Source organism: Halichoerus grypus, chromosome 4, assembly GCF_964656455.1.
Source record: "Halichoerus grypus chromosome 4, mHalGry1.hap1.1, whole genome shotgun sequence".
Classification (NCBI taxonomy): Eukaryota; Metazoa; Chordata; class Mammalia; order Carnivora; family Phocidae; genus Halichoerus; species Halichoerus grypus.
In genome coordinates, this window is record NC_135715.1 from 28,743,870 (window position 1) to 28,813,237 (window position 69,368).

General features: G+C 40.9%; 2 protein-coding genes across 3 annotated transcripts; both read left to right on the forward strand.

The window, feature by feature from the left end:
• The first annotated feature begins 14,020 nt into the window (after window positions 1-14,020).
• On the forward strand, window positions 14,021-53,757 carry OBI1 (ORC ubiquitin ligase 1). Of its 2 annotated transcripts, none has more exons than XM_036066930.2 (6): window positions 14,021-14,170; window positions 23,373-23,508; window positions 25,585-25,676; window positions 28,923-29,171; window positions 32,497-32,585; window positions 51,001-53,757. In XM_036066930.2, the coding sequence occupies exons 1-6, from the start codon at window positions 14,099-14,101 to the stop codon at window positions 52,514-52,516; spliced, it is 2,154 nt and encodes a 717-aa protein (XP_035922823.1). In that variant the 5' UTR covers window positions 14,021-14,098; the 3' UTR covers window positions 52,517-53,757. The 2 variants fall into 2 exon arrangements, with proteins under 2 accessions (XP_035922823.1, XP_077926343.1); XM_078070217.1 differs by lacking the exon at window positions 14,021-14,170 and adding an exon at window positions 17,305-17,475.
• Window positions 53,758-62,915: 9,158 nt separating this feature from the next.
• Window positions 62,916-65,376, forward strand: POU4F1 (POU class 4 homeobox 1). The gene is made up of 2 exons (XM_036066932.2): window positions 62,916-63,287; window positions 63,954-65,376. The coding sequence occupies exons 1-2, from the start codon at window positions 63,165-63,167 to the stop codon at window positions 65,094-65,096; spliced, it is 1,266 nt and encodes a 421-aa protein (XP_035922825.2). The 5' UTR covers window positions 62,916-63,164; the 3' UTR covers window positions 65,097-65,376.
• Window positions 65,377-69,368: the final 3,992 nt, after the last annotated feature.

Genomic DNA, 69,368 nt, shown 5'->3' on the forward strand with positions numbered 1-69,368 from the left:
TAAACTTGCCCTTGGATTAGGTCATGCAGCCCAGGAGGCAGATCTGGCCCCTAACTCTGCATCCAGGTTGATTCCAGAACTTTCTGAACCCTCAGATTCACTCTGGGGGCACTTCTGTTTATTTACTTTGCTGTTCAAAGGGCATATATCTTTTGATTTCTAAAACGACCGGAATCCTCATGAGAATGAATGCTATAATCTCACTTATCCTCATCCTTATCCACCAAGACCTCTCTTTAGCAAATCTAACCATTTTTCTAAGCCCAGACCAAGTTATCCCTGCTCCAGGAAATCGTTCAATATTCTAGCCTATACAGATCCATTTTTCTTATTCCTGGCAACATGCAGACTGCATAATATTCTGCCTTTTTATTCCACAATCCAATCTATTTTATACACTGTTGATGGGTTGGATTTCCCGGAAGCATAACTCTGATCATACACTCCCTTGCTCAGAAATGTCTTTTGGCTCCCAAGAGCTTACAAAGCAAAGTCCAAAGTCCTGGGGGACCTCCACCACTGGCCTCAAGCCCATCTCACCAGCCTCTCTGCTGCTGCCTTTACCCAGTTTATGCTCCAGCTAAACTGAATTCTGGGCTGTTCCTTAATCCTTTCCTATTTCCATAATTTACCTTATGCTATCACATTCACTTAGAATATTTTCCCTTTACTCCATATGTCCATATATGATGAGCTTGAATGGTGTTTTTCTATGTAATTTTCTTTTTTATGCCCACTTAAGATAATTTATCCCACCAACCAATTCCCATTTAAAACTCTTCCTTAAAACTCTTACCATTTTATTCCTTTTCAGGAGTTTTTATGTTAACTGTTTTCCCCTCTGCTGAACTACAGGTGCTAGAAAGTAGAGTCCATATTCCATTTGTCTTTGTTCATAGTGTCTTGAATATAGTAAAAGATTCATAATTCTTTCCAAGACAAGCTCAATCTTATCTTCCAAATAGGGGACAGAGCTGGGCCAGCATTTGTGAGAAGAGAGGAATTTGAATCTTTGTCCCAATGTTTGTTAGTTCCATGTCCTGGGGCAAGCCGCTGGGCCTCAGTTTTTACAAATATAAAACTGAAATAATAGCATCTTCCCAATCTGCTCACTGAGTCATAATAATGAGCTTTGAAACTGCATAATCCTATAGAAGGCTTACATTCCCCAAATCAGCGTCTGGCATATGCTTCCTGAGGATATACATTTTTATACACTGTATCTAAAAAGTTTTAGACACATAGAACTATAAAATTAGAGTAACTCAGTGACATCTCATCTAGAACCCATAAGGTCAGAGAAGCTCGGGCACTTGCCCCTAACTAATGTCAAAGACACAACCATGAGGATGTCTGACTCTCGGTCTTGTGCTATTTCCATTGAACTACACACAGCACAGTAGACACTCAGAAATAACTTGCTGAACCATATAGATTCTGTGATATTTTGGCTTAAAGTTCAAAAGGCACTATAGATTGATGTTCCCAAGTTCTCAAAACCTCTTTGGAGGCTACAGCAAACGTAAACTCTAAGAGGGTGGGAATTTTGTATCTACTTTACTCTTTGCTGTGGACCCAAACCTAGATCTGTGCCTGGCACATAGTATGTGTTTAATGTGCACTTGTTAATGAATGAATGCACCTCAGCTTTCTCAAAAGTAAAACATTAACAATCTCATAGAGTTGTACTGTGAATTAAAGGAACAGAGCACTTTGAGCTCTTAACAGTGACTGAAATCCAGTTAAGTGGAATCCAGCACGCTGGCCATTATTACTGTCCTGAAAACAAACCTCTTACCATTCCTTCAAATTAGAGCTGGGTTAGAGGAGAGGGCTCCAAAAGAATGGGTTATCTAACCTGAACACCCAATCTTGGTTATTATGTTTGCAAATCTAGGGAGAATTAGAAAGCACATTCTGGCAAATGTTGATTGCCCCAAGATGTCTCTAACAAATCAAGCATTATCACCGAAGATCAGAACTTGTAACTACTAGAGACAGAGCTACAGAACAAAACTTAGAGAACAAAACAGTAAACCAGAGAATGACAAGGGCTCGCTGATGCCATACACTAACATTATATCTTGATTTTCTCTTTTTTTGTAAACCAAAAAAACCACCTTTATCCACCTTGAATATTGGATGACCAATATTGAAATAATATGATAAAATATAATTAACACTGATATTGATCTTGACACAGCATACTCTATTTTCACCGGTTTAAAAAAGGGCTTTAGTCAGTAATTAAAAATGTTTTCTGGGGCACCTGGGTGGCGCAGCTGGTTGAGCATCCAGCTCTTGATTTTGGCTGGGGTCAGGATCTCAGGGTCCCCCCCAACACCTGGGGCTCTGCACTCAGTGGGGTGTCTGCTTGTCGTTCTCCCCCTCTCCCTCTGTCCCTCCCCCTGCATGCTCTCTATCCCTTTCTCTCTAAAATATATAAATAAAATCTTTTCAATTTTTTTTTTCCATTTAGCACATGCTTTGACTCCTACAGACTTACGCTTTCATACTTTTAAAAGTTTATTATTAGGGGCGCTTAGCTGGGCTGGCTCAGTTGGTGGAGCATGTAACTCTTGATCTCAGGGTTGTAAGTTCAAACCCCGCATTGGGTGAAGAGATTGCTTAAAAATAAAATCTTTAAAAAAATAAAATACAAGTTTATTTTTAAATGATGATGTCTTATCCTTTGTAGATCCATCCAAATAATGACTCAAATAACAAAGGAATCACAGGGCTATTCAAACATCATTGAATTCAAATTTTATTTTTAACCAGATCTTGTTTTCATTCAACAAGACTGTGTCTTCTGGTAATTCCCTGTCCATTATCCACCTACTGCATTGGTTTTCTCAAGTCTATATAAACATAAACATATATAAAACTGAGTTCTCTTATTTCATTAATCTTTTAGATATAGACTTTAAATCAAGAGACAAGAGCCATTCATTGAAAAGTTTGCATATTCGAGTGTACCAAGATACATTCTTCTTTTCCAAATAAGTTCTGCAACAACAATAACAACGAAAACCCCTGATTTTAACCAGCTTTTCCCACAACTTAGTTATTTATGGCAAATATAAACCTAACAGTTTCAAAAGTGCTGATTCTTCTAGACAGTGAATATCCATGTTAAGATCACAATACTGAATCGAGCAAACTTCTAAAATTCAGTAATTACCTCTATCCCACTTTCCACCTTGCTGTCCAAGTAGAAATTCTAGAATATTCCTGATCTCCTTCGCCTACCGCACAGCCCAAGTCTTAACATGCATCCTGATAACAGAAGGCTCTCTCTCACCCACCCAGTTCTTCTGTACACACAATTCCCGCTGTTCTGAGGGGTCTTGCTCTCCCCTCTGGCTACTGGATATCCTTTCCCAGGGAGGCAAAAGCTTACCTGATCCCTACCCTGAAACCACTCTTCTCCTCAGGGTCTCCACAGCACTGTGTAGATCTCACACCTGCCCCAGAACTACTGCTCTGTCAGGGTAGCTGTTATGGCTGTATTATCTTACTTTATTTTGATCGAGTTTTAAACGTATTTCTAGCACCAGAGTGATTCAAGCTCCTTGAAGGCAGACACCATGTCTCTCTGAGTTTCATATCCTCCAGGTATAACACATATATTCTAGAACACGGTGCATCCTTGACAAATTATTGTTGAATAAGCAGTAACTGGAATACAAATCAGAAAATCTATTTATGGCATTTAATATCTACGTGGTTTTGCTACCTCTCCGAACCTCAGTTTTCTGACTATAAAACAGGAATAATGGCAGGCTATCTACCAGGGTTGTTGTAAGGAACACATAGTATGTGGGTTGTTGTAAGGAACACATAGTATGTACACCAGAAATGTCTGCTGGACTGAACCACCATTCTCATTGAGTTACCTTTTGCAGCTCTGCTGGAGTTATGTGTCTGAGGAAAAAACTGCAATAAAAGATCCTTTCCAGGGCGCCTGGGTGGCTCAGTTGGTTAAGCATCTGCCTTCGGCTCAGGTTATAACCCTGGGGTCCTGGGATTGAGCCCCATGTCAGGCTTCTGCTCAGCGGGGAGCCTGCTTCTCTTTCTCCCTCCTCTGCCCCTCCCCCCACTTGTGTGCTCTCTGCACTCTCTCTCTCTCTCAAATAAATACATCAAAAAAATAAAAAATAAATAAAAGACCCTTTCCTTTTGCTTCTCCTCAGTTTTTGTAAAGCCACAGCAATGAGGTTGAGACTATTTCCTGAAAACATATGATGTCTAACCTTATGTTTTTAAGAAGGGGTAAGAAGAGGAGACAATAGGAGCAAAGAATCCCCTTTTGGAAGAGGACTAGAAGATTCATTTGCCCCAAGACTTCCTTTATCAAGATGACTCAAATTTGACATTTAACATTATCTCAAAAAGAATGTAAATAATATTCCATCATAGAGACACTGATGATATTAAAAGGAGACACCCGTCATTCAACCCAAATATATACACTAAGATACTAGTTCTCAAATGTTTTAATACACACCTCAGTAAGAAATCTATTTTACGTCACAACCCAGCACAAAAAATACTTTTACCATTGGGGTGCCTGAGTGGCTCAGTTGGTTAAGTGTCTGACTCTTGATATCACCTCAGTTCTTGATCTCAGGGTCATGGGTTCAAGCCCTGCGTTAAGGCTCCACGCTCAGCATGGAAACTACTAAAAAAACAAAGCAAAAAAAAAACAAAAAAAAAACAAACCACTTTTACCATTATCACATGCAATAGAGTGTGTATTTTTGTTCCATTGTGTGCAACTGAAAGTTTCTTAAACTGTTGGTTACACCGAGGACAGATGTTGATGAAGGGAAAGGGATGGGAAAAGTGGAGAAAGTCAGGAAAAATTACTGAGCCTGTTTTGGCTAGAAGGGGTAATCACAAATCCCACATAAAAATTTTCAGTTAATTTGAATGAATCAGTTTTTTACACTTTGGTTGCCCTGTTGTTCACAGACTAATTGATTTCATGACCACTAATGGGGATGTGACCATGGATTGAAGAAAACAAAAACAAAAACAAAAATTTTACAAGACAATATTACCTGTAGCGCCAGGAATTCATATTTTATGATAAATCCTATAAATATTTTGGGCAATGTGGAAGTAATTACATTGCACTGTATTTTGGGCTAAAGGAATTAATCTGTTAAATGTAAACATTCAAAATCCACCACAAAATTTGTGATACTCTCTTGGCATTTTTTCATTTTTTAATATACTGAAGAATCTTAAAAATAAATAAAAAGCAAAAATTAAAGTGGCCCAGCCTCTCGACCTCTGAATGGTCTTTCTTATTCCCAGTGACTTTAAGCAAAGAAACTAGGTCACACGCTGAAAGTTATGCTTGCACATTTGACATATCTGCTAGAAGAAGGTAGACGGTCTCCAAGGCCCATAGGAGCAGAGGTTGGCTGCAGCTAATTAGTAATAATGGCATATTTATGAGCAAATGGGTCACCAAAGGGGGAAAGTGGGGAGACAACCAACACAGAGGCCCACTGGGAGCATATGTGTGTACACTTACCCCCCCCCCCACACACACACACACACTCACTCACTTCTCTTATTTTCTTTAAAGGTAGGCATGTTGATTGCAGACTGGGTTCCTTGGGAAGAAGAGTCTGAAACAGTGTTGAATGTGCAAAATGTTTGTCAGGAAGCGCCCTTGTGGTGGACACCTGTGGACAGGAAGGGAAGGAAGTAGGATTGGGCAAAGGAAGAAGACAAGCTGGGATGCAGGCCCATCAACACCTCGTCCATGTCACAAGGAGCTCTAGAGCTGAATGACCCAACAGAGGGGTCGTTCATTGGCTAAGCCTTTATATCCCTACCTCCATCAGCTACCAGATGCGGACCAGCCTAGGAAGGATATGGATATGATGTAGTTGAGACGCTCCTCTGCAGCTGTGGCAAACCCTGAAGGGGCTGAGAACGGAAGAACGTTTGCTGACAATACTCTCAACAACTGCATCAAGATTCCCCTAGGGGCGCCTGGGTGGCTTAGACGGTTAAGTCCGCCTTTGGCTCAAGTCATGATCCTAGGGTTTGAGAGACACCTCACCACCAACCCCCTCCGGCCCCATACTCAGCGGAGAGCCTGCTTCTCCCTCTGCCTCTCCCCCTGCCCGTGCTGTCTCTCTCTCTCTCTCAAATAAATAAATAAGTAAAATCTCAAAAAAATGGAGTGGTTTATCTCTGTGTCCATCACACATGTTGTCCCAAGAAAAAGCTAGCCTGTGTGGGCCATACAGACACACACACCGCACGGGTCTTACATAACATTGTATCGGTGAGCTTGGGCTAGGATTTGCAGATGTTAAAAAAAAAAAAAAAAAACACTCCAAAATCTCAGTGGCTTATCACAACAAGGACTTTCCAGCTCATGTTTCAAATCTATTGGACGTGGCCTGAAGCTCTGCTCTGCGTTGTCTTCGCTGTGACCCAGGCACAGGGCACACCTGTCCCTGAGAGCCTTCCAGTTCCCAGGGCAAGGGGAAAAGGTGTGCGGAAGAAAGCACGGCTCTTATAGCTTCTGTGGGAAAGAGATCTAGGTCACTGCTGTGCACATTTCATTGGCCAAGGAAAATCTGGCCTGATCAAGCCCAACTTCAGTGGGACTCTAAAATAGAATCCTCACCCAGGACGTGGACGGGAAGCGGACTTTGGTGAACAGGTATACAATTTACCACAGTTACATTCATCTCAAGGAACACTCAAGTGAGATGAAGAACAATACCACAAATCGCCATTGAAGTTCATGAAGTACAGAAATGGGGTGTGTTATCATTAAAAGTTTATATCTGCAGAAAGAGAGGTAGGAGATTTGTGTGAGGCTCTTAAGGATAGCGGCCATGAGAGTTGTGGCTCCCAATACATTTCTATGAAATTGAATTTAAGTTTTCCTTTGAATTTAGTTCATTGTAAAGATAACATGGGTAGCACATCTACTAAAATATATGGCATAATGATGCATGCTTTGAAGGATTTTTTTTTAATGTTAAATCTTTCTTGGTTATAAAATTAGTAATTTTTATAGATTAGAAAGAAGCGCAAGTAAGAAAAAAAATCATAATAAGAGTTTAAATAAGTGCAAGTAGGAAAACCTATATATCAGTGTAACTAAGTAAAAGAAGTGTCTTAGCTCAGGTTGCCAAAACAAAATACCATGGATGGGGTAGCTGAAGTGGCAGACATTTATTTTCTCACAGTTCTGAGACTGGAAGTCCCAGATCAGAATGTGCCAGATGTGGTTGGGTTCTGATGAGAGTTCTCCTCCCGGCTTGCCGATAGCCTTTGTCTTTTTTTTTTTTTTTTTTTTTTGATATTTTATTTATTTATTTGAGAAAGAGCGAGCAAGCGAGAGAGAGAGAGAGAGAGAGAGAGAACGCACAAGCTGGGGGAGAGGGAGTGGGAGAGGGAGAAGCAGACTCCCTGCCAAGCAGGGAGCCTAACTGAGGGCTGGATCTCAGAACTCCAGGATCGCTAGGGGCCAAAGACAGACTCTCAACCAACAGAGCCACCCAGGCACCCCAAAGACAGCCTTTGTCTTTATGTGTCCCTACATGGGGGAAGGAGAGAAAGAGAGAAATGAAGATAGAGTAAGAAATAAAAGTAGGGATAGAGACAGATCTTCCTCTTCTTACAAGGCCACAGTCCAATGGGATTATGGTCCCACTTTCATGAGCTCATTTAACCTTAATTACTTCCTAGAGACCCTATTTCCAGATACAGTCACATTGAGGGATCAGGCTTTAACATAAAAATTTTGGGGAGACATGATTCAGTCCATAGCGAAAATAAAAATAAATCATATCCCCCAAAGTTACTGTATCTGGAAACACTAGGTTATGCTATGGTAACACCTCTTAGTCACTTGTAACAATAAAGGTTTAGTTTTCTTTCAGGCTATTTGCCTTATCAGGCTCAAAGCTCTGCTCCATGTTGCTTTACTTATATATTCCATCTTACACATTACTGGTCACCATGGCAGAGGGAAAGAGAGCTCTCAGCAACCTTAAACAGACAATGAAAGGCTCCCAGCCAAGAAGGAACCACATTACTTCTACTTGCATCTCATTTATTAAACTAGACCCAAAGTCCCACCACAGACAGTAGAGCAAGGCAGAGCAGGCCAATCATGTGCTCAGGAGGGAGGAAACTGACATCATATTAAACAGTATTCATGGATACTGTTATGAGTTGAATTGTGCTCCCCACCCCATTCATGAGTTGAAGTCCCAACCCTATTACGTCAGAATGTGATCTTCTTTAGAAATAAGGTCATCACATCTTAATTAATTAAGCAAGATAAGGTCATACTGAAGTAGGGTGGGTCTTTAATCCACGACTGTCATCCTTATAAAAAGGGGAAATTAGAAAAAAAGGAAAAAAGGAAAATAAAATAAAAAGGGAAAATTAGAACACAGACATGCCCACAGAGAGAATGTCATGTAAAAATGAAGGCAGAGATCTGAGTGATGTTTCTACAAGCAAGGAACTCCAAAGAATGCCAGAAAACCACCAGCTATGAGCAAAGCATGGAAGAGATTCTTCCTCACAGACTTCAGAAGTAACCAACCCAGTGACACCTTGATCTCAGACTTCTAGCCAGTCTCAACTTTTTACCTTTAGCATCTGTCACTGTGCTTGAGCCACAGTTGGTGTTAAATAAAGGCTTGTAAAATAAATTCCTGAGGTACAAAATTGGTTGATATAGATTAGTAGTGATTCAGAATTTGAAAGTCAAGGGGGTTATGAGGAGGCTGGGGCGACAAGAAAAGCATCATGAGTGAGATGAAAGTTGACACTTGGTCATAATGAATATAACAAATACCATGAGGGGGAAAAGAAGTAAAAATCACAGATCAGAGAGTTGAGGATGATGAGATATGGGGAAATGAAGCCATATCTTAAATAACACTTGTAATAAATGATTCAGTGGCTAAAACAATGACTGGGAGTGTTGAGTGTGTAAAGGAGGTGTCAGATGCTTTACCTAAAAAGGGTAAAGCAACTCGGCAAAACTGCAGCCAGCTGCTGAGGACTCTATGGCCAACTGCAGGATGCCTTTGTGGGAGAGGCGTCCTCCGAATGCAATTATTTATAGGGCTTGAGTAAATAACATGGAAACAAGGGTCTGGCTTTCAGTTCTTTTTTTTTTTTTTTTTTTTTAAGATTTTATTTATTTATTTGAGAGAGAGAGAGAGACAGAGAGCACAAGCAAGGGGAGTGGCAGGCAGAGGGAGAGGGGGAAGCAGGCCCCCCCCCCAAGCAGGAAGTCCATGTGGGGAGCCCAATCCCAAGACCCCGGGATCATGACCTGAGTCAAAGGCAGATGTTTAACAGACTGAGCCACCCAGGCACCCCTGGCTTTTAATTCTTAATGGAGGATCTCACCTTGGAAGTTAGGGCAAAAAGGAATATGGTCTGTCAGGCAGCTTAAAGACAAAAGCAGTCAGGATCCCAGAGCGGGCTTCCCTGTTCTGTTACTGTGGCAAAGCCCACAACTTCTTTGTGTTTGTGGTGCCTGTTACAATATTCCCGGAGATAATGTTTCCTTTATTTATTCTCTAGCATTCAACAAACATTTGTGAAGTACCACTTAGCCTTAGGTGGAACTAAAATATTCTTTTAAAAATTACCTAATTTAAAACAATTACCCAATTTGCAACATTTTAAAATATTTAAAACTGTAACTTGCTGTGTCACAATGCCAGAGGCTAACCCACAATAAGAACACCTAGAAGAGAAATTACTGTAGAAATAGGCACTTTATGGTGAAATAGAAGAGTTGGGCTCCGTAGTTCCATTGATAAAGTGGCCTATTAATAGTACAGTGGTGGGGTGTTGGCTGGCTCAGTGGGCAGAGCATGTGACTCTTGATCTCAGGGTTGTGAGTTCAAGCCCCACTTTCGGTGCGGAGCCTACTTAGAAAAAAAAAGAAAAGAAAAGAAAAAATAGTACAGTGGCTGGCACCTCAAGGGTAGTCAGCCAAGTGGTTGTTGAATGAATAAAAGCAGGCAGGGATTCATAGCTGAGTACCAGGCTTTTAGACCAGTGCCTGCCACGTTAAAAAAAAAAAAAACTTTAAGTATTTGTGGAATAATACATAACTTTATTCATTCATTCATTCATTCATTCATTCTGCAATCACTTATATTGTGATTTACATACAAAGTTGACATGTAGATTCAGCATTAAAACCTCATCTGCTACTCCAGAGGCCAAGATTTGGTTCTAAGCCAACGCAGTGTAACTTTCCCACTGGAAGGAAGGCTCCACGAGACAGAACTTTGCCTGAGTTAGTTGTTCCTTAATGTTTTTAGTAGAAATACATTATACAAATTCATGTTAACTTCCAGTAGTCTATTTAAAAAAAAAAAATTGCAAGAAAAACTTTGGCTATAGTAACAAGCATCTTTCATGCCACCATCCTGAGATATTTTAGCTCAGAATTCCCAGCCTATGAGAAGACTGTTCCATGCTTGACGTCCATGAAGCTGGGCCAGCACCTATGATTATTTTTTTTTTAATCCAACCTTTATGAGTTTCCTCAGTGTTATCCACAATCCAAGTGGGGGAGTATAAATTTAAAACAAACAACAACAAAAAAGATTGTGTTTCAGGAATGAAAGATAAATGTAATCTGAAATCAATATTTATGAAGTTGTGATTAATTGACTGATGGCCAAATGATTACAAAACGTCTGTCTGAAACATCTACTCAAATTTATTAGCTTTGACCAAAAAAATTAAAAAACAATCTGAACTGGGTCAATGAAAGAATAATGCATGCCTAATCAATTTTTAATAGCACTTAAGATTTTATATTTTTTTAAACTTGCTTTTAAATAATTTATCATAAAAATGAATCTGATTTAAACAAGGGGTAAAAGGTGTTCCATAGCTATTTGATGGTTTTCTTAGCAAAGAAATTCAATTATGACTGACTTTTTATTACTGAACTCCTTTATTAATAATAATACATCTTGCACTTACACAAAGGCATCGGGCCAACAATCTCAGAGAATCCAAGTAAGATCTAGGATTTAGCTCCAAATCTACCATTTTCCGGTGGCTTACCTTCTCTAGGTCTCAATGTCTTCATCTGTGACAGGAGAGACCTGCATAAAAACCCGTAAGATTCTTTCTAGTTCTAAAAGTTTATAGTTCTAAGAATTTAGGGGGGTTTAACCCATTCCAGGTGCTATATTTGATGGTACCCCTCAGGTCACAGGACTCTCCATAAGGCTACTAAGAAGCCAAGACACAGATTAAGCACAAAGTCAATGAGCCATATAATCTTTGTTTTCCTATTAGAGTAATAGCAACATTATTTAACAATTTTGGCCAAATGACATCTGTTTAGAACGTGATTTGTCAACAAAAAGAAATGCTGTTCATAGAGCAGAGGGAAAGGATAGTTCCTGGCTTTAAACCATTTGTATTATTAAAAGTGACGCCTGGGAATTGGCCTGGAATCAGTTTGGACCTAGAGATAGTCCTCATCAGCCCATATTGCTAACAATATTATTTAGATGTGTGTGTGTGTGCGCACGCCTATTCACAAGCATTAGTAAACAAAGCAGGTATATTATGGTATGATCCTATTTGTGCTTATGCACAAATATATGAATTAAACTGTTTGTAAGGATATGCTTTAGAATTTAATAGTGATTACCACACAGGATAGGAAGGTGAGGCATAAGTACAGAGGAACTTTTGCTTATTACTTTATATATTTATAAATGGCTTAATTTTCTTAAGACAAGCCTTATTATTTTTATAATTAGCAAAAAAGTAACACAGTCTTCCATTTTGCAGTGAAAAACAAGTAAAGGCAATGTTTAAAACAGCCTGAGTCTGTAGCTAAAGAAAATGTTACCTTTTGTGGAATAGTCACCTAGTACCAGATACTAGAGATAAATCAGACACAATCTCTGACCTCAAAAAACAGTCTGTTGTGGGGGCAAACACATAAACAACCAACTATAATACGATGTGATCAGCACAGAAATAACTATATGGACAAACTACAACAACAGCACTAAGGAGCTGTGACAATGATAGTGAATGTGGAAAGAGAGGCTGGGAATACTCTAGATTTTAACATTCTACTTAAAATGTAGGTTACAATTTTTTAAACTCACTTTATGACTATTAACACCAATCACCAAGGTGATTAACAAGAAATGAATCTTCTCCATTAACAACGGAAAAGAATTTTTAAAAAAATTGTCTTCAACATGTCTCCCTGTTGCACTGTTTCCAGGGATGGTTGTGAGAGGCAGAACATTCTCAGTTCTACATCCTACTCAGAGGGTGGCAATGACAGGTCCTAACATACCATCTTAGGTATCAGTGAGGTAAAAACAGAGAATGGACAAGGTGAGAGTAGGGAAGAACACTGCAGGATGGGGAAAAGGTGAAACCTGAATGACAGTGGGTAATAAATGACCTGGAGATTTCTCATTCTGAAGTCTGAGATCTAGGGACAGGAAAGATACATTAGCAAAACATGTGAACTCCAAACCCCGTAAAAATATTATTTCAAATAGCCAGAAAATACCCAAACCAGGTGACTTTATGCCAGGCATTTTGAAAAAGTGGCCATTAACCAAACAAGCGACATGACTATTTTGCCTAATTCTCCAATTCCAAACAGATGATGGCCTCCAATTCCCAGGAAATGAAGTTTTGAGCTGTTTGGAAGAATTCTCACTGTTGTCTGTGAGCCGATTTTGAACTGGACTTGGGCTTCTTTAGGTGAATTACTGGCTGGTCCAGTCCCATTATTGTCTGTTTCTTTGAAACATGATAGTAAGCATACATTGACCTCATTTAATACACACACGCGCACACACTTTACCAAGACTGAAGCTAAGAAGCAGAGGGGTTAAATAAATTGTCTGAAGCCAGGAGAGCTAGGAAGTTGTCGGGGCAGGGAATGCTACCCTGCGGGTACAGGTCCAGAACCTCTTTCCTTTGACCACGTGCTTCTCGTGATTATACTCTTTTTCCGAAAGATTACCAAAAGTCGTTCCACTGGTTTTGTTTCTAAAACTCCCTACTCACAAATTGTATTTGTTTGCATAAATTAATTACATTGGCTCTTTCTCACTTAAAGTTAGTTGCTGTTAAATTCTAAATCTGTTATATTCAAGATTCATGTAGGAACTTTTAGTTCTTCTTTTTCACTGGTAGGAAATGCTGACTTAGAACCTCACACACTGTCCTTCCGAGTTCTACAGCACAATGATGCATATCTTACCCAACACGCACCTGAAATGAAGGCTTTAAACGCTTGTGCAAGTGCTTTCCGGGAGTGTGGACGACTGGCACTATCTGCAGCTTTCTCACTGGTGGGTGTAAATCAGAGTCCGTGGCTCGGACCCTTAAGTCTCTGTTAGAAACCACAGAAGGGCCAACGAAAAGAATGTCTTCAGGGAAAGTTGCGATAAAATGTAACCTGTCTCGGAAACAGACCAAAAGACAATCACTGTTGCTTTTAAGTGACATTACATCATTTCAGAATGGAAAAAGACCTGAGAGCGGCAGAAAGTTGTTTTGAAAAATTAAAATGCATAGATAGCATCTTTTCTCTTCCTGTTTTGACAGCGCCATGTGTTTGCAGACTGTGTAGGGTTTAATTTTTAGGCGGAAAATTCCCCCTCCACCCTCTGGGAAAGAGTAAGGCATTTAAAATCGCCTTCCCCATCTTCCTCTCGGCCCCGCACTTTTTCATTTAAACTTTCAGGATCCTCCATCGATGCCTGTAGTATACTGCCTTCCTTCTTATTCTCAAGAATATTGCAGCTCCCCAACACGGGAATTTTTTTTTTTTTTTTTTTTAAATGAAAGGAAGGAAGGGAGGAAAGGAAGGGAGGGAGGGAGGGAGGGAGGAAGGAAGGAAAAAAAGTCGTGGTGACCGCGCGTTTCGAAAGCGCGTTTTCGTTTCCTCTCCCGGCGGGCTGTGGCCCTGCCGGGCTGCCGTAGCCGGCCTCGCGCGGCCCCAGACGCGGCGAGGAGCCGCCGTCGGCGGGACTTCCGTGTTGGCGGGATTCTGAACGCTGCCATGGCTCAGACCGTGCAGAACGTTACATTGTCGCTCACTCTGCCCATCACGTGCCACATTTGCTTGGGGAAGGTAATGGGTGATTCTGGGCACTTCTACGAAACAGGGTCGGGTATGAAGTGGCCCTCCGGAGCCGAGGGCGGTCTCCGTGTGTGGCGGGGACGGGGCGTGAGGCGCCGAGATGGGTGCAGACGCTAACCCGCGTTCTCCTCAGGCAATGGGAGGCCGCGTCCTGGGGGACGGGAGCGCGTCGTGATTACTGGGTTCATCTGTGTGCCTTTTGGAGGAGGATGACAGCGGCCTGGGGTCTGAAGGGAGGGCGGCCAGGCGGTTCTGCCTCCGCCGGCGGCCTCACCCGGCCGACTCCGGCGTCGAAGGAGGCCTCGTCAGAAAGGAATCTCAACAGTGTTTTACGCCCCTGTGCCACCCGTGTGGCGTGTGGTGAAGCCCATTGAAGCACGTTTCCTGGGAGCCTTGCCTAAGATTCCTTCGTCCCCGACACAAGTTTAGTGTTTCTGTCCTTGGGCCTGCCTGCAGTGCTAGTTGGGGAGTCTTTTCCATTTCCGACCTCCTTTCCTTTGCTTAACCCAGCCGTGTCCTTTGCTCTGGGTTCAAAATTTGAAAAATGAAAGGCATGCTCTTTTACTCCAAGAACGGATCGGCGAGGAGATGGAATACCCTCTCTTTGTGTTGCAAAAGGTGCCTAATGTGTTTGTGAAATGAGGTAGGAGAGAGTAGTTCTGAATTAGAAACGGAATTTTGAAGGTTCTAAAGCATTCGTCTGCTCTTTCGTTTCCGTTTGTGCCTCCCATTCGGTTTTTAAAAGAGCATTTCTTTAACGCATAGATCAAGAAGAGGAGAAGATACTGTGTATGAACGATCAGATTTTTCTCCACCCTGAATTGCTTTTACGTTTGTGGTGTGTCTGTATTTACCCTGAAATGCAGACTGAAACTACAGCCGCATATTTAGAATTGAGACATACAAACTTCAGAGAGCAAACATTTGAGTGCCAGCCAACACGATCATCTGCCTTCGGTGTTTGGGGTTCTGTGTGAATTTACTGAGTTCAAGAAGTAGGAAGTCAGGCTTGGAAGCAACTGATAACTTGATATCCCTCAGAATGAAATGCCAAGGAAATAGCAAATGTGCTGTGAGAGTATATAGGGGATGGCTTGATCAATTCTGACTGGAGAGATCAAGGATGGCTGCATGGAGGGTGGTATTTGAGCTGGCATTTGCTGCCACTGCCTACTTACATAGCTGGGAGGAGGAGATGATGTTTGTGTTTGCTCTTCTACTTGGTTTCTGACATGAAGTTCCCACAAGTGTATGTTAAATTCTGAGTGAATATACTCCCAGCAATAGCATTAAAAGCTGATAAAGGTATCTTGGGAAATAATTTCCACTTGGTCTTAGTTGTATGCATTATATCTGTTTCCATTAGTTAATAGGCCCTTTTGCAGTTGTGTTGAAAATGTGTTCTGCCTGGTTGATTTTCCATACCTATGCTTTCTGTGTGTAACAAAAATGATTCTAGTAGAGGATAGTGCTTTGAAGATTACAGAATGCTTTTGTATGTATTTAATTACTTCATTTACTCCTCTCACCAGTGCTGTGAGATAGATAGGCTGGTTGCCCCATTTTTTTTTTTTTTTTAACATAAGAGAACTAAGGCTTATAGTCTCTGGTTTGAACCTCTATCGTTATCATTTGTGTCTTCAGTAGATTAGTTCCTAAAAACTCACGTGAGCAGACACTCTTGGGGGTCTCCTTCCCTCCCTCCCTCACTTTCTCTCTCTCTTTTTTCCCTGTATTTGTTGGCTGTGTTCTAAAATGAAATCTGCTAATAAAAGATTAACGATTTGTAAACTGTCATCTTTTTCTACTAGGGAGGCATAAAGGTGTGGTGGTTGAAGGCCTGAGTTCTATGTTCAGACTGCATGAGTTCTAGCTTCTTCTGTTTACTAGTTATATGACCTCATACAAGTTACTTAACCTCTTTCAGAGCAGTTTCCTTATCTGTAAGATGGGAATAGTAGTAGTAGCAACATCCTTCCTTGCATTTTGGGATGATTAAATCAAGTAATTCATATGTAGTGCTTAGCATAAGGTCTGGGACAGAATAATATTCAATAAATGTTTACCTTTAGTGTGGGTGCTGAGACAGGCCCTCCTATGAGCACACCAACCTTTCAAGTAACTGTTCTTTCCGGTGGCTTTCTGAGGCAGTGCACTTACTTGATGAAGATTTGCTTTCCCAATGGAGTGAGTTTGTTCTAGAAATTGCCACAAGACGTCCAGAGGTTTTAACTGGTTTCCTATAACTGTTGCCTTTTGTATAGTTAAAGCAGATCTGATCTGCTTGGACCATTTACCCTCCCCACATACTGGTATTTGTGGGATACTGGACATAGCATAACCTGGGGTAGCAGGTACCATGTTCCCATTGTTACTTCCACCTCCCTGACACAGCATCTCTGGCCAACTCTGAGATCTACCTTTAAGGTCCTTTTTGCCTAGCCCTCTCCCAGATAACCATTCTTTTGTCAACCTCATTATTTGTCCCCAAATCTCACCATCTGCAAGATCCTTTTCTTTTGCTTGTTCAACAGAATTAGGGGCCATTACCCCCTGAAAGGTCACTGTAAAAAAAAAAAAAAAAAAAGCATATTACTTTAAAGGAGAAGGTTCGGGTAGGAGAGACCTTAAATCTAAATGGATAATATAGATGCTGATTGGGATGGGGAAGAATGTAAAGGTAAAGAACTAGTGGAGATAGCCTAAGTATGCACATTGTCAATACTTTGTTTTTTCGATACAAATGTACTTAAAATTGGACAGTTTAGACATTTTGCATTTTCTGCCTGTCTCTACCTCAGTCTTTTTTTTTTTTTAAGATTTTATTTATTTGAGAGAGAGAGAATGAGAGAGAGAGAAAGCACATGAGAGGGGGCAGGGTCAGAGGGAGAAGCAGACTCCCTGCCAAGCAGGGAGCCTGATGCGGGACTCGATCCAGGGACTCCAGGATCATGACCTGAGCCGAAGGCAGTTGCTTAACCAACTGAGCCACCCAGGCGCCCGTTATTGAATCTTTAAATATAAACTTTTTTTCATTTGGAAGGGAATCAAGCTTTATGTAGCTCTACAATATTAAGATTTGTACTTATGTAATGGCACGCTGTCTGGCTGAAATAATCTGAGATGAAATCAGCTTCCTTAGGGTGTGGGGTGTCTGTTTCTTGTAGAGTCCAGTAATAGGGTGGACTGTTTCCAGCTTAGAGTACTACAGGAAGAATCCTTTTTTTTTTTTTTTTTCCAGGGAGGACTTCTTGCCTTGCTTTCCACCCATATTGTTGATTAAAAATGTTGACAAGGTAAGGCTAGGTACAAAGCTTTATGCAACTTAGAGTCCCATTCTAGGTTTGACTAAATTCATTCATCAGTGTTCATCAGAGGCTGTTGATTGGCCAGCATGTTATCAGCCGCAGTACACTGAGCCCACATTTGAGTCCTGATTGTCTCTCAGTTCCCAAGAGTGGATTTAAGAACCAGCCTTGTACATAACTATCACAAGTAATTTGCTTTGAAAAAAGCCATATGGACTATCATTTTTCTCTTTTCCAAATTAAGTTTAAAGAATGCAGACACTTTAAAAAATGTATAATAATATTGTGGGGTTTTTTTAACATACTTAGTGCATAATAAAAAATTCACTAAAAAAAAGTGTTGATATATCCTAATAATTTTAAGGTTGGTATGTAATAGCTAGCATACGTACTAAACAAATAAGATTCCTGAAAGCATTCTAAGTAGGGATAAAGGTAGGGGAGGCAAAAATGTATTACTTTTCCTTTTACCTGGACAGAAATGGGGACCTGGACCAATAGGCATTAAGCAACTTAGTTCTCAGGATAACACAGTTTTAAAGTTCTAGGACTGAAATTTTGGTCCAGAGCCAAAGATTTCTTGAAACATAACAAGAACAATCCAGAAATTTTATTTTTGAAAAGTTTCCAAATTCCCAAAGTTGGTGATGGTAGGGGAGCTATTAGCATCATTTCTATACCTCAGGCTTCTTTTTTACAGTTTTTCTAGGTCTTGTCTCATGAAGCCCATAAAATGTTGACATAGGTGCAAGAAAGAATATTCTTTGAAGAAAGATTAGCTCTAGTCTCTAGCAAAGGTGATAAGAGACAGAGGAGTTGACTTTGAGTGTGATTGCCAGGCTAGTTGGTTGTCTTTCCCTCCCATCACCTCCATCAGTGCCCCTTTTCTGTAGCCCCTACTGATCCCAAAGTCTTGATCCTAATCTTTTGCTTCTTTCAGGCATGTGCCCTCTATTTCTTACTCTCAGACTATTGTTTACTAACTCTGCCCTAAGGAAGAAAAATCTATTTCTTAGTTGAAAGAGCACTCAATTTGCAGCTGAGTCACATTGAATGATGGTTAAATACTGGTTCTGCCACTTATAACCTGTATTATTTCCTTGAGTCTCAGTTTCCACAGCGGAAAATGAATTTGATACTACCAGGGCCATTAGGTTATTTGGGAAATTCATGTGAATATCCTAGACCAGTGGTTCTCAAAGGGGTGGGATGGATTTCATCCCCCAGGGATATTTGGCAATGCCTAGAGATGTTTCTGATTGTCTCCAGGGGTGTGCTAGTTATGTCTAGTGGGTAGAGCCCAGGGATGCTGCTAGCTAAACATTCTACAATGTACAGGAGAGCTCCCTACAACAAAAAGTTCCTCAGTCCAAAATACCAGTAGTCCTGCATCAGGCTCCCTGCTCAGCGGGAAGCCTGCTTCTCCCTCTCCCACTCCCCCTGTTTGTGTTCCCTCTCTTGCTGTATCTCTCTCTGTCAAATAAATAAGTAAATAAATAAAATCTTTAAAAAAAAAACAAACATCTTCAAATAAAAGAAATGAAAACTATGCAGTAGAATTACAGATTTAGGGTAAATCTTTCTGCACCTAGGACTGCCCCCCTCAGGCCCATTCCAGTGATAAGAGCCTACTTTTTATACCTTGCTTTCTCTTATCTCTCTCCTCTTCCTCCCCAGCCTCAGGGTGTATTACCCTAGAATATCATTTTGACATGCTTACTCCAAATGAGTTTGGCATTGTACATGTCACTTGCTGTTGTCGTCTTGCATTTTTATTTCGTAAGAATACTGTTTTATTGCCACAGATCTCATTTGAGAGTAAATTGGATATAAAGTCTAATAACAGGCAACTTACGACTATTTCCATATCTCAGTAAGATTATATTAAGGAAAATTATGTGCGTGTTTAGGTATTGTATATACCAGGATCTGGGTAGAGGAAGAGGGGTGGACAGGAATTGAGGGAGGGCTAGATTCTTTGTATTTTGCTCCTGTAGGTTACATTCAAATAAATAACAAGTCGTTTGTTTTAGTAGTTATTTATTTATAGATCTCGCTTCTCCTAAGCCAAATTTAAACCATTGTTTAGAAATCATCATCTGATAAGTACTTGCTCCAAAGAAATGAATTAGTCAACTCTTTCAAAACTCCAACACAATGACAGTGACAATACCATGTATCAAACAGTGAAAATGATTCTCCTGTGGGTGGCATTGCCAATGGTCTTAGCAGAGAGAGCTAAGTAGTCTGCCTGTGATTGTTCTTCTAAAGAATTTGGCATATTAAATGGGAAGGTTAAACTTTTGCTTTTACACAGTTTGTTAGTGGCCATTGACCTTTTGCTTCTTGAGACACTTTTAGGAACATTATTTCAGCCTTTCATTTTAATACATCAGAATTCAGTTTTATTAATCTTAGAGTGTGCAAGGCATTATATCAGGTGCTGTAGGTGGATACAAAGATGAGCATGCCCATCCCCTGACCCTAAGGAGGCTGAAATCTAATTGGGAAGCAGGATGTAAACAACTTTCTAAGTACAGTACAGAAAGAAATGAACATTAAATCAATGCATAAGGAGTACCCTTATGAAAATCAGACAAAGACCCAGTTAATTTTAAAAAGGATTAATGAAGGCCTTGCAGAAGAGAGAGGTAGCATTTGATTTTCGTCTTAAAAGTTGGAAGGGACTCTATTTTGATTGGGGAAGCTGGAGACCAGCAGGTTATATCAAGCTAAGAAATGAGAGCACAATCTGTCTTTGGCTCAGGTCATGATCCCAGGGTCCTGCTTCAGGCTCCTTGCTCCGCGGGGAGCCTGCTCCTCCCTCTCCCTCTGCCCCTCCCCCTGCTTTTGTGCGCATGCGCACGCGCGCTCTCTCACTCTGACAAATAAGTAAAAAATCTTTTTTTTAAAAAAAAAAAAAGGTGGACAGAAGTGAATATTTGGAAGCCAGGAAGCTTGGGTGGGAGGAGGTCATTGCAACAGGTCCATGGGTAAAAGAATGAGAGCCTGAACTCATTATTGAGGTGAAGATGGAAAAGAAGGGATAGATGATAGGTAAAAGTAAAACAAAGCAAAAAACATTTTAAGGTAGATTTGCCAAATTCTGACAATTCTAGGATATAATTTTTTCACACTATAACTTTTTTGAAACCTGGCTGTATCAAGTGATGGCATCTTACGGTTGTAGTTGGCAGCATTTTTCATACTTTTTTCTTAGTGGTACAGAAAATATTGGTGCATCTTAAAATCTCTGGCCACTTAGACTTGATATATGATACCAGGATTTGATGACCAACTGGATGGTGAGACTAAGTGAAAAGGGTGAGACAGACAGCTCTGAGTATTTTACTTCAAGTAATGAGGTGGTGGTGCCATTAACTTAGATAAGAAGGAGTGCAGGAGGAGGAGCAAATGTGTGGAGGAGGCCAAGTTTGGGTTTGGACATGTTATGATTGAGGCAGCTACAAGATCCTTACATGGAGTTGGCTCCGAGGCACAGATACAGTAATACTGTTACCTTTTCTTTTCTTTCTCTTTTTTTCTTTTTTTGAGGGATTGCTATCTGGAACCCTCTGTGTTTATATCTTTACATTATTATATCTTAATGCGTGGATGAAAAGTATAATAAGTTAAGCCATTATCTTCAGAGACAGAAACCTATGCTCATTGTAACTAAAGGGCTTACCCAAGGTCAAACAGCTCAAGTGGCAGAGCTGGAGTTAGCCCCAGGTTTGTCTCTCAAAACCTAAGCTCTGCCACTTACTGAGGTCCAGTTACAAGAGGATTCTCAGGAGTTGTCAAAGAAAAGATGTTAACATCATGTGATACATGAGATTAAGAGAGAAAATAGAACTATGCCAGGTAAGATGGCCCAGGAAAAAAACATTAAAGAAAGCAGCTGTACCACCTCCGGTATTTTGAATATAAGCATCTCACTCTGATCCTCTTTTCATCATACCTACTCTCCAGCATTACTTCAGCCTTATCAAGACCAATTCGTTGACTCTATGAATATCACTTTTTCACTGTCATCATTACCATTCATATACTCATGTCCCTTGTTAACCATGGTCATTTATTATCATCGGTCCCTTGTCTCTCTCTTTCTTGGCACAAATCCAACTCTGGGTAAACCCATCTACTTATTTGCTTCCTGCCTGAAACTGAACAGGTAAAAATTGGTAAGAAAAATAAACACCTGTGTTAATTGGTTTTTGTTTATAGTAAAAATTACAGATCTCAAATAGGAACTCAGCAATGTTTGGCAATCCTGCTATATGTAAATTACTAGTAAATTTACTTTCTCCCTTTTCAAAATACTGCTTTATTCTGTTTTCTCAAGTTGATATCCCTACCCACGTCTCACTTTCGGCTGGTAACCTCACCTCATATTTAATGATTAAAATATAAGCAATTGGAATAGTTACAACATGAGTTCTCTCATTTTTCCATCAACAGATCTTCTAACCCCTTTGCATTTGTTCTCACACCCTTGGCCTTCCCTTTTGTTACAATGAAAGACAGATCCTCAGTCCCATAAAAGCCAAAACCTTTGCTTTGTGCTTTGGATTTCATTCCCTCTTGACTTCTTAGGGACTTTGCTGCCTATAGCTCTAATCCCTCCTCTTCTTCCTCCATCGTTAATATCCCCTCTTTACTGTATCATTCTCATTGGCATCTCTTACCATGGTCTTAATTCTTACGCTCACTCCTTCACAGCAAAACATGAAGGAATTGTCTATATTCTCTGTTGTCACTTAACCTTTCCCTGTCTCTCTCAACCTTCAATCAAGTTTCCATTCTTACCATTTACTGAAGCAGCGCTTGTCAGTAACAGATCACGATGACTTCCATGTAATTTAATCCCATAGTCATTTCTCTTTCCATATCAGGCTCATTCTTTTTCCTCTCCTCTCCTCTCTTCTCTCTTCTCCTCTCTTCTCCTCCCTCCTCCTCCCTCTACTTTCTCTGTTTTCTCTTAATCTTCTGATGTCTAGTATAGAAGGACTCTAAAATGGTATTTTTATTATTATTAGAACAGGAAACTATTGAAAATGCTATAAAGTATTTTGAGTCCCACAGTAACATTACCTTGTGAATCAAGTGAAAGCCTAAGCATTTCCATGTTATTTCGGTTTTTATTTAAAAATTTTTGCTACTTGAAGAATATTAAGTTATTATTCCCTCTGGCAGTTCCCCAGTTAATGTTAAATACTGTCTTAATAGCAATTACTAATCCAGCGAGTTTTTATTGAGTACCTACTGTGTACTAGGCTGTCTTCTAGGCATCAGAAATTTAGGAATGAATGAAATGAGGGAAGTTCTTGTTCTCATGCAGCTTCCTTTCTAATAGGAGAGATAGACATTAAATGTGTAAACAAACATAACATCAGGTAGAAAACTAACGTAACTTCTTTCTTCTATTTTCTGTCTTTTAAAACAGCGACACACACTCAGAACACCTAGTTAATCCTGACCGAGCCACCTAATTTCTTCACAATTTGGTTTCCTTATTTGTGAGGTATATTTAACTGTGTTTACCTCACAGGACTATTTAAAACAAAACAAAAACACAGAGAAAGTACATGTGAAAGCCCTTTGTAAAATATAAGACTATATAAATGTAAAGTATTAGTATTTGTGCATATTGTATAAATGGAGTCAAATATTTTTATATTTAGTGCATGTTAGTATTTCTGTCAGCATTGTTTGCTGTTTAAATTATAAACCAGTGTTTTTATAAATCCTGAATAATTTCCTCTTAAAGCACCTACTCTGCTGTACTCTAGAGAAACTGTTTGTTTGCTCTAAACTAAACTTATTGGGATTCTCCCAGTTATGACTATTGCCCTGTACTAAAAGTAGTGTTTCTTTTTTCAAAGGTACGCCAGCCTGTCATATGCATCAACAACCATGTATTTTGTTCAATTTGTATTGATTTGTGGTTGAAGAATAATAGCCAGTGTCCAGCTTGCAGAGTCCCCATCACGCCTGAAAATCCTTGCAAAGAGATTATTGGTAAGGGCCTATTTTATAAACACATAAAAACAGATTTGAAACAATCTCTAAATAGTGTATATTTGGAGAAAGACTAAAATAGACAATTTTCACTGATGTCATTTTGCCACTGTCATACTGGATGGATTGGTCATTTGTATAATCTGTAAGTGAACACATGAGTGGCACAAGCCACTATGAGAAATCTTAGAGCCTTGTGGAACGAACATTATGGTAAGAGGCTGTGCATGTGGACCAAAATATTAATGGTTTAAAGCAGCAGGTGTTAAAGGTCAAAGAGGCCCATAGAGTTCAGGCAAGGAAGTTCAGCTGGGAATATCAAGAAAGGCTTCATAAAGCACGTGGCCTTAAGAGATTTAAGAATGGATAAAATTTCAACTGGTAAAGATTAGGGAGGGCATTTCATACAGAGAGAATAGTATGAACTAAGGATTAGAAGTAGGAAAACACAAAGCATGTTTTTAGAAATGATCAGTAGTTAAGTTTGGTCTGACTACTGAAATAAGACTGAAAATATAAATTGAGACTTTAGTGCAGAGAATCTTGAGTAATAAACTAATTCAGGGACTTGCTCTGTGGGTGAAAAGTAGAGTAAGCTGATGGTTTTGAACAAGGGAGTGGCAAGATCCAGAATGTGCTTGAGGAATGATATGTGAGTTGGGTTGAAGGGGAGAGACACAACGTGAGTATGTGAGGTAGGAGGCTCTAGCCCAGTTAAGGGGGAATGTGAGTCTGGTTTAAGGATAAAAAAGAACATTCAGTGTGATACCAGTGTGGGTAAAAGGGAGATAAAACTTGAACTAGAAGATCCTTGAAAAATTAAACATTTAAAGAGCGTTTTTAGTGTTTGGATTTTATTCTGCTCATATTAAGTTATCATTCTTAGATTGCAGAAATTAAAATGATTTTTACTTGTTTCTTGCTTTACAAAAAATTGAAAGTGAATCTATCATTGGCTATGTATAGAAAACACTTTTCAGAAAACATTGAGAAGTCACTGTAATAATCCCAATTTAGGGAAAATGGACTTAGTAAGATTTTTACAGTGGAAATGGAAAGGAAGATAAATACCAGAACAAAAGAAGAACTAGTAGGACTTTGGAACTAAGAAATCCAAAGGAGGAATCAGAGATTATTCCAAGGTTTCTTTCTTGGTACTTGGGTGAAATCTGGTAGAGGAATATTTTTCTGTTGTGAACTTTGATGATTAAAATAATTTGAATGTGTTTTCCCCAGCTTCTCTTCACATATCTTCTCCTGCCTTCATATCTAAGTGATATTTCATAAATTCACTCAAGTAAAATAGTTCATTCATCCTTGTATTTGGATAGAATGTCCTGAAAAAGAACATCTGTAAAATGCCTTTGCTGTCATGATACTAAGAAGTACAAAGAAAGTAACCACAGCATAGTTGACGAGCTCTCAGAAAGAATTCATTTTGAGTGTATTTGTATTGCGTTATGGGCATACAGTTAATGCTGTGATTCATAATCCATCGTAACTGGGTTGTTAGATTCAGTTAAAAGATGCGTTAATCTTTTCATTTGTGTTACCAGTAACTAGGTATGTTTGAATACTTTGGTTATAATAATATATATATCATAATATGAACGCATATATAGAGATAGATAAACATATTGGATAATTATTTATGTGAAATTTAAATTGATAATATGGATGATGTATTAATTGGTTAAATATAAATATATTTATATTTAGTTTTAATTAGTTTTATTACCACTTAACTGTTGTCTGGTATTCAAATTTTGCAGTAGTCCAAATGTGATAATTAACAAAATACAGCCTTTGCCTTCATTGAGTTTATTGTAATAAGATACACAGGTAAGTAAACACCCATGATATTTTACTGAAGGTATTATGGTGTTATTTGATACTTATCTTTTCTCTAGATTGAGATAGAGAAAAGGCCTAGGTGGCAGCCCCAAGTGTGTATATAAGGGAAAGGGTAGAAATTAAGCTGGAGAAGTATATAAGACAATAAGAAAACCGTTTATCTTTGTTTTTATACTGCCTAAAAAAGAATAAAAGTTAGATTTTTTTTTTTTCCCCTTGTAGGAGGAACAAGCGAGAGTGAACCTATGCTAAGCCATACAGTCAGGAAGCACCTTCGGAAAACTAGACTTGAGTTACTCCACAAAGAGTATGAGGTAAATAATAATTATAATTTAAAATGAGGACAACACTGAATTCAAGCTAAAACTGAGCTATCTCAGTCTCTGGACTTCTTAGAGTAAACATCCAATGAAATCTTATTTTAAATGCTATTTTAAAAATATCTTATTTGGGGGCGCCTGGGTGGCTCAGTTGGTTAAGCGACTGCCTTCGGCTCAGGTCATGATCCTGGAGTCCCTGGATCGAGTCCCGCATCGGGCTCCCTGCTCGGCAGGGAGTCTGCTTCTCCCTCTGACCCTCCCGCCTCTCATGTGCTTGCTCTCTCTCATTCTCTCTCTCTCAAATAAATAAATAAAAAATCTTTAAAAAAAAAAAAATATCTTATTTGGGGGCGTCTGGGTGGCTCAGTCGTTAAGCGTCTGCCTTCGGCTCAGGTCATGATCCCAGGACCCTGGGATCGAGCCCCGCATCGGGCTCCCTGCTCCACGGGAAGCCTGCTTCTCCCTCTCCCTCTGCCGCTCCCCCTGCTTGTGTTCCCTCTCTTGCTGTGTCTCTCACTGTCAAATAAATAATTAAAATCTTAAAAAAAAAAATCTTATTTGAGGGGCACCTGGCTGGCTCAGTAGAGTATGTAACGCCTGATCCACAGGGTCGGGAGTTCAAGCCCCATGTTGGGTATGGAGCCTATTTAATATCTTATTTGATAATTTTTTTTTCTTTTTCCCTTTTCTATTTCAAATAGAAGACAGGAACAAATATAAGCATTTTTTTTCCTTTTTTTAATTTCAAATTTGTCCTCAACAGACACATCATTTTTTAAGTATTTGCTCCTCAAGTTAGGAGAGAAAAGAAACCCTCTTGTGAAAGTCAGTCTTCCAGCCCCCACAGGGCATTATGAATGCTCTGGTAAACAGTGACTGTAACTTTCATTCCGTTTTGTTTGTCTATAAATTCCCTGATAATTCTATGCCTGATTAGTTTTCGTAAAATAAATATACCTCTGTCAACTACCAGGAAAGAGATTTTGGTGTGAAATATGCTTTTTTCCTTTTTTTTTTTGCATGTTAACCAGTGAGGTTATTTTTGGTTTTGTTTTTAATAAAAATTGTGTATATTTGGGGAACCTGGGGGGCTCAGTTGATTAAGTGTTTGACTTCATAGGCTCAGGGTCTTGGGATGGAGCCCCATGTAGGTCTCCCCGCTCAGTGGGGAGTCTGCTTGTCCTTCTCCCTCTGCCCCTCCTCCCCTCCTCCCCGCTCGTGCTCAAGCTCTTTCTCTGTCTCTATCTCAAATAATAAAATTTAAAAATTGTATATATTTATGTGCCCACAACATGATGTTTTGATTTACATATCCATAGTGAATGATTGTGCTAACGAATGATTGTGCTAGCTAACTATAGCCATCTCCTCGCGTACTTTTATTTTTGTGGTGAGAGTACCTGAAATCTACTCTGCTAGCAAATTCCAGTATTCAGTACAGTATTAACTATAGTCATCATGCTGTACATGAGAGCTCTAGACTTATTTATCCTACATAACTATAACATTGTACATATTGACCCATCTCCTTTCTCCCACCTCTACATTTCCCCTACCTCCCCACCCTGGGTAACCACTGTTTAACTCTCTGCTTATATATATCCAGTTTTTTTAGATACCTCATATAAGTGAGATCATGCAGTAGTTTTCTTTCTTGGGAAGGTGATTTGATATGGTGATGGAAATTTTCCAAATTAGCTTCATGCTAATGGAATATGTATGTTTTGGGTGTTTTTTTTTTTTTTAAGGTTTTATTTATTTATTTGACAGAGAGAGAGAGAGGGTACGCATAAGCAGGGGAAGTGGGAGAGGGAGAAGCAGGCTCCCTGCTCAGCAGGGAGCCCAATGCAGGGCTCAATCCTAGGGACCTTGGGGTCATGACCCAAGCTGAAGGCAGATGCTTAAGGGACTGAGCCACCCAGGCACCCCTGGAATATGCATGGTTTTGAATAGTAACCATTAAACCCAGTTGTTATTTTATGTTGACTAAAGAGGGGATGTTATTAATCTCTTATTTTAACACAAAATATTTTTAAGTTAAAGTATAACATGGAAACTGCTTCAGTTGCCTCAAAAATATTTTGAAATAAAGTGGGGCATAAATAAATGACTGCATAAATGTTCATTCATATATGTTTTCCAATTCATATTTGTTTATTAATGTATTAATTCCAACAAAAAACTTACTTTCTTATTTTAAAACGCAATTGAACTTGACATGTACTGTAATTTAAAATAATAAATAGTACTGTCTGTTAACTCTAAAATGTATTCTTACATACTTAATATTTATCATACTTAGGTATTAATCAGATTAATCCTTTAAGAGTTCACTGGCATATTGAACTACTTGGAGTTTATTTTCTAACAACAGAATTTCTAACAATCTTAGTTTAAGATGAAATATCTATTATAGATTAATAAATGGTATCACAAAAAAGAGTTCTAGACCAAATGTTTAGTAATTGGATTTAAGACAGCAGTTCCAGATGGGGAAAACTAATACTTGAAATAGTCACAGTGGTAATTGAAGAACCAGAATATAGAAAAGTTAAAGTAAAACTAAAAATTAACCACACGTATTCTGAAGGAAAGTGGAAGGACATGGTATAGGGTTACACTCTACTTCAAATGCAGAAGCAAAAATGTAAACATCAAACAAAACTATTATGACCTTGATCAACACTGTATCTTTTTAATTCCCCTTACTAAAGCAATTAAACATGCCTAAGAATTTTCTTCTGCGGAATCTACTTCCTTGTTGAATTCACGTTGACTTGTCTTGTTTTCTGGCTTTCTTCAATAAAATCAAAGATCTGACATTTTTATTTTAATTTTATTTATTTTATTTTATTTTTTAAGTTGGTTCCGTGCCCAGTGTGGAACCCAGTGCAGGGCTTGAACTCATGACCTTGAGATCAAGAGCTGAGCTAAGATCAGGAGTCGGACGCTCAGCCAACTGAGCCACCCAGGCGCCCCAACATTTTTATTTTTTTTAACTACAAACTATCGCTGAATTAAAATGAAAGCAGTGGAAATGCCAGCTTTTACCAGAGTCAAATACATTTTGAGAATTTCAGCTGTATGTGACTTTCTGCCTACAAAGCTATTCTGATGCATAATGAATCTGTGTACCTACAGAATTTTGAGTATAAAATTTAAAAACACATTGACCTCAGTTTAGCATATATATGTGTTTAGTATCTGTGTCTATCTAATGGCCATGCAATTCTTTTTCAGGATGAAATAGATTGTCTGCAGAAAGAAGTAGAAGATCTTAAGAGTAAAAATCTTAGCTTGGAGTCACAAATCAAGACTATTCTGGATCCTTTAACCTTGATGCAAGGCAACCAAAATGAAGACAAGCATCCAGTTGCAGATAATCCAAGTAAAATTGACCCAGAAACTGTAGCAGAGTGGAAGAAAAAACTTAGAACAGCTAATGAAATCTATGAAAAAGTAAAAGATGATGTGGATAAGTTAAAGGAAGTAAGTTGTGGTTATTTTTAAAATTCTGCTGTAGTTTTTAAAATTCTATATTTTAAGTACCTTCAAAAGTAAAATAGCCATATTATCTTCACTCATTAGAAGATTTTTGGGGAAGGACAAAAATCTCTGGATGAGCATTTATAAGCAGTAGAACTTTTTTCTCCTTAAATGACATTAGCTGCCAAGAAATATCAGGTCATTCCATTTGTGACCATAATTGGAGACTGTAGTGCTTTTGTATGAGTTTGCATCTTCTTGTAGAAGAGTGACATCAGTTTAAAGGATGTGTTTCTATTTCCCCTCTTTGTGGTTTGCCTTAATTTTTTCTTAAGCTTATGTCAGTGACTGCCCTATATGCATAAAAACAAATGTATTCAATTCTCTACCTATAAAATGGAAGGTTTGGAACATATCTTTTCTAATACTACCATTCTCTGATTTTTAAGATTGTAATTAGTTAAAGACTGAATGACTAATTCCAAGGAAGCTTTGAGTAGCTGCTTTGGAATACTCCATGTAAGAAAGTATTGTAGCTTATGAAGTGGGTTCATTTTTTTCAGTTATTCTTCCTTTCACCCAACAAGATAAAGCATAGGTGGAAAAGGCAACCTCTAGGCTTTTTCTGTCTAGGAAAAGAGATGAGATCCATGCCGTCAGTATGAGAGGTTGTTATAATCAAGTGCTGTAGAGTTTTGTTGGCCAGAGGGACCAGTCTTTGGCTTTCATTTCAAGTTTATCCACAGCGGAGTCCTGCTGTGCTGTATGGAGTTGGTTTTGTGGTATCCATGTCCACAGCCGCCCATTTAACCTGTCTGTATTCACTTAAAATATTGTTACTGTGTTGAATTACTGAGTCCTGCCTCCTTGAAAACATTAATGAGCTCCTTAAAGAACTGCCACCACATACTGACACCCAGATCCTCAGTGAAGCTGAATAGCATAGAAGTGTGCAACTTAGTGTAAATACTAAGCCATCTTCACATATCTGCCTATAAAATAAATGTTGTTTGAGCTCAGGAAAGGCCATAATGAAAGAAGGGAACTTAGTGCTTTCAGATAAAAAAGAAACTATAGATAGAATTACACTGAGTTTGTTACAAGTTTAGGGCAAGTGTGTAGTTTCTTTGGGTATTGAAGGCCAACATTAGCCTGTTGGTTTGTCCAAGAAGAGGATATAAAAAGGAAAGACAGCTGGAAAGTTACAATATTTATTAATCTACTCTGTCCCCTTTAACTTCCCTTTGTCTTCTTGAGCTATCATTAAGTTCTACGTGGTCTCTTTTATAGTTATTAAACTTCATTTAAATTTTTGGCAATAAATGCTTCTTTGAAGATGAGGATCTGTATGAAAACATTATTCTGGGCTTGTAAAAGTGGTGTAGGGGGTGTATGTGAAAGAAAAGTACATAAAACACAGTTTTTCTTTGCTCTTTTAAAGGTCACATGTTAAATTCAATACCCAAAGCTACACTGAGACCTCAGAATTATTTGGGATATTTAACAAGCCCATTTTGGATGCCTAGTGGTGGTATTAGGTAGTACTAGGCAATAAATGGGGGCACAAATGAATTAAAAAACGTGGAAGCAAAATTTGAATGTGAGGTACAAAATAACATACTATAAATCAAATATAGGAGTACAAAAGATTCAGACTACACAGCATGAGTGAAATGGACTTGTTTTCTGATGTTTCCAGGACTAGGTAAGTTTTGAAACCATTATGAGATCAGTATCATTACACAATCAGTATTACAAATGGAAAATAGTTATGTGAAGTCCTAGGTGCAACAAATGGGTAGAACTTTGCGCTTTGTAATCTTGACCCACCTAAACTGAAAATACCTCTGGTGGTTTAAAAAAAAAAAAAAAAGAAAAGAAAATACCTCTGATAGTTGAGGAACCAGCCAGCCCATAATGAGGATATTAGAGAGCCACAGGACTGGTGAAAGACCTTGAAATGTAGTGATACAGTATGGAAGGGATGGGGAAGAGAAGTCAAATGAGTTTCTAATTTAAGCTTGTCATCATCATCAGAAAGCATTCACTAAGTGCCTCGTCTTATGGTGCTGTGTTTGAAAGCTTAATTCATTGTCTGTGTGTATGAGGAAGTAAATGACTTTCCTTGTATCTTCAGAGGGGCAGTAATAGTGTTTATCAGTCACTTAAAGAATTAACCCTCCACAGTACTGGTTGGTCTGCAACCATGAGGATAAGTAGCTGCTCAAGAGCCCAAAAAGAACCTCCATGAGTGTAAGTACAAGAGCTAGCTAGGCTTTGTGCCCAGAAGAATGTTTTTTGCCCTTTCTCTCTTGTCATCCTCTTGGGGTATTTGTGTGTGGGTGGATGAGCAGTATAGTCAGAAGTTCTGGAAATTATTCAAGAACATTGGTCAAATTTTTGAAATCTGTTTTTAAGTCTTTTGGTTTAAGCCTTTTTGTTGACAGTAGTTTTCGTGACCCATTCACTTTAAAATGTTTTAAATGTCAATGTTCTAGTCAAACAAAAGACATTTCTCTTGCCAAGTTAGTGAGATTGGTTTCTAGGCTAGGGAGTGTTATTCTTTGGAATTAAAAAATGCCATGACTGAGGAATTTAAATAGCTTTTAAAAAGACTCTAAAATTGAGGCACACTACTTTTTATCCAGAATCAATTATTCAACTTCTAAATTTTCTAGCAATTAATGTTTTGTTAGACAATTTTTAGGTATCATACAATTCAAAAAGAAAGTCATACTTGGGATTTTTTTAATCAAAAGAGAATTCTTAGAATTTTATTAGAAAATATTGACCCAATTTTGAGAGCCCCAGAAATTGTGAGCCAAGGCATTTGGGAAAGCCTTTTGAAGAAAGAAAGCAAGTGGTTTAACTATATTAGATTTGTTATCACTAAAAAGCTATTTTTAAGTAGCAACCCAAAATCAGTCTTACAGCTCATAATTCATGAGAATTAACTCTTAGCATTAGTTTTGCAAATAATTGCATATAGTATAATGTTACCATGCTTAGAATATTCAGTTATGTGAAAAAGGAAAAAAAAAATATTTGCCATTAGTATAGTCCCTAAATGACGCTAAGCTAACTAACATAGCTGTTTATTTCCCTGGATAGGAGAGTTGCAAAGTGCTTGGGGATTATGGATTAAAAATGCTTGGTTGTGTTCACAGTTTCACAAGTCATTCCCAGTGGTGATTTTAAGTTTCTGAGGACCATGTTCTAGTATTCAATTTTCTGATATCACTCTAAAAAATACAGATGGCTCATGACATAATTTTTATAAGGCACTTGTTTTAGTTCATGCTTAATTATTTTCAACTCTTTTTTAAAGGCAAATAAAAAATTGAAATTGGAAAATGGTGGCCTGGTGAGGGAGAATTTACGACTGAAGGCTGAAGTTGATAACAGATCACCCCAGAAGTATGTATTTTGCTCATAAAGCAATGTTTCAGATGATGTCAATGTTTTAGAATAAGCTGCTATTATTGTATGTGTTTTTCATTTGACTCTTTTCATTGAAACATGTAGATTTAAATAGAATGTCTTGCCTCTAAAAGTCAAGTGTATACTTATGTTATTGGTGAAATCTTTGTGTCATTTAAGGCTAATTTTGAAGAACGGATTTCATTCTTATTCTGTTTCCTTATCTGATTAGCAAGAGGATTGTTTTATGTGACCTAAGACAGGAAAAGTTTCACTTGGTTTTGTATGTAACTGTTTAATAGTACTAACAGAGAGTAGGGCGATTAATGTAATGCCCTTTAGATACTCTCTGAAAGAATCTTGATAGTAGTTAACGTATGTATAGTGCTTTCTCTTTGCCACGTACAACCACCTGTGATGTACTATTAGTGTTCTCCATTTACAGATGAAGAGACAGAGGCATAGAGAGATTAAGTTAGTTTATCCAATCTGTACAGCTAGTAAGTAATGGAAATAGGATTTGAACCCACGTAGTCCAGTCCCAGAGTCCATGCTGTATTACATTACAGAGAGAACCATTACACTATTACATTAACCATTATACTAAAAAGCATATCTGAAATAGAGTTTAAGGCATGATTTGTTGAATTTTAGACTGATTTTAATTATACAATTAAGTGAATCTATTCTTCCTTTATGATGGGATAGTTTTCATTCCATTCCAAGTAAGAGTACAAGTATTGCCCTGTTTAACAGTTTGTTTAAAATTATAAGAAACAATTGAGAGTTGAGAGTTAAAGATGGAGAAAAGATGGGAGATAGCACTTGAAGTTTTTCTTCTTCAGGGGAAAAAAAAAGGTAAGGAGAGAATATAGCCTTCCATCCCTCTGTGAGGGGTGGCATATCAGAACTCCACACTTTCCTTCTGTAATGACTAGACTTCATTTCTTTCTACTGGAAAAAGGCAAGGCAGACATAAGCAACTGGAAATTTGTCCTACCAGAAGTAACTCTCTGCTTATCATATGAAAAAGAGAAAACACTGCGTTTAGTAAAACCAAGTGTGGTATCAGGAAATGGTAGAAGTAAACCATAATTACTCAAAGCAGGGATAACTAACCAATAGAGAAAGAAGCATAGCTTTTACTTTTAAATAGTTCCTTCCCCTGTGCTTTCCAACCTCATTTTTCTTTCACTTCAGATAATGTTCTACTTTGACAAATTAGTGAAATAAGCTTAGGAAATGTTGCTGTTATGTGGTGGTTTGAATCTCTGCTCCTCTCATTTATTGGCACCTCGCCTTGCCAGTCATAGTAATGCTTGTCCATTAGCTGCATTTCCCACAGTGTGCTGAATGGAACTAAAGCTATTTTGTCTGTAGCTTTTATTTCTTGAAAAGTTGCCCACCAGATTTCAGATTTAATGCCAGCCACCAGGATGTGTTTTTAAATATCCTCGGTTCCAACCTGATAAGTAACGGAAGAATCTCACCTGAAGAAACCTGGCCTCTGACTATCCTAACAAACAGCCACACTTCTGAAACCCATATAACTTTAGGAGTTGCTATCTTTAACTTCCATTCCTTCCCTTCAGGGGAAGGGAACAGTTTAACTTAAAAAACGATTTGAACTGACCCCTATTCTAGATCAATTTGCAATGCATTGAGGTATTAAATGCATTGCAGTTGATTTATAGCCTTGTTTACTCTGCATCACCAAACCCTAGCGGGATTCAGAGAGAAGCTGACCACAGCTGAAAATACCCAGATCTGGTTCACCTGAAGAGAGCTTCTATTTGTTTTGAAAAAATATGAAATTTCAAGAGTGTAAAAGTAAATGCAAGCAAATAAAACCATCTGTTCCATTTTGTTCCCTTGATTAGGAAGTTCCTTAAGCAATTATTTTTCTTTTGTCTACTTGGTTAGGTGTCAAGGTATCCTTTTTATGCACATAGCTTTAGTTTCTGATGTATCCTTCAAATTGCGCAGACATATTCTACAAATCATGCAGAGGAGAGAGCTTTAAGATTTAGATACTAGAGAGGAAAATATTTAGAAAAGTGTAATTGTCAGCTTGGGCTATCACAGCAAAATACTTTAGACGGAGTGGCTTAAACATTGAATATTTATTTTCTCACGGTTCTGGAGGTTAGACATCCCAGATCAAGGTTCAGCAGTTTTAGTTTCTGGCAAGGGCTCTCTTCTTGACTTGCAGACAGCCACCTTCTCACTGTGTCTTCACATGTCTGAAAGGGAGTTTTGGTCTCTCTTCCTCTTTTTTTTTTTTTTTGGAGAGGGAGAAAGGGGTGGGGTGGGGGAAGGGCAGAGGGAGAGAGAAAAATCTTAAGCAGGCTGCACGCCCACACCCAGCACAGGGCTCGATCTCACAACCCTGAGATCATGACCCGAGCCGAAATCAAGAGTTGGATGCTTATTAAGTTAAAGAGATTAAGTTAATTTTTCAGGTGTCCCCTCTATTCTTCTTCTTATAAGGACACCAGTTCTGTCAGACTAAGGCCTCATCCTTATGATCTCATTTAAGCTTAATTACCTCCTAAAGACTCTCTTTGTATAGTCAGACTGAGGGTTAGGGCTTCAGCACATGAATTTGGCTGTGGGTGGAGAATACAGTTCAATCCATAGCAGAAGGTATTTCTTTTGAAGACACTCAGATCATGCTATTACCCCCAACGAGACTAACATATGATGTGGACAAGGGTGACTTAAACATTTACATTGGTCTTAAGTAGAGAGTTCTGTATAAAAGTAATGTATTTTATAATACTTTAAAAATAGTGCTATAAGCTTTTAAAATGAAAATCTGGGTTATTATTTATCTTCTCTGTTACTGTTTTTCTGTTCTGTCTGTTTCCATCCATTATATCCAGTCTTAAAGTGTGCCTGGGTAATTTTCCTTCCTCAACTTTAACCTAAAAGCCTTTTTGAGCAGTATGTCAGATATTCTACTAAGCATATTTTTCTAGGCTTCAGTAATATCTATTCTGTTCCTTGTCAAAAATCCATTGTCCTAATATCTAAACTGGTGGTCCAGAAAATGGGGTCTTTTTCTTTGATTTTATATAGCCACTTCCTGAATTTTTCTTCTCTTCTAAAATAGTTTATTTCACAAGGGAAAACCATTTGTTTGCCCTTTCAGTTTTCTTTAACATGGAGTCCTAAGAGCATCAGATCTAATGTTCATAACTCCAGAGGTGGTGATGTGTCCTTTAGTTTATAAGGCTGATAATTTGAAGAAAACTTACTCTCCCAGCCAGCCGGGGAGTACTGAATGTTTATTTACTTAACACTGTACAAGGTGCATTGAACTATATAAAATAAATACTCTTCCTGACCCCTAAAGTAGGTTAGGTCCCCTTGCTATAATTTCTCTTACTACTTTGTACTTTCCCTTCATAGCACATATCATAATTGCTAGTAGTTAATATTTTGTACAGCTGTTTCACGGCTTTCTTCTGTCTAAGCCAGGACTATAGTTGTATTCACTGTTGTAGCCACTGCATTTTATAGAGTTCTGGTTCATATTCTGCTCCTAATATGTATTTGTTGAGTAAATGGATGATAAAGTTAGCTCTTTTTTTTTTAAAGGTTTTATTTATTTATTTATTTGACAGAGAGAGAGAGCACAAACAGAGGGAGCAGCAGAGGGAGAGGGAGAAGCAGGCTCCCCACTGAGCAGAGCCCGAGGCAGGACTTGATCCCAGGACCCTGTGGTCATGAGGCGAGCTCAAGGCAGACGCTCAACCCACTGAGCCACCCAGGCGCCCCAATAAACATAGTTCTTAAGACTAGGAGGAAACAGACAAATCCTAAATATGGTACACTTAATAGGAAAAATGGCTAGGTGGTGTTATATGCAGCTGATGAGTCACAAACTCTACCTCTGAAACTAATAATACACTGTATTAGTTGATTTTAAATTAATTGTTTTTAAATTTTAAAAAATGAATAAAAAAATCATTGACAAAATGGGAAGGGGGGTATGCTTTACAATAAAAGAGAATTAAGAGTCATAATAATCAGATGCAGTATATGGATCTTGTTTGGACATTGATTCATAACAAAGCATGTCAAAAGACATTTTTGAGGCAATTGGGTAAATTTGAATATGAGCTAGATATTAGGTGATACCAAGAGATTACTGTTAATTTTGTTTAGGTAACTGTGGTTACCTAAGAAAATGTCCATATTTTCTTTTAGAAATGAATACTAAAATATAGACTATAGAGTATTTTAATAGAAGAAAGGGGATGTATAATAAAAAAATAAAACCCATGAAACATGGCCCCTGCCTCTAGGAAGCTCATAATCTAATGAAGTCAAGAGGCAAAAATACATGAAACAATTAAATACTGAACAGATTTAGTCAAATAGTAGAGACCACAGTAGGAATTTAGAGAATGACCAGTATGTTGCAATGGTGAGAGTCTTTATCAAAGAGGCCGGACTTGAGCCTGGCTTTGAAAGATGGAGATTTCCATGAGGAGGAAGGCATTCTGAGCTAGAGGGAAGCAGCTTGAGCTGTTAGAAATACTAAGTAGTCCCTTTAGTTCCGGGCCCTTGTCTCTAGTAGTAGCTACAGTTACGCTTGAGAAACATGGTGGCTTCCTTCTCAGACTGATCGGAGCAGAACTCCTCTATGTGATTTGCATATCTCTCCATCATGACTATCATCACCCCACTTAAATAGCTGGTTAGCATGACTCCACTGTATCCATCACTCTGTGCTTTAAACAGAAAGGCCTGTTCTCAGTCTCCTGTTCAGTGGGGAATGCCAAGAGTGTCACACCTCCACATGGTAAAAAGCAACAAAAATGAGAAGAAGCTAAGGGGTGTTAATATTCCTAAATACCCTTGGCTTCAATTACTGTTCCTAAACTGTGCCCAGAAATGTAGGTATACTTGCCCTTGATAGAGTTAGGAGTTCCTTAGTATTTTTTTTTTTAGCTTGAAGAGATACGAAGAATTGACTTGTAAAGCATTTGAAGGTTTCATGCCCTGTCTCAGATCTTTCTGTTCGGTTGTGCCATTTTTTTTTGGTCTAGGCACACTAGGCAGGGTTTCTGCGGTTTGTGCCGACTATTATGAGGCTTTAGTGGAGCGACAGTTCTTGCCCTCGGCTACTAACTTACCTTAACAGCATAGGGTGTTAAACTCCATGTATAAAACTCTATAGGTCATTAATATCAAACTTGGTTATAGTTGGATTAATGGCTTTCCTTTCTATAAATATGTATTCAGGAATGTTATGTGTTCTTGTCATTGTGTCTTTAGTGAGATCTATGGATTTGATAATGTCTCCCTGCATGCAGCTCTTTTACTGCACAGCAACCCAAGGCTTGTCATTATGGACCAATCTTCCCCCATGCCCCTGCTCCTTCTGGGGGAAGATAAAGGCTCCAGATACTCTCTGGATAGTGAACAGTATTTCCTGTTATTAGTATAAGAAAAAAAGTACTCCCAAGAGGAAAGCGTAGATTTCATAGATTATGACCTGGGCTTTCTTCCCTTTTTGCTGTATTTGTGTTCCTTGATGAGCCATCGCATTTACTCCCATAGCTTTAATAATCATCTACCTGTATGTCAGAGATAAAATAAAATCTAATAAATCTTTGTTTGGTTTTACCTTTTTTCTTCAGTTGTAGATTCATATTTCTGTCTGTTTTATACCTTCACCCAAGATCCTATACCTTAAATTCACCATATAGCATGGTGTTTAAATAAATGCTTAGCACTGGAGACAGACTACCTGGATTCAAATGTCCCTGCTTCCACTCTGCCCCTCCTTCCCCTACAGAATTCATTTTCACCATACTTGAAATGGTCTTTTTATAAAATATAAATCAAATTATATAAAAGTCTCCTACTTAAAACTGTCCTGTTTTTTCCTAAAATAAAATCCAGATTCTTCACAAACTAGTCTATGTTTGCCTGTTCCACTTCATATTATTCTCCCAACTCATCCTGCTCCAGCCATACTGGCCTTCTTCTGTTTCTAAAACATGCTGGACTTTTTATCTCTGCTCAGAATGTTCTGCTTCTAGATCTTAATGTGGTTGACTCCTTCTGTCATCAGATTCAGAGAGGCCTTTCCTGATCATTCATTCTAAAGCAGCCCTCTGCTTCAGTACTTTCTAAGTCCTTACTCTGTCTTACTGTGATACCATAGTCATAAATAAAATCAGGGCATGATGAAGCAGTATAGTGTGATTATGAGCACAGGCTCCAGAGCCAGACTCCCTAGGACTGAACTCTGGTTTTGTCTACTTACTAGCTCTGTGATTTGGGGGAAGACAGTTAACCTTTTTGTATCTCTGTTCTTGTCTTCTGTGAAATGAGGCCAAAAGTAGTACCTATCTAATAGGTTGTAGTAAGGGTTAAATAAATTAAAACTTGAAATGTGCTTATAACAGAGCCCACAGCTAGTACTGAACCAAGGTTATAGTATTATTGTCTTCCTAGCCCTAATCAGTCTGAAATTATCTTGTTTACTTAATAGCTTGATCTGTTTGTTGTCTGTCCCCTCCATTCTAAACTCTTAAGCTCTGCAAGGGTAAGAATCTTACTGCCTGTTTCCTTTACTTGCAAAACCCCAGCACCTGAAAGGCATCTGATAAATATTTGTTGAATAATTAAATGAATAGATAAATAACACTCAATAAATTACTTAATCCCTTGGAGCCATCATTTTCTTTATATACAATGTGGATGATGTGTTACTGCGAGGATTAACAAATAATTTCATGTCCTTGGAACAATGTGTAGCACAAAGAACTGATAGAGGTGTGTGTCTAAATAATTGTATCCGTTATCCATTCTACTCAAAAGATTGTTTATCCTCTTGCTTTGTTCCTATCCTCCTTAATGGCTTTACTACTCATCTGGTTGCCTCAGATAAAAACCTCAGTCTTCTGTTTCTCCACCCCTTCTCCTCATCCCACACCTAATTGTTCAGTATATTCTATCTGTCCTACCTCTTAAATGTCTCTGTAATCCATCTTCTCATTCCCACTAGTTTAGATCCACATGATTTCTTGCTTAGTCTATTTTAAACAACCTTCTGACTGCTTCCTCTTCTTTTCCACTCTCAACCCTAAAGCATCTGCCTTATTGTTGCCAAGATTCTAGAATATAAATTTGATCATCTCACTCCCTTGTTTAATAACCTTTGGTGATTCCCCATTGTCCTCAAATTAAAGCCCAAATTTCTTCATAAGTTTGTGAGGTTCTTTACAATATGACTTTAGCTTTGGCCTTTTTGTGTCCTCTCCAACCTTCCCGTTCTTATACTCTGCTTTGGCCATGCTGAATTTCTCACTGGGCCCAGATTCACCATGTTATGACATGGCCTTTGCACCTTTGCTCATGCCATTTCCTTTGTTTTCCCTGGTCCTTCCCATTAGCCTCTCCCTTTTTATTCTGCTTTGTTAATTCCTCCACAGTTACTCTTATTTGTGAAGCCCTCCATGATTTCCTAAGACAGAAGAAACACTTTCCTCTTGTTCTTCCCACTGTTCTTATATTATTAAGGATCACATGGTATACTGACAAGTTCCATGACTGTCATGCTCACTTAATCTACTGGCTAGCTTCTTGGAGCTAAGACATATTTATAAAAATGCATGCCATGTGTGTATCTGTATAAAATACATGTAAGTGTGTGTATGACTCTGTGTGTGAGTGAGTGTGTGTGTGTGTGTGTGTTCTCTGGAGACTGGCAGAAGGAAGGAGTCGTTATACTCTAATACTCCGTGCTGCAGTGTGGAAGGAACTAATCAGGGAATTAAGATTCTGAGCTTTCTTGAAGCTTAAAGTACAAAGAGTTTACAGGGATAAGAAACTCCCAAGATTCTTGGCATTTTCTCCAAATGAGAGCAGAGGGATTTCCTGAGGTTTTCCTGAGTCATACTAGAGATTGGGAGCAAGAAAGGGGAAAGGAGGAGGTGATGTTGCTGGGCTTCTGGACAAGGTTTCTTGTCTGAGTCTCCTTACTTGAACTGGATTTATCCTGCCTTTATCTGTCTCCATGCTGACTCTGAGCTGTGGCTCCTGGGGTCACAGTTCTGCTCTTCCTAAACTGTGTCTCAAGACATGCCAGTACCACCCAGACTACTCCTGTCTTTCGACTTCCTCAGCAGCACCTCTGGTCTTGCTGGCCTTGGCTATTGTCCCTTCTTGACCTATTCTGGCCTTTTTTACTTCTAATGATTCTGCGCTGACAAACGCCATGATTCCTGGTATTTGACCCCAGCCTGATCTGATGACTGATTCTGCTATGCCCTTTGGTTTTCCCGGAAGGGGAACTTGTAGACTGTCAGGGGAGCCTGATGATACCCTGGGGCCAGACTGTGACAGCCAGGTGTGCTCAAGCCCCTCAGCCGCCTGAGGGGCCCTTCTCTGGGTATTCAGCTAATTGGGGATGGACAGTTTCTGCAGTTTTCTGTCAACTTGTCTTTATTGTATTGATAAGATATTTTAAGAGCCTGCAATGCATGCTAATGACTAAGCAATAAGGTTGTTGGGAAGATTAGGACCTGCTTGAGAACAAGAATGTGTTCTACACCTTTTGTTTTCCTTTCTCATATCCTCTTAGCATACTTTAAGTCCTCAGTAACTGTCATCAGAGTAATAATTACAGGGTGGCTGGATCACAGTTTTTGTTTTATTTTGTTTTAGATTGTTTCTCATGTTAATAAACATTCCCTTTGGAATTGGAAGAATAAAAAAATAGATTGTTCCTCATGGTGAGAGAGAGGTTGATTTAACTGTGGTGAAAAATAGATAGATACTAGTCAGGAGATTTTTAAGTATGCTTTTTTCATACAACAGTAGTTGTCCTATTACACTGTTGAGATTTTGTTGTTAAGGTTATTATATTTGGGAAAACCTATAAGTCCTTTTTTTAGAACTGTAAAAAGACATGAAATAGCATGTCATAGGTTATTTCCTTCCACGAAAGATTAAGATCCCCACTGATGTCCTGTAAACTTCAAGGCTGATATTTTCTTTTGGGGCAGAAAATTAGGGCGTTTCTATGTGGAATTGAAATGAAATATATTTATCAAATAAAATGGAATTTATTCCATAGTAAAAAGAGTACTCCACTTTCAGAGGCGGTCCAAATATATACATATGTCAGCCCTTTTAGAGACCACAAAAGAGAATCTGTTCCTCTTCAATTTACATATGCAGCCCAACACTAAGGTTGTTTGTGTTAAGAATTTCTAGGTATCTCAGCAAGAATTTTCAACATCACAATTTTCAACTACAAAGGCATGGTATAGTTTAATAAACACACACACACACAAAACTTCCTTTAAAATTGTATTAATAATATGAGCTGTTATTTTAAAACCCTGCTCTCTGTTTGAAAGCTTGCAAAGCAGACTGTACCTTAATCTTTTTTTTATTGTTATGTTAATCCCCATACATTACATCATTAGTTTTAGATATAGTGTTCCATGATTCATTGTTTGTGCATAACACCCAGTGCTCCATGCAGAACGTGCCCTCCTCAATACCCGTCACCAGGCTAACCCATCCTCCCACCCCCCTCCCCTCTAGAACCCTCAGTTTGTTTTTCAGAGTCCATCATCTCTCATGGTTCGTCTCCCCCTCCGATTTCCCCCCCTTTGTTCTTCCCCTCCTGCTACATTCTTCTTCTTCTTTTTTTCTTTCTTAACATATATTGCATTATTTGTTTCAGAGGTACAGATGTGCTCTGGTAAGCGCTGTGAATTGTGCAAGACTGTTGAATCTCAGATCTGTACCTCTGTACCTTAGTCTTTAAACGGTACTTCTGGGAGGTAGAAAGAGGAAGAATGGCTGCGTGGGCCTTAATTCTTTATCTAGTTCCACTGTCCATGTGACCTTTGTCTTTAAGGAGGATATTGTGACTTTTTTTTATTCTTGCAAATGTTGAAGTACTTTCTATTTTATGGTAAAACTAAGATGCAGCTTAATAATATAGCTTGTGTTTTTTATTCCTCAATATAAGACCCCGGGACAAGTACCTATGTGATGCTTAGGCCCACTTTAATTTTGCTCATTTCACGTAAGTAGCACTGTTCCCTTATAGTTGAAGATGCCTGCTGATTATGCATGAGGTAGACAAAATGATCATGTATACTTTCTGTCGTTAGCTCACTTAAAGATGGGGCTTTCAAATTTGTGGTTTGGGTTCTGATTTAGTCTTCATATCTCTGGTTAAAATAGCTACCCTCTTTGGGTTGGCATTTGTCAGGGTGATCTGTCTGTGCTATAGCTTTCTGCAAGGCCACTTCAGTAAATGATCTTTGGAAATTGCAAAATGTTCTTGAACTTGTGTCTAAAACATAGTAGGTTTTTGATAAATATTTCTCAATTTTGTGCATACATATCTGTATGTCTTTCAACATCTTGATCTCTTATTTCCACTCCAGGTTTTATTAGCAAGTGTATGTATTAGTAAATACTACCACAATCCTAGTTACTTAACTGTGTGCACAGACTGTGTGCTCAGCAATCCTAGCTTGTATCTTACATTACCTTACAGTATAAATAGGTGCTTATATTACTGAAGAAGGGATCTCATGTTTAGGCACTTCATATAATGTCAGACATGGTGTTTGGACTCAGACACACTTGAATTCAAATCCCATTCCTGCCACTTTCTGCAAATCCTTGAACAAGAGACAGTCTTTTTAAGCTTCTCATTTCTTATCTTTAAAATAAAAATAACAGATCTTCCTTCATTGAGTTGACAGGACAATTAAATAAAAAATAATATATAACAAGCATATAGTGATGTGCTTGATTCAGGTAAACATTTAATAAATTGTGGTTTCTGCAGTTATTTTTGTCACTGTCATTTTCAGTAGTGGTCAGGTTACTGTTAAAGACTTACTTGTTACACTTACTCTTGGTAAATTCCATCACAAAATTCACTTTATTTATGTATATATGTATTCATTCATTTATTTGATGATGGGGTATTTCTTTCTTTCTTTGATGATGGTCCAGAAAATAGAAATGTTGTCTTGAGTCTTCAGGGGGGAAGAATTTCTTCCTGTTCTCTTAGTATGGTTCATATTATTTAACATATTTTTGTGGAACCAACTTGTGTGGCTAGGATTGGTCATAGACAGCACTTTTGTGATTAATAAATTCTCTAAGAATGTAGCATTTTCTTCACTGGGTGTTTAATTTTAAAAAGAGAAAACTCTTGAAATATTGATAAGTCATACAGCTCTGCAGTGGATAAAAATATATCAGCTACTTCCCAAAGCTTCCCTAGTAGTTTAAAGACAGAATGCCCCCGACCATCCTCCTGACACGTACACAAGGGTGAAATATGGGTAAACACACAAACTACTCTTTGGAAACAGGTGAGAGTGAAAGGCCCCCACCACCAAGTACAGTTTTGAGCTTCCTACAGTCCTGGACCTCTGTGCCCTCTTTCCCTGAAATATGCCCCTCTGCCCACCCTGCACACGTAACCATAAGGCAGAACACAGTACTTGGGCCTCTCCCTTTTCTTCCAACTCCTATCAAAATTTCATGTTTCTGAAGAGTTCATATTACAAGCTACTTATTACTTCCATTACGTGTAATCAAAAAGAGGAGTTTGCAAATTTAAGGAATCTCTAACTGGTGAATTTTGCATTAGGAGAAAATATTTAGGAAAGGGAAAGGAATAATGGAATGTTCTTTCCTTCGAAACCCCACCTTTACTCTATGTTTAAAATAAGGTATTTTCTAATATCTCTGAAAGTCAGGGAATTGAGAAGATACACAACTGCAGTTGTGTAAACAGGCAACTCTACAATAAAATTCCCTCTGTGAATGGGTTATTCTTTAAAAAAAACATTCAAGACTCACTTAAGTTTACTTGGTTTTCTTACATATCAACTATTCTTTCAGTATAGGTAATCCTCACTTTGCACAGTTGTGGAGGACCATAAAAAAGGCCATTCAAGTAAAAATGAAAAGCAGTTTTAATAATCAATGGGAAAAATCAAGTTGCTTTATAAACTTTAATAATTTTTGTCAAAACATTAAATCTTTTACTGTCAGTTATAAATGTATATGGAAATGAAAAGAGAAAAACTAATATTTAGTACACTAATGCTTATGTAGTAGAATTTAAAACATTAGAAACATTGTGAAGTATTTTATTTCTTTGTAAAAAACCTGTGGAGAATAATCTGAATAGTGCTTGTCTTCCTATCCTAGAACTTATGATATGAAGCTACTAGCATCTTTTCTAATGTCTTGACAAATTGTCATACTCCTAAGTTTGCAACAGCTTCCAACATTTTATCCTTAATGCTTTCAGTGTCGTGAAATATCTCCATATTGCTTTAATGTGAAGTTTTTTGCCAACCTGTCACTTCCTCTAGACATCTTTATTCTTTTCACCACAACTACTTCTCTCATTTATGTCAATAAGTTTGCCGCTCCCAGGTTCCTCAGGCATTGCTAGGGTCTCAAATGGTGACAGTTTCAACATTTCCATGGTCAGGTCTTCAATAACTACATTTACATTTGATTCCAATTTTACTTCTAACATTGATCACTATTCAATTCTTAGCTGCACCTTCATTTTTGTTGGCCAGTTCTGTCTTTTGGTTATCCATTATTGTAAAATGTATATGACAGTACTACATGTGTTACTGTCTGTGTGTGAATAACAGATGCAGAGTGACCATCCACTTTCAGACTTAGAAAGAAGTGACCCGATTGGTCACTGATGCACATCTGTTATTTATGTACTCTTTTGTGAACTGAAAAGCAAGTATTGAAATTTTTATTTTATGCAGTTTCATGCAGTTAGTTACAGTCAATATAATGTGTTAAATTTGAGCCACTTTGTTAAGTAACTGGTATTATTTACCTAAACTGTGGCAACTGAAATTTATGAGTATTGGAAGCATGTGCAGCAAGGATATCAATGCTGGAAAACTGTCACATAGGCCAGATCATAAAAGCTGGTTCAGATCCAAAAACTGCTTTCACTTTGTTTCATAATTACGACCTCATCTAGCAAGTAAGGAAAAGATATGAAATCAAAGATACATGGGGGGCAGGTGGGTTTATTTCCCTGATGGCCCCCTATGTCCTGAAGATGTTTCGGGAGTTTAGTGGTCTCAGCAACCCACTGGCCTTGTTGACTTTATCCCTTTTGTTGGGGGTGCCATTGAGAACTAGAGAGGCAAGTTAATTGCTCAAGTTCTCACAACTAGTTAATGGCAGCATAGCACTAGAAGTTAGGTCTTTTGGTACTTGGTCCTGGCATTTATTCTTTTACCACATTTGCTTTCTTTTAATCCCCTTCAAGCACGTCCTATTACTTCTGTGTAATGGGCTATGAGAAAATGTGGACTGAGGAGCTTTTCATTGTTAGCGATAATCTATTCTAGATGTAATACCTCAAAGGTCAAACTAACAGGACTTTCATTTCTCTTACTGCTAGTAGGTACAGGAACAATCTTGTACCTCTGTAGCTTTTTGGACAAGGGGAACCCTAATCCAGAATGTATATATCCATTAACATTGCAAGCTGAAAAATCCTTTAAGCTTCTCCCGGATTCTAGCACACTTCCGATATATCAGTTGCAGCTCCCAAACTGCTTTACGATGTTTTCTCTGACATAATGAAGCCTTTGGCCATCACTGCTACTTTGAAAATCAAAGCCTTTTGGTCTCTAATGGAATGTTTATAAAAATACTCCATTTTGAAATTTGCTCAGGAAAAGGAAGTATGGTAAATGATGTTAGAATTCCCTCCGGCTTGCCTTGGCATTGATTCATTTAATGTTATGTACTCTGGAAATATCTGGAATTAGTGTGAATAAGAGTATTAAAACCCAAAGTTAAATAAGCTCTTATCTTCATTGTCTTCTTTTATGGAAGTATAGCATCAGATATGCAGCCCTAATTGTTATTTCTATATAACTTGATTAATTTCCCTTTGCCAAATCTAATACAGTAATCGAGGGTAAGCTTAAAATTCCTAATGGCTATGTCAGAAGTCTCATATGTTTCCATTCTTTTGGTAAGGTTAAAGTGGCAAGTTTTTTTTTTTTTTTTTAAGATTTTATTTATTTGATTGAGAGAGAGGAGAGAGAGAGAGAGAAGAGAGCACGAGCGGGGTGGGGGCAGAGGGGGAGGAGCGGAGGGAGAGGGAGAAGCAGGCTCCCCCCTGAGCAGGGAGCCAGGACTCAGGGATTGATCCAGGACCCTGGAATCATGACCTGTGCTGAAGGCGGATGCTTACCTGAATGAGCCACACAGGAGCCCTAAGTGGCAGTTTTTTTTAGAAGGAGCAGTATAAGATGGCAAGCCTGTAGTAAAAAAAAAAAAAAAAAAAAAGGCACAGAACTATACTCTGAATATGTTGTTCTCTGTTGTTTTCCTTGGTGTCAGTGAAAAAAAAAAAAGTCAAATGTATGAAACATTCAGTTTAGTAATATAGTGATTCAGAATACTCAGATGTAAAAGGGACGCAAGGACCTTTGGCTTATCCTATGCTGTTGGTTCTGTCTTGATTAAGGCACTGATGCATCTTAAAGTAAGAAAATAACATTTATTCAAGAAGTATTTAATGAGGACTGCTGTATACCAGGAATTGTTCTAGGGAGCTAGCAGTGAATGTAAGATGGTCAGACTCCCTGCTTTCCTGGAGCTTATACTCGAATGGGGAAGAGAGAGACAAAAAATTACATGGATTGATTGATTAATGGATCAGTTCCATGGCTTTCACTATGCATTTCTGTTAATTTGCCCACCAGCACAGGCCTCTTACTAACATGGTAAAAAGGTCTGATCACTCAGAGTATTACAGACTTGTAAAGTATTGAAAGGGGACTTTGGGGAATTGAGGACAGTGACCTTTTAGAAAACAGCCAGCTCCATCAGTGACTTCTCCTTGCTGTCCCTGTCATATGTGCTCCTTTGCTGGCCTTTGTTGTTAGTTCTCATGGCACTTCAGCTTTCTCTCTGAAGTAACACACAATACACTTTTGGGGCTGTCATTTTGACTTCAACTTTGCTAACTTCTTTTAAAAACATAATTAAAAAGAATAAACATAGGGGCAAATGTAGCATCTTAAAGTGACGTTTGAAATTCCAGGTAAAACCTTCTAATAAAATGCTGCTAATATTTTGGGAAACATTTCTTATTTGTCACTAGTCTTTCTTTCTATAAGCCTCTGAGTTCCCAAGAACATCCTTTGGTAATAGTTGACTTTCCTATCTAGTAGCATTATTTGACTTTAAATTGTTTGATTTTGGGGCACCTGGGTGGCTCAGTTGGTTGAGCGTCCAACTCTTAATTTCAGCTCAGGTCATGATCTCAGGGTTGTGGGATTGAGCCTCATATCGGTCTCCCCACTCAGCGGGGAGTCTACTTGTCTCTCTCTCTGCCCTTCCCCCTGCTCGTGCTCTCTGTCTCTCTCTAAAATAAATAAATCTTTAAAAAATTGTTTGAGGGGCGCCTGGGTGGCTCAGTCTTGAAGTGTCTGCCTTCGGCTCAGGTCATGATCCCAGGGTCCTGGGATTGAGCCCCGCATCGGGCTCCCTGCTCCGCGGGAAGCCTGCTTCTCCCTCTCCCACTCCCCTGCTTGTGTTCCTGCTCTTGCTATCTCTCTCTCTGTCAAATAAATAAAATCTTTAAAAATAAAAATAAGAATAAAAATATGTGGGTTGTTTGATTATAGAGTAGTTACGATCAAGAACTTAGAAACATTTTTACTGATGTCCTTAAGATATTCGTCCGGTCTTTAAAATTCTCTTGCAGAAACCACAGCTCTGTTAAATACTACATTTATAAACTAAAACATTTTTCTCTAACAAAGAAGGAAAAACTACCATCATTCATTTAACCAGATACTCATAGTAGTAAAATTGGTTTTAAAACAGGGAGCCTTGTTATTGTAGTTGGTTTTGTTTTTGTTATACCTGTGGTTTTTGCTTTGTTTTTTAGAGGTTGAAGGAGTGTGCTCTTTCTGGGAGTTCAGTTAGTTAATTGCAGTGAGTAGATCAATATTCAGCACCCTTTCTTTTAAGGCTTGTATAATCCTGAGATTTTATGAATCTATATTTACCTTTGCTCTGCTTCCCCCCCCCCCAATACCAAACAGAGCAGGAATTGTGTTGGAGTGAGCTAGAGAGTGAATTGGGCTGTAGTGTAGGAGGAGGTGTTGGGCACTGAGTGAGAGTCAGAGCACATACACATATAGTGTTTGTCTCTAAAAGGTAATTACTGTGGGTTTCTTTTTTTTTTTTAAAATACCTAGTACGTTCTCTTAATTGTAATAACTTTTTTTTTAAAAAAAAGATTTATTTATTTCAGAGAGAGAGAACATGATTGGGGGTGGGGGGAACAGAGGGAGAGGAGAAGTAGACTCCCTGCTGAGTGGGAGCCTAGGCAGGGCTGATCCCACAACCCTGAGATCTGGACCTGAGCCTAAACCAAGAAACCACCCAGGCGCCCCTTAATTGTAATTACTTTTACAATTAGGGGGAGGGGAGCCTGGGTGGCTCAGTCATTAAGCATCTGCCTTCAGCTCAGGTCATGATCCCAGGGTCCTGGGATCGAGCCCTGCATCAGGCTCCCTGCTCCTTGGGAAGCCTGCTTCTCCCTCTCCCACTCCCCATGCTTGTGTTCCGTCTCTCGCTGTGTCTCTCTCTCTCAAATAAATGAATAAAATCTTAAAAAAAAAAAAAAATTAGGGAGGAAAGGAAGAAAAAGATAAACCCACAGATTAAAAAAAAAAATTTTTTTTTTTTTTTTGAAGAACACCTTCTCAAGTAGTTTCCTCCAAACAGGCAATACGTGAATTCTTTAAGATGGGTCAGTATTGGGGGCACCTGGGTGGCTCAGTCATTAAGCGTCTCCCTTTGGCTCAGGTCATGATCCCAGGGTCCTGGGTTCGAGCCCCGCATCGGGCTCTCTGCTCGCGGGAAGGCTGCTTCTCCCTCTCTCACTCCCCCTGCTTGTGTTCCCTCTCTCTCTCTAATAAATAAACGGAATCTTAAAAAAAAAAAAAAGATGGGTCAATATTTAAGTCATCAAAAAGATTATAGAAAGAGGCTTCTTAAAAGAACTTTTGTGGAGAAAAGTATTTTTCATGGGGTTAGAATGCAAGGCTTATGTGTATTGACTCATAAGAAGCAGTTTCTTAAAAGATAGAATTTTCTTTGATGTTCTGATGGAATTTAAGGTAGACATTTTATATCCATTGGGGTGGGACAGTCTTACTGATCTTTGTATCCCCAGCTCCAGATACACCATCAGCCCATACTGGGTGCTCAGAACCATTTTCTGAGCTGAACCTAGTACCCATTTTTTTTTAAAGATTTATTTTTATTTATTTATTTGAGAGAGAGAGAGAGTGTGTGTGAGTGAGCATGCAAGGGGAGGGCCAGAGGGAGAGGATCTCAAGCAGAGAAGACGCTGAAGGCAGAGCACCACTCAGGGCTTAATCTCACGACCCTGAGATCACGACCCAAGCATAAATCAAGAGTTAGTCACCCAGCCAGCTGAGCCACCCAGACACCCCCCAGTACCCATTCTTAAGGGAATAATGAAAACAAGATAATCCTGAGTAAAAGAAGTGAATTTTTGATACGTTCTTTTTCAGTTACTCTCCAAAATGTTCCTTTTCAGAAAATGTGAAAATGTTTTTATGTGTAATATATTGGAACCACAAGCACTGACGTTGTATTTCAAAGTTGGAAGAAATGAGATTGATGTCCCACACAGTTGTAAAATGCCAAAAATAAGTAGAGCTGGAATGAATTAAAGCCCAGTGTTCAGAAAGGCCAAGTAAAAGCTTCAGATCAAGAGTGGCTATAATTGAAAGGGTCCAAATAAGTACTTAAAACCACCCCTGCTGGGACTGCTAAGATTTCTGAATTTCAAATTGGCATTTTATGTTTGACAAGGTGACATTGTATAAGAAATGTATTGTAAAACACTGCTGTACGATAGGAAAATGATTGAATGTAAATATTTCAAGATGTGGACCACTGTTCAAATGTTATCATAAATCTTTGCCATTGTTTTAGGGGATAACCCTGCATGCATATATGAGCTGAATTGAGAGAGCTAGCTCTTGGAAGGGAAGTCAGCAGTGAGTTTCTGCCTTTCTGCCACAGCTAATCTGATTTGACCACAAAAGTATCCTATTAGATCTTTGCCATTGTTATCATATGCATATTGTTACATAAAATGGAAAAACTCTTTTCTGAAGATACTACATCTGGCATTGCTTTTGACCTGTTCATGGAGTGGTCTGAAATGTCACTGGTATGTGAAATTGAAATGGGTTGAGACAGTTTGCACTCTTAAACTTTGAAAAGGAAAGAAAAAAGCTTGCAACTGTAAAGTTAACTATCTTTCTATTCCTTGCAGGTTTGGAAGGTTTACAGTAGCTGCTCTTCAGTCCAAAGTAGAACAGCATGAACGTGAAACCAATCGCCTCAAGAAAGCCCTGGAACGAAGTGATAAGTATATAGAGGAACTAGAATCTCAAATTGCACAGCTAAAAAATTCAAGTGAAGAGAAGGAAGCTATGAATTCCATTTGCCAGAGAGCACTTTCTACAGATGGCAAGGGGAGCATAGGCAACGAGGAGGAGATGGCATCAAAGAATCAAGGTGATGGTGCCAGAAAGCAGCTTGGCTCATCCACCTCAAGTTCTCACCTGCCAAAACCTTCTAGCAGTTCTGCCAGGCAGGAAAGCACCAGCAAAACAGAACCAAATTGTTCTAAGAATAAAGACCTATATCAGAAACAGGTGGAAATAATGTTAGATGTGACAGATACAAGTATGGATACTTACTTGGAAAGAGAATGGGGTAATAAGCCAAGTGATTGTATACCCTACAAAGATGAAGAACTTTATGATCTTCCAGCTCCTTGTACTCCTTTGTCCCTTAGTTGCCTTCAGCTCAGTACTCCAGAAAATAGAGAGAGCTCTGTAGTCAAAGCAGTAGGTTCCAAAAAGCACTCAAACCATCTCAGAAAATTGGTGTTTGATGATTTCTGTGATTCTCCAAATGTTTGTAATAAAGATTCATCAGAAGATGATAGAAGTGAAAATGAAAAGAAATCAGAGTGTTTTACTTCCTCAGAGACAGGGTTTTGGGACTGTTGTTCCACAAGCTATGCCCAAAACTTGGATTTTGAAAGCTCAGAGGGGAACACAATAGCAAATTCTGTTGGAGAAATTTCTTTAAAATTAAGTGAGAAATCAGGCTCATGCTTATCTAAGAGGTTGAATTCTATTCGCTCTTTTGAAATGAATCGGACAAGAACATCCAGTGAAGCATCCATGGACGCAGCTTACCTTGACAAAATCTCTGAGTTGGATTCAATGATGTCGGAATCAGACAACAGCAAGAGCCCTTGTAATAACGGTTTTAAGTCAGTGGATTTGGATGGGTTATCAAAGTCATCTCAAGGCAGTGAATTTCTTGAGGAACCAGATAAGTTGGAAGAAAGAACTAAGCCAAACCTTTCCAAAGGTTCTCTAACTACTGATCAGTTAGAAAATGGAAATGACTGGAAACCCACTTCCTTTTTTCTCCTCTCTCCTTCTGACCAAGAAATGAATGAAGATTTTTCTCTCCATACCAGTTCTAACCCAGGAACTAATGAAATCAAACCCCCAAGCTGTTTGTTTCAGACTGAGTTTTCCCAGGGTGTTTTGTTAAGCAGTTCACACCGGCTATTTGAAGATCAGAGGTTTGGGTCATCTTTATTTAAGATGACCTCAGAGATGCATGGTCTTCATAACCACCTTCAGTCTCCTTGGTCTACTTCCTTTGTGCCTGAGAAGAGGAATAAAAATATGAATCAGTCAACAAAAAGAAAAATCCAGAGCAGTCTTTCCAATGCCAGCCCATCAAAAGCAACTAAAAGTTGACTCATTAGAAAGGTGTCATTTATGTTTTTGTCCTGAGAGGAATATAAGTTTTTAAAGTTACTTTTTTCCCTCATAAAAGTTCTATACGATTTTGAATTGATAATCTGTAGTCAAGTGTCAAGTCAGAATGGTGGATTAGCCTGTAACCAAAATACTTTTCTTCATTTTAAAGAATTCGTCCTTTTTCAGTTTCATTTGGGCATCTTTTTAAACAGAAAAGATAGGAGAGGGTTTCTTTTAATGAATATTATATGTATCTGGTTTGGGTATATTTTGTTTTCTTGGGTCTTGATTTAGGTATTAGATACAGTGGCCTATTAATGAGCCTCGGTTGTCTTCAGAACTTGGATTTCTTAAATAAAACTTTTTGGGTTGTCTACACACTGCTCATAAGACACTTGAGTTTCTTTAAAGCTTTCCTAGGGTGGGAATAATTTTGCCTGCCCTTTTTTATTTATATTTAGTGATGGCTCAACTTTTAGGCAGGGCCATGGTTGAGAAATAGCACTCTATATTAGTCCAGCATTCATTTACTTTTTTTTTTTTAGGTTTTGTATATGTATGTTTGCATTTTTAACATTGTGTTTTGTACAGTTTTTGTGAGAACCTTTTGCTAGAATGAAAGAACACATTTTCTATATGAAAATATTTGTTTTATGTCAGGTAGCTTTCATTTCCTCATCTTTCTGTGTGTGTTGAAAATCAGAAATTGAGCCTACTTTGGAAAGAAGGCATAGAATGGTTGGTTGGGTTTGGAGGAGCCTAAACATGGTAGCGTCATTGTTCCAGATACACAGGTGCAGAAGTGCTCTTTGCCAAATGCTTGATCCACTTTCATCCCAGGGGAGCTTTTTTTGGAGTGAAGTTCTTGTTTGCATGTTACTATTCTTTGTGGAAACTCTGTATGCATGGTAGCATTCTTGCTTGCACTGTTTTCCTTACTTAAGAAAAAGAAGTTTTAGTTGGCTAATAGAATATCTTTTATGTAGGACAGAATTTTTTTTCATGAAGAGTGTTGAGATGAGAATAGGTGAGCTAAGCACAATTTTTAATTTAGGCTCTGAAAAAGTATATCCTAAACATGTGTGGTATGCCTATATAGGCCTTTAAAAATGGTTTGTATGCTAATGACTTGTTTATCTAATGTGCACTGAACATTTTACATTAATACTGTACTGTTTTACATTAATACTGCATGCTTTTCTATGTGAATTGAATAAAGGATGTCATAAGCACTGTAATCCTTGATGTTGTCTTAGATATTGAATTAGCCTGTAACGACCAGTAAAACTTACATTTTTAATTGATCTTATAGAGGTTGACAAACTGTGGACCATGGACCAAATCTGGCCTACACCTGTTTCTTGTGAAAACCTGTGAACTAAAAATGGTTTTTACACTTTTTAACGGTTTTTAAAAATCAAAAAAATCGTTCCATAATACAGGAAAATTATATAAAATTCAAATTTCAGTGTTTCTAAATAAAGTCTTATTAGAACTCAGCTACACTCATTTGTTTACATATTATTTATGACTGCTTCTACATTGCAGTGGCAGAGTTGAATAGTTGCCACTGAGACCATATGGCCCACAAAGCCTAAATAATATTTACCGTTTGGCATTTTACAGAAAAATTTGCTGACCCCTGTTAATAATAGACTCTAAGGATTCAATGAAACTATAAAAGTGTAACAAATCACTTTTATGATTTGGAGAATAATGCCCTCCACTTTTAGAAATAATAAGGGCCAAAAAGAAAAGCTAACATGAAGCATAATTTTAACACATATTCCAGTAAGTATATGTGTGTGATTTTTTTCTTTTGATGTGTTAAAGTCAGTGAATACTTTTAGAGATAAGTAGTTTAGATATCTTTGACAATGTGGTAATATATTTGAAATTCTATTAAATGTAGAAATCAACAATTTTTCTGAGTAATCACAGAGTAAATTTGCGGGTAAGCCTCACTCTAATTCTGTCTGTAACTCTTCTTTACTATGAATGTGTCAGTTTTTAATCCATTAATCCAAATATATACTGACAGTGTGGCATGGCAATGCAGAATGTGTAACCTGATTTAGTGCTGCCTAGTCAGGGTTAGAGTGTCTCTGCTGGACCAAGTATTTCCCAGCTGCTTCAGAAACGTTGCTCCACCCTTCCCAAAACAATATTTCATATATTAAATTAATCAAACCTGTGACATTTCTCAGTTGAAGGGAATAACCTGCAGGATTTTATTTTAATCACATATTCTCATCTGTACTCTTTACATAATCTGATATATCATGATTAGTGGTTTCATGTATTTTTAAGTATATTGTATGCACACTCTCAAAACAAAGATAAACTTATTTAAACCAAGCACTTTACTAACTTCTATTTCCTTTAATCCTCTTCAAACTCTGTAAGCCAAGAACTGTTATCCTCAGTTTAAAATAAGTGATTTGAGGGTTAGTGGTCACACAGCTGGAATGGGATAGAACCATGTCTTAGAGCTGGGCCCCTGACTCTAGAGCTTGTACTCTTCTCCCCCAAGCATGAGAGTTCACATCTGTAGGCCAAAGGATGAATGGATTTGAAATTTCCGAGGGTTATTTTTAAAGTACTACTTTAGAAATATTAGCATGTTTCTTTTCAAGTAGCATTTAATTCCTGCCAATGTTCCAGGGTCTAACTCCACTACTAAGTGGAAGCTCAGTGATGAGAATTGTTTGGAAATTTAAATTTAGAAAGAATTGCATTAACTCCGACATTTAGATGAATTTAACCCTTATTATGCACTTGTGATAAGGGAAGCAGACACTAATCAGTCATGCCTATAAAAACAGCATCTTTTGATTGCTCAGCTTTCTAAAATGTAATTGCCAAGGGAATGTGACATGATGCTAGGTTTGTTTTTTTTTGACATGACCTTTAGTGTTCATCTTTTAATTTTCAAAATATTAATCCCATCCACAATGACATGTTTTTTCCTGTTTTAATGTATCAGCTGAGACAAAAACTGAAAATGGTAGACTTTAAGATTTATAGCTCCTTAATTTCAAATCTGCTTTGTATTCCTATAATTTCTTTTGTATCTACAATGGTTTAAAGGTACCACTGAACAAGGGAAGAACTTTGGTCTTAAACCCTAAGATGGTTCAGCAACTTGTTTCTGTATACTTGAATGGTTTTCAGTTATTCAAAGTGTAATACATAGATTTTGTACCTGTGAATGATACTTGTACAACATCAAACAGAGATTAACAGTTTAACTTTATGGAGTATGGCCTATTAGATTAAAAGTGTTTCCCAAAGCCTCATAAGAAGGTCTTTCATTCCTATTTGTGGGAGTCCTACAACACAGTCTTTGCCTGTGATGATGTAACCCAATCCTTTTAATAATACTTGGCAGAGAGAAAACCTTTTAAGCAATGATCTCAGAGTGCATAGTGAACATTTATTGCCTAATTCTCGGAACCCCACTCTGAGCGAGGAAACATCTATTAAGATGCAGATTTCTTTTAAGAACCCATCTGGAGCTCAAGCTAGGGCGATCTTCAGTTTTACATGACAGAAGCGGCCTAGAATACTTTGAATTGGAGCTCCACTTCTTGAAATGGTAGATTCTAAGGTCTGCTGTGTCTTAAGAGGGAACAACAGACCCCCTCTAATAAACCAAGTGTGGAGAAGTGTGTGCCTTGTGTGACACTTAAAATTTCGGGGTTACTAAGGGCAAGGATTTAGGCATTTACTGAGACTTTCTGTGAGGGCGGAGGAGCTAGTTCTGGTCCCTTTTGATTCTTACAGCACGGTGAGTAGAAAAAGTCGGTGTTGGCGATAGCATGGAGCAGAGAGGAAATCAAGCATCTACACGGAAGTGCTGTTTGCATTGGGTCTTTAAGGATGAATAAGAGCTCGGTGTGGAAAAGGACGTCTCTTCTGCTTGTTCGCTGTCCTTGTAGGGGCGCCTACTTCACGGACGTCTCAGAAGAGGTGCTGAAGGACCCACTGCCTAATGCCAGGGCTTCTGATTGAGAAAGGTTTCTAGATCGCTCCAGCCTAAGCTTGCAAGTTTGGCTTTGCTCCGCCTCCTCTTTCTAAGCGTCCCCTGAGACTCTAAGCTAGCCCTAGCCGCCGGGGCCGGCGGCCTGATGGCGAGACAGTGACTCCCTGGGCGCTGGAAGGCTCAGGAGGTGGCAGGGCTGGCCCATCATCTGTCCATTAAGCCGGGGCTTTGCGCTGCGAGGGCCGGAAGGCGCGACCTCGCTTCACTCGGGGTCATCTTTGTGCTGGGGGTGGGGAGGTGAGGTCTAGCCCGCTAGTCTCGGCTCTGAGGCCCCTACCTCCCTCTGATTCCAACGCACCCAGACTTCCGGGATTTCCGCAACCAGCGCCGCTCTTCCCCAAACACCCCCCCTTCCCCCCCCCCCGGTTCCCCGGGAGGGCAGACCCGCCGGTGCCCCGCGGGCCGGAATTTCCCGCGCTCTCGAGGGCTCTCTCAGCTGGTCCCGCCCAGGCCCCACCCGAAGAAACGACTTGCTTTGCGGTTTCCTTTCATTTTATTACCACTCGCGAAACCTGGCGATTAAGACGCGAAACCAACAAAGAGTTTTCTTTCCACCTTAACCTTGCACACAATCCTTTAACAAATTAATTAATCCTAATGAATTAACACTTCATTTATTTAAACGCGCTACAGTCCATGAATTAAATTTTCATGCAGTGATTAAAGGCTGTTAAAATATGCATGATTTCGTTAAAATTTTATAATAAATCAGGGCAATGTGTTACATGACAAGGCAACTATTTCCCAGTCCCTCGCAAGGGGCTTTGATTTGTGCGGGCGGCGAGGAGGAGGGGCGGCGGGCGGCGGCGCCGGCGAGCGCCGGAGCCGGGCGACGGGACCCAACTCCGCACTTCTGGCGTTTGGACTCGCGGCTTCGCGCTTTTCTCGGCGGCTTCTGGGCCCTCCTGGGGATCCTGCTCCTGCGGGTAGAGCTGAGCCTGCGGAGGGCGAGGGGCGCCCGCCTCGCGGTCCCCGGAACTGCACTCGTACCGGGCCAGGGGTCTTCTGCTGTCCATTTGCGCCAGCGGAACTCCCTCCAACCCCGGCCTGCGTGCGTCCGAATCGCAGCGGCTGGCAAGCGGCTATCTGACGAGAGGGAAGGCGACGGAATTTCCATCTCGTCGCATAGGGTCACTGGCGGGAGTGCCTTTTGTAGAGTTGGTTTGTTCGTTGTTGTTTTTAACTCAGGGACCTCGAACCCCTTCTCTGACTAGCGCGCTCTTCCGGTTTTGAAGGAGCCTGGGTGGAGCGGGGGGGATTTTGCTCCTCTTAGGATCTAAACCACTGGGGCCCTTGGCCTTGTTTAGTGATACAACATTGTTCACATGGACAGCGAAACTAGCGGGCGCGGTGGGGGCGGGGGGCATGCCCCTGTTAGGACCCAGACGTAGTTGTCCTGCCTCGCCCATAGATCTTACACAAGGTAGGTTGGTTTTGAGTCCATGGAGAGATTAAGGTGGAGAAGGTGGAGATGATAGATAGATGATAGATAGATAGATAGATACATAGATAGATCGATCTCTACATATGTAACGCCAAGAGTGATAATGACCGGCAGTGAACTTTACTGGGACGCATCACTTCGGGGTGGGGTGGTCGACATCCAGGAAAATGTTCCCAACGGAAGTTGCACTTGAATTAAACGGCCAGAAGAAAGAAAACAGTGGGGTTTTGACAGGCTTACTCAAGATCCTTCTCCGCAGGTCCCAGCTGGAATCCAGTCTGAACGCGGGGGCCGGATCCTTAAGGAGATCACCATGGGCCTCAATAACTCACTTACGTCCGACGAGCAGCCCGAGTGCGGGCGGGGCGCGGTAGAAAGGGAGGACAGGGCCTCCCTGTCCGAGCTCCCGGCAGCAAGAGCGCGGCTCCGAACTCGCTGCTCGGGCAGGGCTGGGCCCGCGGGCTGGCCGAGGGCAGGGCCACCGCCCGGAATCGGACGGGGTGGGCGCTGCGGCCTGGCGGTCTGCGTGGGGGAGCTTCTGAGGACCCCGGCAGGACCGGCGAGGAGCCCGGGCCCCTAGCGGCAGGAGAGCCGGAATCGGCCTGCGCGAGGGGTAGCGCTAACAGAGACCTAGCATCGAGGCAGCCCAGACTTGGCCCTGGGAAGGCGGCCGGAGAGGAAGCGAAAGTACCGCACCAGTAGCTCCTCTATTCCACCCTTCAGACAGAAAGTGTCGGAGCGCGAGGGCGCCGCCGGCCCACCCAAGCGCAGCTCCTCTTCAAGAGAACCGACCCCCACCCCCTACTCTGGGCCTGCTCCTCCCCCGCCTGCCCCTTCACACTGCTTAAAAACAACCCAACAGGCCTCTGGAGCCGGCCAGCTCTGAGCTCTGGGGGCTCTCCCTGCACGCAGAGCGCGGGCTGCGCTGTGAAATGTGCCTAGTTTCAAACTGGGCAACTGCCCGCGGCAACCGTGGCACCCCGGGTCTGGGAGGTGCAGAGCTTCGGCTCGGGCCGCCAGAACCCGAGGGGGCCGGCCTGCAGGTAGGGCCCGATCCCTGGGTTCAGGCCAGAGCGTGGAGCCCGATCCCCTCCTCCTGTACACACACACAAACTCCACGCACTGAAGCGGACATTCTTCAGGGCCAACCTCCTGTCCCTGAATCCGAACAAATAACCCGGGTTCAATCCCAGAGGGTGTGTGTGTGTGTGTGTGTGTGTGTACGCGCGCGCGCCCGCGCGCGTGTGTGTGTGTAGCTGCTGAGTTGGGGGGCGCTGATTTTTCCCCGCACCCGTTTGGAAAGAGAAAGGCAGCCGAAGAGGGCAGCTGCTGTCAGGTGCGCTCTCCTGATCTGTGGCGTTGGGTGGGTGCCTAAGGTAAGGAGAGTTCACTCCCTGCAGTGCCGGCCCTCGAACAGCGCCTCTTTCGCGGCCCTCACTGCAACCAAGGAATCTCTGCTCCCTGAGCTTGGGGGAAAAAGCAGCTGCCAAAGGAGATGTGAAGTGGGGCCTGCCAAAGGAGGAGGAGAAAATTAATTAATGAGGGAAAGAAATGTGTCTCTGATCCAGATGATAGACTCCCTATCCCTGGGGGCGGAAATTCCTTGGAAATCAATAGCTGTGCATTCATTATCCCCCTCTTGATAAAATGCAAAGCTATGAGATGGGGGGGGGGAGGGGAGAATCTGTGTTGGTCATTAAATAAGAAGGAAGGGGGGGACCTTTCTGGGAATCTATGCCAAGGCTCAGACCCCATGTGTGCTTCATTAGCACAGGCAGGGGCCAACTAGTTACTGCACTTGCCAAACCAGAAAAACAAAGCAGTGACATATTGGTGAGCCCCAGTCCACCACCCTTTTCTTTCACTGCCGTGGGGTAAGGAGAGAAAGATTTTATAAGGTCAAGGAACTGCATGCAGATCTGCCACTGTGCCCCACCCTCTAGCCTGGGGTCCAGGCCCAGCAGGGATGTGGCAGGATAACTGTCCCAGCAACATCTCCCAGCCCATCCCATATTTCTGTCCAATTCCCTCTTTGAACCTGTTGCACCTGTATCATAAGTACCCCTTCACCTGGGGCTGCCCCACTCTTAGAGACTGCCACCTCCTGGAGGGCAGATACCCCTATTTTATACCTCATTTTCTTTCCAGTGTCTTGCCCTGATTACCAAGCATTTGAGGAAGGAAAGTAAAGTAGAAAGTAAATGAGGGAGGGATGAAATAATTGAACTCCCAAAAAGAACAAGCTGCTATCAAGATTTACAACTCTGCATGGGGACAACACACCCTTCTGGCCCAGTCTCAATCTCCCTTTTAGGAAGAGAGGAGACCCTTCAGTGATCTTCCTGCTTGCTCCCCATTAACCCTGGCTTGTTGAACTCTCTGGCTTTTACTCCTGGCCCTCCCCATCTGCCTTCTTTTCCTATTGTTTGATGGGGCATTTTTACTCTGTGACAAGCACCTTGTTAGGTACCATGGTGGACACAGATGTGCCCTAAATGGGCTTCCAGTCCATTGATTAGCAGGTGGGTTGGGAATTGAACCCACAGCCCTCATATTTCTAGCCCCAGGAAAAGCTGTGACAATCTGGACAAAAGTCTGGCCCCACCCCAAGGTGTTGTCCAAAGAAAGTTGTCCAAAGAAATGTGAACTAGGGGAGGAGTCTCGGCAGGCCGGTGAACTGACCTCTGGCAGGGTGCCTGACTTCTGGGTTTCCTGGTGCCCTCCCAGAGTCACAGTGTAAGCCCAGATGAGCTTCCAGTACTTGGGGGCTGGCCTCGTTCTCTGGGGGTCCACTGGGGAGGAACCTATGCTGTTTGCAGTTCTTTCTCCCATGCACTCTTCCGGGTCTCTAAAGGCCAGTGTTTCCCTGGGGAGCAGGCAGGATCTAGGCTCTTGCCCTCTGCGGGACCCTTCCTTTCCCTAGTGAGAGAGCTCAGGGAATCGCTGCCATGGGTATCAGGAAGGATTAGGTTAAGCCTGGACACCTGGTGTGATGACTACCTTAGGACTCACTTGCTCCCTCCAGCGATGTCCTGCTCCTCATCCATTCCCCGTAGAGATAAGTTGCATTTAGCACTCCCAGGGGACCACGTAATGGATGGGAACGCAAGGCTCCTCTCGCACCAGCAAGCGAACATCTTTCTTACTCCACTCTCTGGCTGCAACGGGGGAGGAGGGTAGAGAGAAAAGAAAAGAAAGAAAGAAAAAGCCATGGTGACGCCTGTGGGCTTTTCTTGGAATTTGAGTATTGAGTGGGTATGCTAAATACGGACACGTTTATCCGAAGAAGAGATCCACACGAACGCAAATTGAGGTTTATGGAAATGAGATCTGCTCTTTGGTGGAAATACAAACCTCTCTGGTGTGGGAGAGACCAGAAAGATTATTTATCTGATCTCTGCCTCCCATAAGTAGCCCCTTGCTGCTCTCCAGCTCTCCTGCCGCAGATGTGATAACATCTGGGCTGTTATTATCACCCGGGGCAAGCTCTGTGTCCCTGGGGACTCGGCACCTGAACTGTGGTTCTCCCGGGAGGCCCTTGATCTGCCTGCCACACAAGGGCCATATAACAGGTTGGCTAATTGATTCATTCTTCTTAGGTTTTGATTTCACAATAAGAGAATACATAAAAAAGTCTGGACCAGAGCTTAGGTTTCTTTCTTTCAAATTGGTTTGAATTAATATTTTAATCACACTTTCCTATAAACTGGCTTGATCCCATCTCCTATTGGAGAAGTGTACGCATATATATACATATCTATCTATCTATCTATCTACACACACAGACACACAGAGATAAGAAGCAAAGAAGCCAAAACGATGGAAGGGAAAAGAAAGTTCTCTTTTCAACATCTTAATTCTTTTTTCTCTGAAGCGATTTCCTTCTCCCGGAGTTTCCAGCATAAAGTTCGTGTGTGTGTGTGTGTGTGTGTGTGTGTGTGTGTACACGCTGAGGAGAGGGAAGGATCCCAACAACACCCTGTTAACTATTTTTCCTTTTGATTACTAGAAGCCTCAGATCACCCGGAGCTCGTTTGAAATGTGGGTTTGTACACGGTTAAAGGAGACAAACAATAAGAGAAATGCACAATTTCATTTCAACAGCGGTTCCCTAGTAGAAAGCACACGCTCCTCGTGGCTCCTAAGTGGCTGTCACTGTCGGTGCCTGACACAGTTATATTCACAACAACAACAACAACAACAAAGTATGCGGAGGAAATTAAATTATATGGAAATCAATAGCGTCTGACTGCTTCAAACAAATGTCTGTCACCGCGATTATTCTCCAGGAACCTATTTATAAACCTTGAAAGAAACAGGTTCTTGCAGCAAAAGACAGCATCTTCCGCATTTCTGTGTTGTTATTTATACTGTATACAGAGGAATGCGCGGGCATAATTTAACATACAAATACCCAGCTGTATACATTATATAACAGCTTGTTAGACATCCCGGAGCGGAGGTGTGCCTAAGTAATGCGCATATATTCCGGGCTTGCGATGGGGATGGGGGAGAGTTTGAGAGAGGCAAAGCACCAAGGGGCTGTGAGCATCTTGTCTTTCTCCCCCTAAAAGGTGCGTACCCTGAAACAATAGCTAGCCTTTTTGATCTTTCCAGAGCCGCGGTGGGAAAGGTGAGGCGTGCAGTGCGCATGCCCGGGTAGCTACAGGTGCATCACCTGCGCTGTCCTTGCTGGTGGTCACTATAAGAGCGGCTCCCAAGCGCCTGTCGCGGCCGGGCGAGCGCGCGCGCGCTCAGACGCACGGCGCCGCGGAGAGAGAGAGCGCGCGTCAGACAGACAGAGACAGCTGATGCCTGTCAGCGCGGCGGGGCCGGGAGCTCTCGCGAGAGCTCCCCGAACCGGCCGCGAGAAGTGGGGCTCAGGTGTAAGAGGAGTGCATCCCGTCGGCGCGCGGGGCTAGAGCTCTAGGAGAAGTGGGATCGCGAGGCCGGTGCGCGGCGCTCTGCACGGTCAAAGGGAGCGCCGGGCAGCAGCGGCGGCAGCAGAGGAGCAGCAGCAGCCCCCGGCGCGGCCGCCGCCTCCGCGCCGCCAGCAGCCGCGGCTGCAGCCTCCGAAGGGAGGCCGGGGGAGCCGGCGTGCGCACTTTCCGGCAGACTTTCGGAGTGTTTGTGGATTTACATGCCAAGCCATCAAGATGATGTCTATGAACAGCAAGCAGCCTCACTTTGCCATGCATCCCACCCTCCCTGAGCACAAGTACCCGTCGCTGCACTCCAGCTCTGAGGCCATCCGGCGGGCCTGCCTGCCCACGCCGCCGGTAAGCGCCCCACGCCCGAGGCTCCGGCCCGCGCGCCTGCCCCCTCCCCGTCTCCGAGACACTGCATGTCGGGTGCTGATGCGCGCCAGGTCCCGGTGCTGGGTTTTGCGGGCAGGGATTTTTAGAGGAATCCCGCGGCGAGGCACGTTTTGTCCGGTGGCGCTTAATGTCGTGTTCCCGTCGCCTCTGCCTCGTGTTGGGCGCCTGCGATCAGAGTGGGAAGCGCTGGGGCCATGACTCTCGACTTCCCTCCACTTTCTCTGTTAATTTCACGCCTCAGAAAGGCGGTCTCTGTGCGTGTTCGGGTGCGTGACACGGGTCCCCAGCTGCGAGTTACATCTCCATTTCTTCTTCTTTCCCCCTTCCTTTTTGGTCTCCCACGCCGGTTCCCGGAATGTGTTCTTGTGCCCCCCTCTCCCCTGCCCATATCCCTCTCCCCCCACTCACGTCCCTTCTCATCTGTCCCCCCCTGTCTCGTGCTCAATGTGCTCCCCATTCCATCTTTCCCGGTCTCCGCTATCCCCACCCCCGTTGTCGTTATTTTGGTTGCTTTGTGTTTGGTTTGCCCTTTGCTTGTGCTTTCCGGCTTGTGTGTGGTTTTGTTTTGTGTTTTTGCCTTTTTTGTTTGTTTGTTTTTTGTTTTGGTTTGGTTTGTGTCGCCTGCAGCTGCAGAGCAACCTCTTCGCCAGCCTAGACGAAACGCTGCTGGCGCGGGCAGAGGCGCTGGCGGCCGTGGACATCGCCGTGTCCCAGGGCAAGAGCCACCCATTCAAGCCAGACGCCACGTACCACACGATGAACAGCGTGCCATGCACGTCCACGTCCACCGTGCCGCTGGCGCACCACCACCACCACCACCACCACCACCAGGCGCTCGAGCCTGGCGACCTGCTGGACCACATTTCGTCGCCCTCGCTCGCGCTCATGGCCGGCGCGGGTGGCGCGGGCGCGGCGGGCGGCGGCGGCGGCGCCCACGACGGCCCGGGGGGCGGCGGCGGCCCGGGGGGCGGCGGAGGCCCGGGCGGCGGCGGCCCCGGGGGCGGCGGCGGCGGCGGTGGCCCGGGGGGCGGCGGCGGCGGCCCGGGCGGCGGGCTGCTAGGCGGCTCGGCGCACCCGCATCCGCACATGCACGGCCTGGGCCACCTGTCGCACCCGGCGGCGGCGGCCGCCATGAACATGCCGTCGGGTCTGCCGCACCCCGGGCTGGTGGCGGCGGCGGCGCACCACGGCGCGGCGGCGGCGGCGGCGGCGGCGGCGGCCGGGCAGGTGGCGGCGGCCTCAGCGGCTGCGGCCGTAGTGGGCGCGGCGGGCCTGGCGTCCATCTGCGACTCGGACACGGACCCGCGCGAGCTCGAGGCGTTCGCCGAGCGCTTCAAGCAGAGGCGCATCAAGCTGGGCGTGACGCAGGCCGACGTGGGCTCGGCGCTGGCCAACCTCAAGATCCCGGGCGTGGGCTCGCTCAGCCAGAGCACCATCTGCAGGTTCGAGTCGCTCACGCTCTCGCACAACAACATGATCGCGCTCAAGCCCATCCTGCAGGCGTGGCTCGAGGAGGCCGAGGGCGCGCAGCGCGAGAAAATGAACAAGCCCGAGCTCTTCAACGGCGGCGAGAAGAAGCGCAAGCGGACTTCCATCGCAGCGCCGGAGAAGCGCTCCCTCGAGGCCTACTTCGCCGTACAACCCCGGCCCTCCTCCGAGAAGATCGCCGCCATCGCCGAGAAACTGGACCTCAAAAAGAACGTGGTGCGGGTGTGGTTTTGCAACCAGAGACAGAAGCAGAAGCGGATGAAATTCTCCGCCACTTACTGAGGGGGGAGCGGGAGGTGCAGGGCGGGGCAGAGCGGGGAGCTGAAGGGGCTTTTCGGGGCCTTTCCCTGAGCCTGTTTCCCCTAGATTTGGAGTGTCCGTTATCTTGCTTGCATTTGGGGAGTCCCTCCTAGCGCACTCTCCTCTACCCCCTCTCTGCTCTCCCTGCCCTTTACTAACGTCCCCAGAAAAGAGGACTGCGGTGCTGGGTGTGGACACCGGAGAGTCAGGCTGGGGAGAAAGGGGGAATATTTGGGTGAGTGGGGAGATGAGGGGAAGGAAAGCAGAGACTGGAGGAGGGGTTCTGAGGAGCAGATTGGTTCTGGGGGTTAGGGTGGGGGGGGGGGGAGACTCGGGAAGAGTAGGGAAATGGACTGTTTTTGACCAGAGACACTTGTCAAAATCTCCTGGGGACCAAGGGACTATGTACAAAAACAAACCTACCAACCACCAAAACCAGACAAAGACAAACTAAAACAAAACAGAACAAAAAGATAAAAATGCTTTAGAAACTTAACTCTGGGGAGCCGTATTCTGCAGCTTCATTCCCCCCTAAGGAAGAGAAAAAAAAGAGCACCACTATTATTACCACCCACTCCAACCCTACATACATGAACTGAGTTAAAAATGAAAAACCAAACAAACCAGAAGGTGAAATTCTGGGTAGCGAAGCTAGTTGTTCCGTCTCTGTGTTTACTTTCTCCCCCCAAGTCTCACCTCCGCCCCATCCGTGTCCTCTTTGATTTATTTTCTCCGTTCCAATGAGTCTCCGATAGCTGCTCTCCATAGCCAGAAAGTGAGGGGTGGGGGGCACAGCTAAAGGAGAGGGAGGCTATTCAGGGGTCCCAAGTTTTCGGGTGATCTGGCCTATACTGCTCTGGCCTGGTCACTCTCCTGGTGGGGATGTTTAGGGAGAGAGAGACACACAGTCTTTGAGCTGACTAAAAAGAATTTAGGGGCTCTGAAATAAATACTTTGTTCTAGGAAAAGAAAACAATTTAACAAGGTTTTTCTCTTTTCATTTTTGTTCATATATCTAAGATCCGGAAAAAAGATTATTTCAAAATAAGCTCCCCCTTCCTCCCCATAGAACTTGCGTGACCGTTCAATTATTTTTCTGAGTGTGGTTTATTTTAAACTACCTACTGATTTTTCCCCCTATTGATTCAAATATACTGATGGGGTGGAAGACACTAGGAGAGATACTGTGCCCCATTTTCTCTCCAGAATAAGACCCATCTTGCTCTTCTAGGTACCCCTTCTTTCTCTCTTGAAGAACATGAAATCGTTGAAATATTGGAAAGTTTCTGCTTTCAGTTGGAGCAGGACTTGGCTGGGAGAAAAATCAACTAAATCCCAGAAGAGAGGAAGACAGGTTTAAAGCCCTCCGTTTGTTTCAAAGGGGTCTGCATGTTGGGGGGGAAGCAGAACAAAACTGTGTTTTTATTATTATTATTATTATTATTATTATTATTATTATTATTATTCAAAAGTAATTTATTGCTGGGGATAAATGTTGGGTAGCAAGAACTTTAATTTGCACTATCAGTCTCCCAAATAGAAAATCTTGTATAGTATTTCATAGTAATAATCAAGGTACTCTATGAACTGCTGATGGATTAAAAAAAAAAAAAGAGAGAGACAGTTGAAGGTGGTTAGGTAAAATGCCTGCTTGGTGCACAAGATACTCTTTTGATCTCGTGTGGAGATGGTTTATTACCATCCTTTAATAAGAACTAAAAAATTGAAAACAACAAATGAGAAAAGGAAAACTCTGCCATTTAACAAGACTGAAATCATGCATGATCTGAAAGGTGCAGAAAGAAACACAATTAGGTCTCACTCTGGTTAGGTATTATTTATTTAATTACGTTGTATATCATTGTTTGCAGCGCAAACATACTATGCATTTGAAACTGAGCACTCAACTGGGCTAGCTTTCTGATAGACCGTTTTGTGGATAGTGTGATTTCACAGTCTACTGCCTGTTTTCACCGAAAACACAACATTCTTGTCATATTCTTGTATTTAGAGGAAGAGAAAAAAAAGGAAGACTACTGTAAATATTTTCTTTAATGCACACACTCACACAGTGGTTACAAACTGCCAGTGTTAATCCTGAAATGTCTCACGGATTGATCTACCTGTCCATGTATGTCTGCTGAGCTTTCTCCTTGGTTATGTCTTTGCTCTATTACCTTTCCCCCTCCCCACTTCTATTAGAACCATTTCTGTGCGCCAAAATACAACAGGGGGATGTGTCCCAGTACGCTTACAAATAAAACATAACTGAAAGAAGAGCAGTTTTATGATTTGGGTGCATTTTTGTTTATACTGGGCCAAGTCCTGGTGAAGGCGGTCAAAAAATGAGATTCAGTTCAACCACAAATACAGGGGAGGATATTGAAAGGGGGATATAAAGTGAGGAAGGGGTGAGAATGATGTATTTTTCTGCTGAATCAGAATTCACTTTCAGATAACTCATGTGAAAAGCGGTGCTCTGAATAAAATGAATTCTATATTAGTTACCTGTGTTTATCAATTTTTTTTTTAAACTGCAGAAACTCTTAAACCACAGCACTCACTTCAAAGTGGTGGAAGGTAATAAATAACCAGGTCCCCCTCCCCCAAATTAAATTGAGGTTCAGGGAAAGAGGCATTTGAAGGTTTCTATGTGTTGTTCTAGCCTATAAAGATTTCTTTAAAAAATGTTGTAACTAAATGACTTTGCTTTGGAGGTTAATAAATATAAAAAATCATGCACAGATCGGATCTGTCCAGCCACCATGTCAAATGCCTGTGTTCATCTGAAACATTTAGTGTGCCACCTACTGCTCCAGAAAGACCAGAGATACTTTATTTATTGGGGACCCCGGACTAGATCAGATGCCAAATGTACAAAGTTTCTGAATAGCTGGGATTATATCTTCTGACATCATCCTATTTTAGCCAAGTCTTTTTAATTTCACCGGCAAATCTGTGAAACAAAACACTTGATGTTCAAAAAAGAATAGTACATTTAAAAAGCTGTGATTTTAAACAGTTGTTAATGTTTAAAAAAAGCACTAGAGGTATTTTTCAAAATAGATCTCTTCCATCAAAATTGATTTGTTTCTGTTGTTACTGACTTGATGTCATCAAAGTTTTTAATAAAATGCATTTGTAAAGAAAAAAAACAACAAACAAACCGTTATTTTATAGGAAAGTATGACCGGATTTCATTGTTGGAGAACCAGGAATGAACAAATGAAAAGATTTACAAAGGCTGTTTTTTTTTTTTTTCCAATCTGCTCCAAATGGAAATGTTGCAGGCAAATACATTTGTATTATATAATGATGACCAATGTATGTAATAATAACTTAAGTATTTGTTTTGTATTAAAATCCTTACCAAATAAAAAGAAGACAATATTATGTTAATAAAACATCATGAAAACATATGCTTTGCAGAGTTTCCTATTTTATGTAGTAGGAAACTGTGCAAAACAGAAATGCTTTGCTCTCTGGTGAGTGAATCTGTGTACCTTGGGAAGGAATAATAAGACTGTTCTACGACACCTTTGTCGATTTAGGAAGAAACAAACAAGCAAACAAACGTCTTCCTGAAGAGAGTGCAAAGGCTTGTCACTCAGCGTACTTGGCCTTTCAAAGTTTTCTGGTTGTGAAGAGGTACTACACTCTAAGCAGATTCTGAAACCAGTTGGTGAGTGGAAATAGTAAAATGAGTGGCTCCCGTACTTTAAAAGAATAATCTTAAGGTAAGTTGGAGAGAGTGGGAAAATTGTGCTCCGTTTGTATTTCAGCTTCTCAGGAAATCCAGGCGGTCGTGGAGTAGGATGGGCAAAAGAAAAATAAGTATGAAATGTTCCTGCCACGTTTATGCCATCCGTTCATTTTAAATTTCTCTTTGCCCCAGTCCTAGCTCAGGGTCCTGCTCCTTCTCTAGGTCTAAGAAATGATGCCCTCAAGACACATCAACTAACTTCTGAGTAGATTTTTGTTTCATGCGTGTTCTGAAATTGCTCTCAACTTCGATTACACTCTCATAAATAAACCCAGCACGCACCCACTGCCATGACTGTATCAGTTTATACTTTCTCGTGATATTAAGACTACGTCTGTCCTGTTACCACACGTAGCCATGCCAAGAGAAGAAAGGGCGCCCTAGCCCCCAGGACTCACCTGGCCAGCCCCCGCCCATGGCCCTCTGCCGCGGCGCCCGGGCCTCTCCCGCGACCCTGCGTGAAGCATCCCTGCTCTATCTTTCTCGGGGAT

Bases quoted from the DNA above. Each gene is read 5' to 3' on its own strand.
- OBI1 (XM_036066930.2), top strand. From the start codon at position 14,099: ATGGCTCAGACCGTGCAGAACGTTACATTGTCGCTCACTCTGCCCATC. The intron at 25,677-28,922 runs GTAAATAATAAT...ATTCTTTTTCAG, and splicing joins TACTCCACAAAGAGTATGAG to GATGAAATAGATTGTCTGCA. The intron at 32,586-51,000 runs GTATGTATTTTG...TATTCCTTGCAG, and splicing joins GATAACAGATCACCCCAGAA to GTTTGGAAGGTTTACAGTAG.
- POU4F1 (XM_036066932.2), top strand. From the start codon at position 63,165: ATGATGTCTATGAACAGCAAGCAGCCTCACTTTGCCATGCATCCCACC. The intron at 63,288-63,953 runs GTAAGCGCCCCA...TGTCGCCTGCAG, and splicing joins CCTGCCTGCCCACGCCGCCG to CTGCAGAGCAACCTCTTCGC.